We start from the raw sequence: 72,089 nt of genomic DNA on the forward strand, positions 1-72,089 counted from the left end.
AAAATTTTTGTTTGGTCGTGGTTTGGAGCAACAATTTCCACATAATTTAGGCAATGTGATAATAATGGGGATAGCTTGTTTATCACTCTTCTCACTGTCTTGTTTATAATCAGCAAGTTCAATTCGTCTATTCATCCTTATACAACTTCTCAGCACCCCAAACCTCAAAAGACAGTTTAATTGACATTCACACGTGCTATGGTTTTCACATAAATTTATCAAACAGTTCAAATGACATGTTATTTTTGGACTAACTGTTGAATTAAGCTTATTTTGGCGTTAAACATGCACTTCCAGAGTATTTAAACATGTTTAAAGTTAATAGGAATTATGTAAAACACCAAGATATTACATTTTGATAAGTTAGTACGAAGTATTATTTAGGAAAATTTGAATTTTGGTACCTCGAAAATGGGGGTAATTGAATTTTAGTATCCATCTAAAATTTTATTTTAAATTGGTACCTCAAAAATGACTAAACTATAGATATCAGTACCTCCGTTAGCATTCTGTCAACTTTGCCGTTAGTGGGTCCCATTATGTAATTATTTAATAATTTAATTTATTAAAAAAAAAAACATTTAATAAAAAAAAAACTTAAAAAATAATAAAAATAAAAAAGTGAAAAGCTAAACGTCGCCCTCGAATATCTAACTAACGCCCGCAAAATAAATTAAAATTACATTCTTACCCTTTTTATAAAAAAAAAAAAAATAACCCTCAAACAAAATTACCTCCCTCCCCCAACAAAACCCTCATTCCTTACTCACTCTCATTCTCTCTCTAAACAAACCACCACCACCACATCCACCTCCACCACCACAACATCCACCGCCGCCACCACTATCACCGCAGATAAAAGCGCCGGAGCAGTGGTTGAGCGCCGATCTACACCGTGATAATGCCGCGGAAGGACAAAGGCAAGTCAATCGCCGGTGGAGAAGAGGTTTGTGTTTTTTTATTTTTATTTTTTATTTTCTGAAATCCAGGCAAACGCCTGATTTTTTCGCATAACCATGGCTGAAACGCCTAGTTCGTGCGTACAGCCGTGTGGTTGTACGAAAAATCTGGGCGATTGAGGTGAAACGCCCAGTTTTTTCGTACAACCACACGGTTGTACGCACGAACCAGGCGTTTCAGCCATGGTTGTTCGAAAAAACTGGGCGTTTGCCTGGGTTTTTATTTTTTTTTTAAATTCGTTTTTTTTTTTTTTTTTTTTTGGTATTGGGTTTTAATTGCTTGGCTTTCAATTTGTAAATTCGTTGTTGTTATTATTATTAAGAACTGTTTGGAAATTGGAAATTAAATAATCAACTAAAGTTCAAGATTTTTGGGTTTTAATCAACTAAAGTGAAGGACTTCAATTGCTTGGTTTTTAGTTGTTGATTTTGGGATTTGTTAGTGTAGATTTAATTTTTGTAATGCTTTAATTTTAATTCAATCATAAATGGTTTTAGCATCTTGTGTAACAAAGTAGTGAGATATCTATGCTTTGTGCTCATATATTCACACCCTATACATTTTAATATGACTTTACAATCGGATTATAAATATGTAGTAGTTAGTTGTATTGTGTTTGAGAAATGACGTTGTTGGCAATATTTGTACTCTGTATATAATGGATTTTCTTTAAGTGTTGTTGGATTGATTAAGAGTTATTATTGTTTTAGATATTAGCCTCGTAGATGTTCCAACCATTACTATCTATCTCGATGCCCGTATAGAATTTCTTGGAAGTTTTTTTTGAGAATTTTCGTGATGTTTAGTTTGAAGTTTTGTTGATATTTTGGGTGGTTTGTGTTGATATATAGTTGATGAGGATTAAATATGATTTTGAATTCATCTATATGAAAATACTTGTTGAGCATTCTTGATTCTTTTTCATTTTTCAGATTTTCATACTATAAGCAATGGTTATTGGCTGATTTTTATATTCCTATACTTGTTGATCCTTTTTTTTTTATTTACTATAAAGATGTGAGTAGGAAAATGGGTTTTGATTAGATTTTAAATGTTGCTTGCTCCATTACTTCAAGATTGTCTTGACTTTACCCTACTCCAAAATTGACTAGAAAGATAGCTTTTTTTTACCGATAGAAATTTTAAAATCGGCAATTTGATTAGTCTATGTGCAAGTTCCTTAGATTTCTCGAATTAACGTGAATGTGTAATGATAGTTTGGTTTCGGTCATTATTTCTTATTTCTTATAGTTGATGGTGGTACTAGTATTATATCATTACTTTATGTCGGCTAATGCAAGATTAACTAAGGAATAATGTAGAAATATTGTTTGTTGGATTTTGTTATAAATAATTGGATGATATGTGTACTAGTTTATTATTTGGTTAAAAGTTTGAATATTTAGTTGTTAATTATTAGAAATTTGTTGGATTTTGTTATATATAATTGGAAGATATGTGTACTAGTTTATTATTTGGTTAAAATTTTGAATATTTAGTTGTTAATTATTAGAAATTTGTTGGATTTTGTTATTATTAATTGGATGATATGTGTACTAGTTTATTATTTGGTTCAAAGTTTGAATATTTAGTTGTTAATTATTAAAAATATTAGTTGGTTGATTTTGTTAGTATTAATGCCATTTTATTCTAAATTTAGAATGTAGTCGAGGGTTCTGGTCCACGGCATGCTAGATCACGCGGCATTAACGCGTCGGTTAGGAGAGATAGGGGGCCGGGGATTAGTATACGGGAAGGTAGTTCTTTACCGGAGCGCGACAGAGAAGTGGGTAGTTCTGGGACTTATTTGGATGAGCGGGAGGGAGCCGGTCCTAATCCTTTGTTGAGGACTACTAGCTCGGTTTCGGGTTCAGGTTCGAGATACGATGATGATGGACCTGAGGACGATGATGCTGATGCTGATGCTGATGTTGATGCTGAGGAGCAGCCGACTGTTGTGACGAGAGGTCCTGATGGGAGATTTACGAGTTCACGACCACCTCGATCTGTAGCGCCTTGGCTTGTTCAGGGGCCGATGGACGGTGGACCCGATGTTGGGACCGTTATTCCTAGTTTTGGGGCCCATGTTGCTCGATATATTTGGGACGGGCATGATCGACGGTTTTTGCGGTGTCATACTAGAGCTAGTGTGTGTAGATTATTGAGTGAATGGATGGAGGGATTTACGGCAGACACTGCTACGCGGATACGACAGACTGGGTTATCGCACCTGCCGAGCATTATGCACGACCACCTTGATTTTCCGCTGATTTCTGCTTTTGTGGAGAGATGGCAGCCAGATACAAACACCTTCCACCTACCTTTTGGTGAGATGACCATCTTGTTGCACGACGTTTACCACATACTTGGTATTCGGGTTGAAGGTGATATGGTTGCCGAGGATCTATCTAGTGACCGGTATAGGACATTTGCAGCTGAGTTGTTACAGTTGACTACAGAGGAGCTACAGGTCAAGACTCAGACTACCATATATAGGAATGGTGGCGTCCATACTGACCAGATTTTTGATAGGTGTCGTACTGTAGAGACTACAGAGGAGGTTCAGGTCATTGGTTACATGTGGGTCCTTTTGGGTAACACGCTCTTTACTGACAGGAGCGGTTGTCGTACCCACCCTTCTTTTCTCACTGAGTTGTTTGTGGAGCATAACCTGGAGAGGTTGACGAGATACTCCAGGGGTTCAGCCACACTAGCGTACTTGTATCGTCAGCTCGGGCATGCCACCCGAAATGGATGTGATTCTATCGCGGGTTGTCTAACTCTTCTCCAGTCTTGGATATATGAGTACTTTCCATGTTTTCGGCCTCACCAGGGTGTGTTGACGCAAGACGTTCCATATGCACGTGCAGGGTTATGGGATGTTGGTATGGCGCGGAAGCATCAACAGCGTCTCGTGTCCTTTCGTACTCGACTTGACCAGCTGGGTGACCATGAGGTATAAATAGATACGTAATACTATTTGTTTTACAATGCTTTAATTTACAGTTGATTTACTCTTGTATTAATTTGTAGGTATGCTGGTTGCCGTACGGAGCTTTTCCTGCATTACAGGTGCCTAGGACTGCGTTTACTGGATGTATTCGATATCGAGGCATCATAGAGCCATATATGCCCGGTCGAGTTGTTCGACAGTTGGGGTTTATACAGGAGGTTCCCGGTGACATGATTAGGCCTGATGATGCTCATAGACCAGTTAGTGTTAAGTCTTATAGGGTCAGTTTTTCAGCTCAGATGACTACTCGCATGTGGAATGGTTTTGTTCCCGGTGCTGCGTTCAGTCTTCTGCTTGGTGGATATACTAGAGTTCCGCCTGGCGGACATACTTGTGCACCTGACTACCTATCATGGTTTAGGAGAGTTAGTCATCCTATCGTCACTCCTAATGTTGAGGATGATCACGGTCTTCCTGAGAGGACCAACGTTGATTACGTAAGTTTTTTATTACTTGTTTTTTTTTATTTAATTTATTTTTCCTATTATTATTAATATAATTATAACTGTTTATACAGTGGGTAGGACGATTCATGGTTACAGCACAGAGATCACTTAGTGAGTACCCTACACTATCGAGAGACACCAGAGCAATGTTGGAGCAAGTGATTTCTGATTGGAATGCAATAAATGGACTTGCTGATTAGTTGTAATATTTATTTGTAGCTTGGACTTTATTTTTTTTATTAGACTATGTTTTGGATGTTGACTATGTTTTGGATGTTGTTTGTGGCCATTTAAGTTTTACACATTTGTTGGAAATAATCAAGTTGACATTTATGTTTGAGTTTTTTTTTTTTTTTTTTTTTTTTTTTTTTTTTTTTAATTTTCTAATAGACTGTGTACTTGCTTCACAAAAGAAATGCTTAAAATAAATTAAAAAAATAACCATGTTTATTAATAAAGTTAAAATAAAGTTGAATCAAAATCCACAACAATACTCAACGGTACTCAAGAGTTGATTAATGTCTGCCACAATTGAAGCCTTCTATCGTACCTTCTCTCCCACCCGTTTACACTTGCCTGTCGAGCGTTAAACCACATTGGTGAAATTGGAGGTAGTGGGTGGTCATGTTCCATATGCAACCGAATGAAATGCGATCCACCAACAGTTCCAATCACAAACTCCCCAGAAGGCCTATCTAAAGGTCCACGATTGTTCAACGGCAAAACAGTAGTAGATGGATAGTAGCTCGACGGTCTATTTCCTACTCCATAACAAATCACCACCACATTCCATAATGTGGCAATAGCAAAAAAATCCTGTTGTGGTACCATCTAGTGCTCCTCTCCACACGCATCACCATCCCATCTAATCCGGTCTATCTCCCTTTGCAGTCCTGAACCAACCCCTTGGCCCCATATGTCGTAGTAAATCATGTTGTACAGCCAAGGGTGAGAACCAACCTCATTTGCCATTTGATGCCGAACCAATCGCCACTCCTCCTGAGTTCCATACAATAAATCTGCTACGCAACGAAATCCGCAGTTCCCATCACCAATTACATCCTTAACACCTACGACGTAAGGCCAAATGATGTTGGGAATAGCGTAGCTGTATCTGCATTAGCGCATGTCGAACCCAGTACCTACAAAATTAAAAACATAATATGACATATAGTTAAATTAAAATTTAGGATGAATAAACATATTATTTAAATCGATGATCACCTGTATTAGATGGGGGCGGTCTACTTCTAGATCGATTCTCTTGCCCACTACGTTCAACATGCTCAAAAAATGAAGGATCCCGCCTATTACGATTCTCGGGTGGTCGTCCCCTTACACGGGGGTTGACTCTAGGCTCCTGAAGGTCATTGTAGTTAGGATCCATCTCACCCTCAATAACTCGTGACACGTGCCTAAGCATCACAGGATCACTGGCAATAACCTGATCAACAAGGGTGCGGAAATGAGCTCGATCCTCATCATTTTCATCAACTATATTAGGAATGTCGACACCATCTCCAATGACAAGGGTCCTCCAAAATGGATGAATATTCTTAGAATACAACCCCTTCCCTACAGCAATCGAGTCATATATTTGGCACGCACAAGGTAAGCCGTGGGTAGTACGTAGAGCACACCCACAGCGTCGATGAATATCCGTACTCAACCCTCGCATTCTGTTTGTCTCACCGAGAAGAATAGACAGACAATAGTGGGATACCTTTCCGTTCAGCTGATGTAAAGTCTTATGCTTGTACTTCTGACCATGACTTGTTCTACATGCCTCCAATCCATTACGAATGGCTATGATCTTGTTCTCAATCGAGCAGTGCACTTGAGCCTAAACCGTGTCCAAAGAGCCTGTTGAACTATTAATCCAACACTTCAATGCTGAATGCTGGCTCTCAACCCTGCAGTTGTTAACATTGCCAAAGTGTAGTACCTGTTTTGTCCAAAACAATACAAACTTCTCCTTGTGTACGAGCCAAGTGTCCATAACATATTCAATCACTTTCGGCCATCGACTCCACTTGGTTTTCAGCACTGCAAGTTCTCTGTTATATGCCTCTTCAGATGTAGCATTAATCACAAGCCTCCACCTCCCATTTTTGAACTTGGCACCAATCTCCTTTTTTTTTCAAACATGGAAGTAACCTTCGCCTCAACATCTTTGTTAATATGCCACACACACAACATGTGTCTTGTGTTTGGAAACACGCTCTTCAACGCTGCACAAAGGCCAAGCTCCCTATCTGTCAGTAGTACCGATGGCTCTCTATGATAACCGATCAACAACCTCAAGCACTCAAGAACTCACCGATAACTTTCCTGAGACTCTGACCTCATGAATGCGTATGCAACAAGAAAGTTTTGATTAGTCGGTGTAACCCCAACAATCTCAAAGAATGGCATGCCGTATCGATTCGTCTTGTAAGTGGAATCCATACCTATCACGTACGGATATGTGCGAAGCAAATTTGTCATGATCGGGTGTGCCATGAAAGCATGTTGCAACACATTGTTGGAATCAGTAAAAACCCAAGTGAGGTATTTGCTCTGTCTGGCCAAATGAAGCACCTGGTGAACTACTTCTCTTCCTTCAAATTGCTCCATTCTTATTTTACTTCTGCAGTTGTAGACATGCCTGATGTTAGGATGGTCTCCGGGAAACTTTTCTACAAGAGTTCTCATGATATGTCGAGGTGGCACCTGTGCCTGAGTCATGTCACGCACTACCTGCTTAGCAGCAATACTAAGACCACTAATTTGTCGATGTCCCTCGGGATAAACAACCAAAGAATGATTGTGAGTTCCGTTCAAGCAACTAAGATTCCAACCATTTACTACTCTGACATACTCAACCTTGAGTTTGAAGGGACAATTGTTTGCCTTGCTTTTGGTGTCTTTGCGTATCGCGTTCATCATGTATCTTATCATGCCCTTTTTTCCACGATCACAACTCACATATCGATACGGTCGACCACTCCGATCGGTCTTGTAAGAAGCCTTCACTAACATAAATCCGAGCGGTCGACAAACATTTTGTGCCCATAGAACAGCATCCTCAAAACTCGGAAACACTTCGTTTGTCAAAAAATGTCCACTATAGTCCACACCGTCACCATCCTCGGACTCAGAATCCTATATAAATATTAATAAAAGTTAGAACCAAAGAAGACGACTAATAGTAATAACAACAATAACAATACAACTAATTATAAAAAAAACTTTCAACCATAATAATGACAATAACAATAATAATAACAATAACAATAATAATAATAATAACTAATTTTAATAACAATAATAATTTCAAAAGTATAAAATCCAATGACAATCAACCAATACGTGAAATAAAAAATTAAAAAAAAAAAAAGAAAAATCGAAACCCAGGAAACGCCTAGGATTTTCGAATGACCTAGGCTAAAACGCCTAGTTTTTTCGAAACATCCTAGGATATTCGAAAAAACTAGGCGTTTCAGCCTAGGTCATTCGAAAATCCTAGGCGTTTTCTGGGTTTCGATTTTTTTAAAAAAATTAACGCAACGTACCGATTCTGATCGGTTCGACGAGCCTTCGGCAAGCGTCAAAGGTTGTGTTTCTGGTATTTTGTTGTTGTCCATAAGATCTAACGAAATTGATTTTGCAAAATTTATAAAATTTGTTTGATTTCACGGTGGTTGGGGTGGTTGTCCGATGAAGGTCGGTGGCCGTTCACCACTAGAGAGAGCGGTAAAAAATTTTGTGTCCAGTAAAAGTATGAAATTAAGGTAAAATTAATTATTTTTATAATCGTTATAATAAGGTTAAATACGTAATTTAATTTCATTTTGCGGGCGTTAGTTAGAAAATCGAGGGCGATATTTAAAAACCCCCATAAAAAATCAGAAAAAACCCAAAAAGAATTGCCTAACTTTCTGAAATTCCTCACAAATTTCTAATTTGAACAACAAAAATCAATTAACCATTTAATTTTGTTGATTAATGGGAGATAATTGTGCTACAAAATCAATGGGGTTTCTCCAATTTGAGCAATTAATCTCAGGTTTACCAGATGATTTAGCAATGGAGTGTCTTTTAAGAGTACCCATTATTTCTCATCCTTCACTTAGATTGGTTTCTCATCTATGGAAGTCTACTGTCTCTCATCCTTCTTTCTTCTCCAATCGCCGCTTCGCTCTCATCCTTCACTTAGAGTAGTGAAGACAAAATGGCAATTCATTGGTGGTGCTGGTTGGTGGTTTGTGACTTTCGGGGTTGTGGGGTGGATCTAAGTTCGTGGGTTGTGCGTTTCGGGGTTGTGAGTGGTGGGTTTCGTGGTTGTGGGTCTGGGTTCGTGGGAATTGGGTTTCGAGGTAGGTGGTGGTGGGTTGTAGTGGGTTCGACAGTTGTGGGTCTGGGTTCGTGGTGGCGGGTTTTGGGGTTGTTGGCTGGGTTCTTAGGTTATGGGTTTTGGGGTGGGTGGTGGTGGGTTGTAGTGGGTCTGGCGTTCGTGGGTTGTGGGTTTCGGGGTGGAGGTTGGTGGGTTGTGGGTCTAGGTTTTTGGTGGTGGGTTTCGGGGTGGGTGGTGTTACGTGGGTTTCGAGGTTAGTTGTGGGTCTGGGTTCGCAGGTGGTAGTGGTGCTGGGCTCGTTGGTGGTGCGCAGGGTGGTGGTGTGTTGGGTGGTGCTGGGCTCCGTTCGTGGTGCTTGGTGTTTAATTTTTTTTTTTTTTTTTTTTTTTGAGGGAACTTGGTGTTTAATTTTTGTTTGGGTTTTTTCTGATTTTTTTTTTAATTATTTTTTAAGTTTTTTTTTTATTAAATGTTTTTTCTTTTTTTTAATAAAATAAATTATTAAATAATTACATAATGGGACCCACTAGCGGCAAAGTTGACAGAATGCTAACGGAGGTACTGATATCTATAGTTTAGTCATTTTTGAGGTACCAATTTAAAATAAAATTTTAGATGGGTACTAAAAATCAATTACCCCCATTTTCGAGGTACCAAAATTCAAAATTTTCTATTATTTATAAACTTTTTAAGGTAGATAGTGTATTAATTTTTAAATAATATTCACTTTACTCTATTTTAAAATTCAAGTCAAATTGATCTATAGTAACATGTTGCGATTCAAAATAGAAATATTATATTTTATGTTATCAATTTAAGTTGTTAATAAGTTTATATGTGTGTATATTTATTGACTGTTAGGCCTTATATATTGTATAGCTAATGAGCCAATGTTACCGACCCTAATATCTTATTAGGTCGTATATTAGTATATATATACTTGTTCATTCAGTAATACAACTACGGAAAATTAATTCCTAACATTGACACGCGAAATAAATTCTTTTGAATAAAGGTTGAGAAATCTCCATAGAAAAAAACATTTATAGATAATTCAAAGCAATGCAATATGTTTATACTACATAATATATATTCCTTGACAAGCCTGGCTTCTAGTTGTTAAATTCTTAGATGCACCGACCTGATTATGGGCCTGTTCGGCATTAGCTTTTAAGGTAGTTGTTAGCTTTTAGACCTAATCAAAACACTGCCTTAAATAATATTAGTGTTTGGTGAAGTAGTGATTTAAGTAGTTGTTAGAGCCCTTAGAGGTAAAGGTAGTTTTTAAGTAGCTGTTGTTGAAAGCTAAAAAAGATAGCTTTTGAAATTGTAAAGTAGCGTTCAACCTTTTTTTTATATATATGTTTTTTTTTATGAGTATTTTTTTTTTTATCTTTTTGACTCAGTGTTACTTGTTTCGGTCAACCATAATGTCAAAATTTTCTATTTCATATCTTTTTTTCTTTTATTCCTTTCATTATGAGGAGTATTTTTTTTTCTATCTTTTATTTTATAAATTGATTACCTATTAGCAATATACATTATACTATAAAATTTTAAAAATTATCAAACATATGTTACATAACACGTCACAATAATAATAATAATAATAATAATAATAATAATAATAATAATAATGATGATGATGATGATGATGATTGTATTTTATAATTTCAATCGCTACTTTTACCGAACACTCATAGTATGAACCGTTACCTTGACAGCTGACCTCTAACAGCTACTACTTGACAGCACAGCTACCTCTACAACTGATAACCAACAGCTACAGCTAATTTTGTCGAACAGACCCTATATCTAGAGTTAATTAGCAGTATCAAAAGTATTAATGATTTTATAGCAGTCTTTTGAAAAATGACTACCATATTATTTTAATGATATACAATATGATCGGTTATTTTTTCACGTTATAAAATAATAGTCACAATTAGTCTTATAATATCTACAATATAAATATAAATTTTAAAAATTTTAATCCAACATAAAATAAATATTTGTTGAGGAACTATAAATTAAGTATAAAAATTACATAAATGAAACTAAAAATTTAATAAAGTAAAAAAATGTTGATAATACTACTCATAGTTTATACCATTAATAAAGTAATATAAGTATATAACTATTGCTTTGAAAAAATATGTCAATTATGAGTTATATAATCATTAAAATGTTATGATAGTCATCTTTCAAACGACTACTGTAAAACTTTAAGTTTATTTACGGAGTATTTGAAGCTCTTCGATCAATAAATTAAAAAATATATATATTCCGTACTCTTTTATGTATCTAAGTGTATTTCCTAAAAAAAAAATGTATCTAAGTGTAAGTATGCCCAAATTCAAATACTTAATTAAGGTCTTAACGTTGGATTACAACATGACAATAACAACAATGTTTTAACAATCAACAATGGTATTAATGCTGGATTACTACGTGACAACTTTTGCTTTATTTTTGGCGGTTTATAAATAGAAAAATAAGTGTTCATGTTTAATTTCCACTCTAACCCATATATTAATGAAAAAGACAACATGAAATATGAAAATGTGACAACTCAATATAGTTATTATTACGGAGTATGAGTATGAACCATGAATAAGACACGCTCTAATCTAGTAAAAACAAAAATCACTTTCATCTATGTAATTTTATTTTTTGGGGTAAATTCAAACCACAGAAATACATATGAAATATCACTATATCAATTATAATATAGAAATCTTGTTTTTTAAAATTATTGAGTAAAGTTAAAAAAAATTAATTTTTCTTTTTTAAAAAAGTAATCGTTCTTATAAGATCGGAGTACAAAATTACAAGTGTCATTGGACCATTATAAAATCATAATTAATCGAGTATGTGTCACAATATATGGTTATTAAATTAAAATATTTTATCAAAACTAAAATGATAGGTTGGGAATTATGAAATAATACCGAAAAATACACTTCCACATGTATTTACTTTTTTATATATATCATGCGTGCTTTTGAGATCAAATATCTAGATAATAATAATAATAATAATAATAATAATAATAATAATAATAATAATTTTCCTCAAAAAAAATTAATAATATTGTTTTTTTTAAAAAAAAATTAATAATAATAACATAGCTTTCACAGTACATGTAATGTAAACATCTCTTGGTTAGAATGGTCCTAAACGTGTGTGGGATCCAAATGATGAAAATAAAGGTAGCATGACTTATCAACCATAATATAATGTTGTGTCAAATATAAGCTACATACCAGCACAACAACACCTTGTGGCTTGTGACCCTCGACCTTTTCCTAGAGGCAAATTTTCTTCTTTTTTGTTCTCCTACTACATCAGTGTCGTGCGATATTAAGCAGTGACATACGCATATAATCAAAATATAGTGACACGTGACATTCAAATTTACACCGCAGCCTCAGAGTGTAAATTCAAAGATGACAATGTCTCGTTCCGCTGTTAGTTAGTTGTTAAAGTTTAAGAAGACGTGTATCCATGCATCTATGTATATAGAACTAAACTTTGCTTGCAAGTTGCACCTTCTATATTAGTTATTCTTGATGATTTTTATTACATCTCCATACACCTAAATAGAAAATTGGTCGTAACATTTCTTCAGAAGAAATAGTTTCAATGATTTTTCTAACAAGCTAGTGTTCATGACATATAGTTGTAATGATTTTTCTAACAAGCTAATGTCATAACAAATATCGATATGAAAGTGCATAATTGTCAATTTGTCATATCTTCTCTACAATAATTGTAAAAAAATTTTAGTGAGGATTAATACAATTGATAATATGCATGCATTATCTACAATTCACTTTAGAAAAGAAAAAAAAAAAACTTTTATTGACTTTTGACCTTATTCACAAGTTTTATTTTAATTGGCATTATTGAAAATTATACTTACGTAAAATTTTATTTATGTAGATTTTGTCGAATTATTTGCTTAAATATATATTTTCAGATAATATCAATTTAATGCAATATTAACAAATACATAATTAGAGATACTTCGGTTCAAAGACTCAAAGGTGTACATTGACAAGCAAATTATAAAACTAGGTAAAGGATGTTGAACTTATTAGTTTATGAGTTCTTCTTAATTAATTATATTTAGCTTATAGAAATAAAGTATCGATAATTCATATTGAGTAAACAATTATCTTTTTATGTAAAACAAGCTATCGAGAGGGTTGACAATGTGTTTATCATTCAAATAAACTTGTTCACAAGGTAACTATGTCAAATATATATATTATGTCTAATATAATCAATCAATCTAAAAATATTATCGTTACTTAATACGTGTAATAGCTTTTTATTTGCTCCAAAAGCTCAATGCTTCGTTTCATTGCATTCCTTATTATAGAAATTTATATACATTGCTCTTTGGAAATTAAACAATTATTCAAATCTATTCTAAGCCATTACATCCTTTATTTATTTTTAGCGGCAGATGTTAGTTATCTTAACTAGAGTGAGATATAGCTGAAACTTTCCTTCTGATTTTAGGTGATCATGAGATTAATTCTCATCACTTGCTCTTATGACTTTTTATTTAAAAAACAAAAAACTCATAAATTTGTAGAATAATACCCAAAATATGTTATCGAGTCTCATGTACATCAATTTCTTATACTTATATGGCTGTGTCTGCTATACACAAAAATACGAATTACATTTTTAAAAAAGGACAATATCTAAGTATGTAGATTAATTTTGAAATAACGTAATTAATAGATACTCCAAATAAATCACAATCTATACTAAATGGACAAAATTTTTTTAGGCATTCTTTTCCTAAAAATCTAATATTATTATTTTCCAGATAGTAGCTTTATAATTTCTCCAAAAGTCCAATGCTTCAGTGTGTGCTTTTCTCTAGAACCTTCTTCGTTGTACCATTAATTTTTGTTTTTGTAATCCAAATACCCCATGAAGCCTCTATTAAGTTTATTCTCACAAAATCTGTACTTTTGTTTTTTGAAAGATCAAAAAATATGTATTAATTAGAGTCTGTTCTGATTTACTGAACTGATTGGATCGGAGCTAAACTGAACTGAACCGAAATGAATTGTTTATGAGAGAAGGAAGGAGCTGAACTGAACTTTTGTTCGTTGAGCCCATGAACAACCCACATGTGAGCATTCTCTTGTCCCACACTAAAAACACTAAACACTTAAGGGGGAGTGTAGTGGTAATGGAATCCCACATTGAAAGAATTCAAGAGTTACCACCACAATATAAGGCTAAGGGGCTACTCCCCTCATTGCCATATGGTTTTTGAGGTGATGGTTTTTGAGGTGGAACCTCCTTGATCTTGTAAAGTGGTGGACTTGCACTCTCCCGTAACGGGTGCGGTCCAGACCCGTATTTAACAACTTTACTGAACTTAACTGAATGGAGCTGAGCTGAACTGAATTGAACTGAAATTAAGCAGAAAAGAACAGATTCTTAATCAACAATAATTAAAAGAATATATGTTAGTACCTCCATGACTCCATCAAATCAAATACGACAACAAGCAATTTTTTTCTATAAAATAAATTTGAATTCTAAGAAGTGAGAATTTCATAATGTCAAATACCACAACAAGAAAATGGCCTTTTTCCGACCGAAAAGATCCGTCGCAAAACACATTTTTACGACGGAATTCCATCGTTGAGTTCCGTCGGAAAACAGTTGGTAGGAAAAACATGTTTTTTCGAGGAAAATTCCGTCGAAAAGGGGTATTCCGACGGATTTTCCAACGGAAAATTATCCGTCGGACATTTTTTTGACTTTTGTGAATATTCCGTCGCAAATTTACGACGGAAAAATCCGTCGTTGGAATGACCATAACGACGGAAAATTCCGTCGCAAATCAAGCTTTACGACCGAAAACCATCCGTCGTTGAAAATGAAAGTTGCGACGAAAATTAATCTGTCGCTAGTTCACGACGGAAAATTCGGTCGCTAACTAGCGACGGATCCAAATTTCGTCGCAAAATACAGCAGATTTCCGACGGATTATTTGCCCTTTTTTCCATCGCAAATTGTGACATTCCGACCGATTTATTCCTTTTTCCGTCGCAAATTCTTTTTTCCGACTATTAACATCACTTAATTTTCCATCGCAAATTTTTTTTTTTAATTCGAACAGATTCCAAAAAATTTCAATAATAAAAAAATCATTAAAAGCGTTTGTTCCTGCACCTAATACCTGTGATAATTAAAATCATAATCGAATTACGGAAATATTAATAAATATATTTTCACAAAAGCTATATGCTTAAGTAGAACATATCCAAAAGCTACATAATATATAGTAAGTTCTACAAAAGCGGGAACATAATCAAATGCTACATAAATTCAAATTAAGTACATGTCCATACTACATAAACCTAAGCTAGGCTAAAAAACTACAGGGGTACCCTGGCTTGCTCTTCCACTACCCGGGTCATCTCTAGGGTCTCGACACTGAGGCTGAAAGGTGGAACATGCGTCGTTGTTGCCGAATCGTCTCATGAAGTCATTCCACCTCTCCTCGGCTCTCCTCTCCATTTCGACCACTTCAGCTTGAATTCGAGCTTGTATCTCAACTTTCATTTCACTCCGAAGTTCACTCCGTATTTCACTCCGGAGTTCACTACGGATCTCACTACGAAGAGCCTCAACCCTATGCTCCATCTGATCCTGCATCTGATAAACAACGGACGGTGTGTATGTACTGTTGTGAAGACCTAAAAACTCGACCCATCCGGTCGCCATAGTACAGCTCTGCAATTTGGCCAAGTCCCCTCACCCGACCCTTCTTGTTGCGACCACCCAAAGTCTCCCAATACAACTCATTAGGACTCTTTTTAATCCCTTGAGTGGTGGCTTCTTCAACCTTCTTCTGGTAGGTCTCCTACAAGAAATATATTATACAATTATATATGATTTTAATAATTACCAACAACATAAGTTACAAGTAAAGCAAATAAACATATAAGTGAATGTGACTTGAAATCACATAAAAGAAGCAAATTTATAAGTTTATGGGTCTATATCCTCAAAATGAAGCCATTTCAAGCCAAAATGGCTTCTTACATGCCTATTTTGTTTATTTCTTAACTTTTGAACTAATTTTTTCTCAAACCATCTCATAATTACATAGTTATAAGAGATTATGACTTGAAATCACATAAAAGAAGCATATTTCTAAGTTTATGGGTCCATATCCTCAAAATGAAGTCATTTCAAGCCAAAATGGCTTCTTACATGCCTATTTTGTTTATTTCACGGTATTCATTTGACGGCCCTTCATAAACTCATGGAAACCCTTCCCCATGACACATCCACTCATAGTAATTAGGTACAAAACCCTTGTGGTATGAATTGTAACTGTTTCCGCATCCCATAGCCGTTTGTTCTTACATTTGAAACATGGACACCTAACTTCATTCGGGTTGCTGCTCTTAGGATGATCTTCCACGTATTTAAGGAATTCATCTACCCCTTTCACAAATTCCAGATTAATAGAATGTCCAACCTTTTTTTCATACATCCAGCTACGTTCCGTTCGTTTCATGATTACAACTTCTACACAACTCACGAATATGTATAATCACATTAGTCACAATGCGTATTGAATATTCATTATCCATAAAAATGTTATGAATATGCAAATAAGATTGTAAATGATGTCCAAAGGTCCTTATCACTCCAACCTAACCCATCCTTGGACATTTAATCTCACTAGCGAATGTATGCCAGGTTTTCAATTCTATGGAAAATCCGACAGCATTTCCCTTAAGTTCTCCAAGTACACGATCTAGGCTATTAGATAACCCGTCATATGTACCCTGAGAACATTGTAGAGAAATGACAAGCCAGGATAATCCCTAGAATCAATAACAAGGCATACATTCACCACCTAAGTGAAAATAAACGTCTAAGGACAGTCCCAACCGGGGACTATTCAAGACATACTCCTAATAAACGTCTAAAGTATTTATATTAAGCAAGAATCCTAAACTTAAACAAACTTAACAGAGCACCGCCCGATCGGGCGCGCCTTTTTGCTCATCAGGTATGTTTCTCGCGCCCGGCCGGGCGCGAGTTCGGGCGCCGACTTTACTTCCCTCGCCCGGCCGGGCGCGCCTTCGGGCGGGAGCTCCTTTGGCCGGGCGGCACTCTTGGGCCACTCTTTGGATTCCGATTAGGCTCTAATTCTTCGGGCCAATCCGGATTTCCTCTTCGGATCTTGAATACTCGGTCCAAATGCCCCGGTATCACATATACCGAGCCCTTAATCACCGGTTCGATGGCTCTGACCGGTCCTGGGCTATAGAAATTGGTCGTGCTTCTCCAATGCTCGTAGTTGTTGCATAATATCTCGGGAAAATGCTCTAAAAGTGCAAATCCCTACAAAAGTCAACCAAATCTACGAAAACACTATAAAACACCAATTAGTAATAAAAGTGGCTCTAAAGAGCGAAAAACGCTACTAATTATGACCAAGGGAGGGGGTAAAATACTATATAAAATAGACATATCAATAAACAATTAATATTCATAATTAAATTGATACAAACAATTATTAATCATTACATTAACTAAACAAAACTAATGAACATTATATTAAATTAAACAAAACAAACATACATTATTAAATTTTAATAAATTAAACTAAGCTAATATACATCATTATACTAAACTAAACCAATATAAACTAACATATAATGCCGTACATTATTATAATAAAATATCAACCTAAACTAACATATCATATCATACATTATTATACTAAATCAAAGCAAATTCACATGTCATGTCTTACATTATTATAATAAACCAAATTAAACTAACATATCAACCATTATTATAATAAAATAAACCAAACTAAAGTAACTTAAAATAAAAACTTGAATAAACTAAACTAAGAATTTTAAAAATTATAATGTCACTAACCTCTAGATCTACACTTTTTATTGAGATTCAAAGCAAGTAAATGTTCAAATCCTCCAAATAGTAAAAATTAAAATGTCGATTTTAATTCGAAAAAAAATAAAAAAATATAATAAAGGTACAATTACCGGTTGCAGAATGGCGGGAGGTGAATATGGTGGTGGTTCTGGTCGGAGCAAGGACAAGATTGGAGGAACCTGTACAAAAAGGGTGGTGGTGGTTAGGGTTATTTTTTTTAAAAAAAAAAAAACCAAAAATTAAAAAAAAAAAAAAAAAAAACAAACCGGCGGTGGTGGCTAATTGTAAAGGCGTCGACTGTCCGCCGGTGGTGGAGTGACCTGAGACCGGCGGCGGTGGTGGCTGTTCAAACCAAAGTGGCAATTTTAAAGTTAAATTAAAAAAATTTAAAAAAAAAAACCCAAAACAACACTTACCGGCGGCGGAGAACTGCGTGAAGGCTAGGCGACGCGGGACCTCTGACCGGCGGCGGTGGTGGCTGTACAAAGGGTCCGTTGGAGAGTGGAGGCGTTTTTTTAATTAAAATTAAAAAAAACCAAAACTACACTTACCGGCGGCCGAACAACGGAAGGGCTGGACGACGGTGACCTCCGGTGGCGGAAGACCGGTTGCGGCCTAGGGCGACGGTTTGACGGCGGCAGATCTTAGTGAAAGCTGCTTGCCTCCCTTTCTCCCTTTCAATTCTTTCTTTCTCTCTCTTCCCCCTTTTTTCCCTTTAGTAAAACTGATTTCAAAATTGTGAAAACATGATTTTGTTTTCGAAATTTTCCGACGGAATTAATTTCGGTCAGAAACTTTAATTTCCGATGGAATATTTCGTCGTAAAGTAATTTCCAACGGAATATTCCATCGGAAATTAAATTTTCCGACCGAAATTAATTCCGTCGGAAAATTTGCGAGGGAAATTCCGTCGCAAGGACGATTTTTTGACGGTTTTTAACGACAAACGTAGTTCCGTCGTTGATTTTATGTTTTGCGACGGAAAATTTTCTAGTAGTGTAATGTTAGTATATCTTTAGGAATATTGTTTCCTATCTTATGAGCGTCGGTTTTGTATAAATACTCTACCTATCGATGAATAATAATCAAGCTATTCATTCTCTCTTCTCCCTATTTTGTCATGATATCAGAGCCAAGTTAAATCTTGGGACCGCTCACAAAAATTTCCCCCCCTGCCGGTGGTTTAGAAAATTAAACCCACCGGTGGGATTCAAAATTTTGCTTCCGCTATGCGATATTAATACTCTTTAAATTTTTATTTTTTTAGGTTGGTACACGTTAATCATCATATATATATGTATGTGAATTTTTTTTGGGAGAATTTTTTTTTTTGTTGGAGTATGTGAGTGGACTTCCTCCGCTATAACACATCTTTGGAGATGAAGACATTAAATAGCGTTATGCGGAAAACTCTAGGCGCATAGTCCCTATATATTAAGGATGCAAATAGGATGGCATTTTTGTAAATAATGGGAATCTGAAGGTGAAAAATATGATGACAAAAAGTACCACTACTTGTATAATAGTACATAAAAAATACTATTCAAATAACTTATATTTTAATGGTACATTATACATATATAGTAGTACACAAAAATGTACTACTATACTAAAATAAAAGAGAAAATGTACCACCGAACTCCAGATTGCCTTCCTATGTGCATGCCAAATATATAGTCCCTATGCGCCTAGATGCACTCACGTTATGCTTGACGCAATATTTTTTTAAAAAAATCGGCTCTCTTATGTCGTGAGACAAGATATATTTGGTTCTCCTTGTGTCGTGAGACAAGGTTTGTGAGTTGATTCGAGCATGATTTTGCTCCTTTGGATGTGAGTGTGGTTTACTCTGAAAAACCAATAAGAGATTTGAGTGTGGTTTACTCTGAAAGACCATTAAGATATTTGAGTGTGGTTTACTCTGAAAGACCAATAAAATATTTGAGTGTGGTTTACACTGGAAAAACCAATATTTGATTGGAGCTCGGTTTTGCTCTGGAAAAACCAAAAATTGTTATTTGCAAGTTCGAAAAGAATGACGTTCCTGTTTGATTGATGAGTTCGAAAAGATGAACGTTCTCATCGTTGAAAAAGAAGAAACAAAAATTTGAAGGCGACATCACAAGAGTGTGCATCTCGGCTTCAACAAATTGAAGAATTTCCAATCGCAATGTTCCTGTTACTGTCGTAACGATTGCGGGAGGGTGTTAGAGATATGAGATATCGGAAACTATATGTATGATATATTTTCCGTAGATATCATTCAGAGAATAATATATTTAAGATATTTATGTTAAGATATTATTTTGAGAATATATCTTTAGGCCAGGGTTTATTGTTATGTTAGTATATTTTTAGGAATGTTGTTTCCTATCTTATGAGCGTAGGTTTTGTATAAATACTCTACCTATCGATGAACAATAATCAAGCTATTCATTCTCTTATCCCTATTTTGTCAAATAATGATACAAATCTAGCAATGTAAGAATTTAATTAACTTTCACAATGTTAGTCACAATAATCTTAGGGAAGTCTATTACATATTACTGAAAGCGAATAGGAGAGACTATTGGTAGCATCATCAGCATAAACTCATATTACAAATTTCTCCAAAAGTATTTGGTTAAAAAAAAAAAGTATTCTTACCATTTATATCTAAACAATGAGGGTACATTTTATTTTTTTAAATCTAATCTAAACTTTCTAAAATATTATATTGTTCATAATAAATATTAATCTATAATATGTGGTTATATGCTTTTATACTTGAATAATTGGTGCATCGAATCCTTATATTTTATCCCGTTTTTATAATTTAATTTTCATTATAGTAATTTAACAATCGTGCATTGTATGGGATTTAACCTATCAATCAATATATATTAAACTCACGGCAAGGATTGTAATTTTGCCAATGTATTGTCAATCTTGGCACGTGTCGCCATGTCATCTACTATTATTATTATAATAATTAATGTTTCATTACAAAAATTTATTGATTGTTATCATTAATATTTGAACCCATAAGCCATAATCTTATATTCATTTAAATGGCACTTGACCATCACTCCAAATCTCCAATGACACGTCTTATATGATAATAAAGTTGTATTAAAAAGAGTATTCATGTTCATAAATTCTAAAATTATAATTGTGAACTTATATGTGGATATTTTAACAATAATATGATTAAAAATTTATTTTCGTCTCTTTCAGTTACTCAACCATAATTCATATAGGTTTTAATTAAAATTTGTAACCCAAAAATGCATAACAATTTAAAAGTTTTTTCTTTTTACCACAAAATATATTTACCCAAGGAATTTATTATGATCGCTGATTAATAATAATAATAATAATAATAATAATAATAATAATAATAATAATAAAATCCCTTTAACAAATAAAACAAACTAATACAACATAACATTTAGATTACTGCATATTTTTTTTTAATGAACAGATTATTGCATATTAAATAATGATTTTTGATGTTCAATAATATTTACAAAATTTAACAAATGATATCATTTTTATAAAACCACCAATATATTGAACTTTGTTTTGTTATAATTTTCTATATACAAACAATGACCCAGGATATCGTGCGGGCCAAAAACTAGTTTTACCATTAAACCTCAAAAATAAAAATATAACTTATATAATTAAAATAGGGGAGTAAACCTCATCAACAATTTAAGTATGAAAAGGGTTAAGAGTTCAACACATAAAAATCACACTCTATCAAATTATATTTCTTTCTTCAACTGTAAAGTTATACAAGTTTTTTTTTTTTAGGAAAAAATTATATCTTGTAATTTTTTTCTAATGTGAAGAAAAAGAAATATCATTAATAAAAGATATTCAAACAATACTTGTAAGCAATTCCTAAGAAACTAAATTTCCAACACAAGTTGATAACACTTAGAACTTATATAAAATTATACCGCAGATTTGATTAACAATCACCTTTAAAAAAATTATCAAAAGCAATTTAGTATGTGAGTAAGCACTATTCGGCTTGATAAAATCCACTGACGCATAGTCGTCATGGGGTGAAATTATAAAACCCTATATTTTCAATCCTTCCGCCAGATAGACAAATAAAGAATTTAAACGACACAATAATAGAATAACCACCATCTCAAACATAAGATCTATTTATTGAAAGTAGTTAAATGAGTAATGGTAAGAACACCAGTGAAAGCCGCCCTTTAATGATTCATAACTGAAACTAGGAAGAAAAGATATGAAATTAAAGAGAGGAAAAGAAATGAATTGAAGAAGAGGGAAGGAAAAAAAATTTATTAAAAAAAAAAACCAAATAATAAAAAAGTTCTAGCAATGGAGGCTCTCCCCAAGGAGAATATCATCCTCATGGAGAAACAACCCTATGATTATAACTTGTAATTATTAGACACAAACCCATCCAATTAAATAAGACAAGAAAATTTGGCATCAATCTTTCTCCACCAAACAAAAAGGAAATAAAATTCAACAAAATAAAAAATCCAAAAATATTGACAATATATTTCCATCAACCAAATCAAAATCTCCCTTGAACCACAAAGTTGAATAAAACAATCTTCCAAAATACACACAAAAAAATTGTATCCTCTAATCCATACGTACACTTCCTCATTTCAATCTAAATTATTTGACACTTGTAATATTTTTGGGGCTTACAAATTAAAGTAAAGGTCATGTGTGATCTAGTAAAAATAGTCTTATTACATCAATGTATATTTCAACATATTAACATATTTTAATTTTTACGGGTTACTTAATTACACTAAATATATTAATGGCTAAATTTATGCATAAACAATTAAAAAAATGTCGTCATAAATTAAAGAACGTATTAGCCAAGCAACAACATGAAAAAGTACGTACCATAGTCCATATATAACACATGCAAAATGTTTCTTATTTAAAATTAATTTCCATTAATACTAAGAGAAATAAGGTACGGTGTTACCATCACGGTAACATGCATCAATTAGCAGAATGATTATAATTTGAATAAATGAATCTATTAAATGTATGATTGCAGTGGAATACTGGAAATTATATCTAATTAAATTTTAAGCAAATTAAAGAGCATGAATAATACGGAGTAATCAACAATTCAACGTAAATCCCATGGAAATAATTACAATATTCCGGCCACCTCCCCTATCGTAGCCACTATCTCCACTAACTCAGCCGTCATTTTAACTAGTCCAACACTACCTTTTCACCCATGCATCGTCATAAATTAAAAAAAAAGTAAAATAAGATATATTTTAATAACTAGTCCAACACTACCTTTTCTCCAATTCATGTTGTTTATGATGATATTATGGTTGATAGAGCTAGTTTTAATGTATGTCTCTTTTCACACGTTAAAAGAAATTGTAACACAGTTGCACACCTTGTTGCGAGATGGTATACGGGTGTGAATGCCAAGTATGTACGGTTACACAATTTCCCTTAAAGTATCATTACTTTGGCGGAATTGGATTTATCTAATTAATAATAGCTTTATCTTCTCTTCAAAAAAATAAATATAAATAACTATTAATACTCAAAGTATATATTGAGATTTTGAGATGTGAAAATATAAAAATAATGTTATGCTAATTATAATATAATTATTATGATTCCTATATATATATATATATATATATATATATATATATATATATATATATATATATATATATATATATATATATATATATATTAATCCCATGCGTTGCACGGTTTAAATAGATTTTATTTGTTTAAAATAGTTGTCAATATTCTTTATTCGAAATAGTGTAAACATAATTATATTTACGTAGTATTAATTTTGAAAGAAATATTGTAATTCTTTAGTTTTAGAATTTAGGAGAAAAAAATGATGATGTCAAAAATAGCTTTGGTGGGAAAAATTTCATATGAAATTGACAAGTGTCCTCTAATGATGTTAGCATGTTTTATTTTAGTAATAACTAGGTTAAAATCCCGTGCAATAATGCACGGTTGTTAAATATTTTTTACAATCAAAATATAAGGTATATTCAGCAATATTTTATTTAGGTATATATAGAATAGGATAAAAAAAAAAGATTTTGCAAAAAAAAAAAAAAAAAAAAAAAGAGAAAGAAAAAAAGAGAGATAAGTGAAAAAGGCGGAAAATTTTTTCACAAGGTAATGACAAGTGTTATAGATGGATTTGCTTTTAGTATAAGTTAATAGATAGATAGATAAATTAATTAATAGATTAGGAATTTACCAAGATATATTTAAGAAGAAAAATGCTACTCCTAAGAACTATGGGCTACATATAGCATTATCCTATTAAAGACATATGTGAATGTCTAGGCACTTGATGAGTTACATATGTGAATGTCTAGGCACTTGATGAGTTTCATTAGAGTGTCTAGTTCTTAGAGGATTAGTTATATAATTATATTGAGATTTTTAATGAGAATGGTGTGATCAATATTGAGACTTTTATTAGTTTATAGAGACAAATTGAGAGACTTTAATACAATACTAAGCATGAGGTGAAGTGGGGAAGGGTTAGTTGCTAAAGAAATTAATAATTGAGAGAATTTAATACAACATCAAACACGAGGTGATGTGGAGAATTGAAGGGGATTTAAACCAAAAACCTCAAGCAAGCGCTTTAATTCAATTAGTACGATAGAAGATAACTATAAACACAAAACACGCAACCTCTTAAAAAGGAGATTAAATAAATGGAAAATGCTATACATAGCCCTTAGGGCTACATATAAGCATTAAATTTGCACTTGAAAATCGTAAAAAGTTAAGAAATCATAAAAATATAAACACTAATTACACTGATTTACGCGTGTTTTTGTCATGAATTCCTAATTTTATACAATTTTCAAGTGTGTATTTAATGCTTATATATAGCTCTTAGGGCTACATATAGCATTACCCTAAATAAATAAATAAAACTAATAAGAGTACGTTCTCAAGGCCCGTGGGGCAAGATTGGGACACATAACCTCAATGAGAGTTCATGACTCACGAGGTGCAGTGCATCACTGAGGTGTCAAAAACTGTCTCGATTGATTAAAAAAAATGATTTTGATTATGAATAATATATGAACACAATAATTTAGTATGGGATAAATTAGAAAAAATAATCCCAACTTTTATCAATTTTGGTACAATAATCCCAACTTTGGATTATTCTGGAATAATCCGAACTTTGGGGGTCTTCTTTTTCTTCAGTCATTATGACCGGTTACCTGTTGAGAAGGTTATTTTTTTTTATGTTATTTAAATTAAAAGCCACGTGTCAGCACATGATTAGTCCAAAATTAAAAAAAAAACTTAGAAATTTTTTTTTTAAAAAAAAAACAAAACATAAACCCACCCACTTCCCCCTTAACCACCAGCCCCCCACCCAAACCACCCCCTCCACCAGCCCTTCCCCACCCCTTTCACCAGCCTCCACCCGAAAACACCCCCCACGCAGCCGGAAAACCGCCCCCACCCCCTGTCCACCACTCCCCACCCGCCGAAACACCTCCCCCTCCCTTCCCCCACCCACGAAACCCTCCTCCTCCCTTCCTCCATCCCGTAAAAACTCCCCCCCTCCCCTTCTCACACCAACCAAACCCAAACCCTGACTGACGCCGGCCACCCTATCGCTAACAAACCTCCATCGCCTCCCCGAAACTGCCACGCCACCAGCCAATCCCTAAAAACCACTAGCCCCACTCCCAAAAACCCCAAAAACCAGCAGCTCTACTCTCGAAATATCCCTCTAAACCACCTTTCCCACTCCCGAAAACCACCAAAAACCCCTTCAATACCGTCGAAAATCCTAGCCGCTAGGGTTTTGAGGTGGGGGAGGAGTAATTGGGGTTTTTCGAGAATGGGAAAGGGGTTGCTTTGGTGGTTGCGTGGGTGGGGGGGGGGGGTTAAACTCGTTGAAGGGGATTTCAGGAAAGGGGGAAAACGGCGAGGGAAGAACACGTTGACTGTGGAACGAACGACGGTTGTCCGGTGATGGAGAGGCGGCGGTATTTCTTATTGGTTGAGGTTAGGGTGGAGCGGTAGGGGAGGGGAGGCTGCTGACTGGGTTTTTCTTTTCTTCTTTTTTTTTATTTTTTTTTATAAAAAAAAAAATTAGACCAATCAGGACTTGACACATGTCAAGTGACCTGATATAATGGGTCATTGACTTTGGTTGATCGGTTAGGGATTGAAGAAAAAAAATAACCCATAAAGTTCGGATTATTCTAGAATAATCCAAAGTTGGGATTATTCTAGGAAAATTGATGAAAGTTGGGATTATTTTTTCTAATTTTTCCTTTAGTATGACTTAACTTTGAATTACACCTGATCGAACCTAATTATCCAAATTAACACGCGTCATGTGAGATTATATATATGTGAATTTTGAGATATCCTAAATCATTACTTTGAGTCTTATTTCTTGATGTATAACTATGAGGCGGATGAGATTCGAACCTGTGACCTTTGTGTCACGATGGCTCCGATACCATGTTAGAGGACCAACTCAACAAACTCAACCAAAAGCTTAAGCTGATGGTTGAGGCCCAGGAATATGTTTTATACTCTATCAATATAATTGTTAAATCAATATTGTACTTCACTATATAGGGCGTGTTCGGCGCTAGCTTTTGAGTAGCTTTTAGTGGCCACTACTTAACAAAAAATGTGAGTGTTTGGCAAAATAATGGTTCAAGTAGCTTTTAGTGGTGGAGGTAGCTTTTATTAAAAGTTAGGATTATTAGCTTTTAAAGTTAGAGGTATCTTTTGAAAATTTAATGTATAGTTTTAAAAACAAAATATTGATTTTTAAATGTAACAGCTAGTTAACCACTACTTTACCGAACATTCATATCTAAATTATCTATTTTCACAGCTAACAGCTTGTTGACAGCTAACAGCTATATACACAGCTCACAGCTATCTCCACAGCTACAGCTACCTTCACAGCTATATTTTGCTAAACATGCCCATAATTAAGCATAATTCATGCATTGCACGGGACTTTAACTAGTTATTAATAAGTGGGAATAGTGCGGGGTGTTAAGTTTTGATGTAACGCATTGTTCAAGTACTATGTACTCCCTCCGTTTTTTTATATGCATCACTTTCTATTTAGGGGTGTTTTTTTTACATATGCATCACTTCTATATTTGGTAACTTTATACTATATTTTATTATCTCTCTCTCTTCTCAAATACCCCACTCAAAATATTTTATCATTTCACTCTCTTTCATGGTCCCCACTTATATTATTAAATAAATCATTCTCTCTCACATACTATCTATTTCATGACCCACATTGTACTTTTATCAAAATAAATTAATCACCCACTTGCCCCACTTGCACAATATAATATTGAAGCAAATAACTTTCCTAAAACTCCGTGTAAATGCAAGTGATGCATATAAAAAAAAATGGAGGGAGTACTTTTTATTTGAGTAGGTATGGGATTAGTGGTGGAGGCGGAATTTTTAATTAGGGGAGACCTAACTTAATTAATACGAGTATATGTACTAATTCTCGTACACAAATTGAAATGTCAAAAAAGAGTGAGACTAAGTCACTAAGTACGAAGTATTAAAATTTATATGTAACGAAAAAATTTGAAAAGAGGAATTTAATGCCTAGAGTAGTGCTACAACCTTTTTATACAAAATAGTAAAATTAGCACACGAAAAGTAAAAGACTAAAGTGTAAGGGAGAGGTTCTGAACTTCCGGAAGCTGCTTTGTACAAGTTGAGAATATCAACTATCTTTGAGCATTCCACTCAGTTAGCGGACTTTGCCCTAGCAAAAAGGAGACTGTCATTAGCAAAAAAAATACATGAGAAATACTTTGGAGGAGAGGTTCTGAACTTGGGAGGTGGAAAATGGATGGATCTTTAGCTATGATGCAACCAACATCAAAAGTTGCACCATTAATATACTCTTTCGTTCCTAAATAATTAACACAATCAAACGTAGCACAGATGCCAACATTAGTTTAAACTTAGATATATATGATTAAATATTAAAAAAATATACTACGTATATAAAAAAAAGTTGATATTCTAATAATTTATATTTGCAGTGAATTGGGTACTATGTTGCAAAATTTCATAAATTTAATTCGTTTGCACTTAAAACAGGATCAACATACATAACACATAAGAATCACATAATAATACCTTTGAAGAATGAATTCCACATTATATTATGATTAGCTATATGAATCAAAGAGAAATAGAGTCCTAAGCATTGCTACTCTACTCAACACACGGGATTCGATTGAGCGTCCACCAATACTAGATTGGTTGGGTGAGAAAGGTAAACCACTGTGATCACCACCCTCCATGGACAACCGGCCACCGCATGAACCACCACACACACATGTCGGCGCACGCAAGGAGGTATAAGATGAAGAAAGAGAGAGGAGTTGGTTTTGTGTTTGCTAATTAGAGTTTGTTGACTACTAATCAATTGTTATGCAAACCCTACACATCTAATCTATTTATAATCATATTATAATTAGACTAAGCTAGGAAGCAAGCCCGAAGCCCCTAATACCACTCCCTATGGTTGGCCACCTAGAGGTCTTCCTCTTATGTTCAATCTAGGACTCGTAGTAATAGGATCCATTTAAACGGGTTTTGGCCTATTTTACGATTGTTAGCACCTTTAGTAATGATATAAATACAACCTATAAGAACGAACTTAATTATCTTCGTAATTTGATCCATTATGTTTAGAGTTTGCATTTGACTAAGACATAATTCTTTCAATATAAATACCTATTTAACAATATATTTCATTATAGAATTTGCTTTATATACTTTATTAGGAAAACGATGATAAAAATATATACAATAAGAAAAAAGTCACACGTGTCAATTATTTAGAAATGGAGGGAGTATAATCAAAATCATGCAAAGAAAAGGCCTTAGCCCAGCCTTCTTCCATTGTATAGAATGGTGTGGATTTCTGGCATGGACGACAACCTAAAAACCCAGGCCATCTTTACCTATCAGGCTATCACTAATGCATGGTAGGTATGGTTTTCATCCTCATTATCGTCTCAACTCTCAACTACTACAAATTTGAAACCATATCAGCCATTTACATACACAACAAAAAATTATGCATATACTGGTTTTGTCAGGGGTTACTTGTATTCTGAGGTTACTTGTATGGGTGTTACTGGTTTTGGTCAGGGTTACTTGTAGGGTGTTACTGGTTTTGTCAGGGGTTACTTGTAAGTGTTACTTGTATTCTAGGGTTACTTGTATGGGTGTTACTGGTTTTGGCCAGGGTTATTTGTAGGGTGTTATTGGTTTTGTCAGGGGTTACTTGTAAGTGTTACTTGTATTCTAGGGTAACTTGTATGGGTGTTACTGGTTTTGGTTGAGGTTACTTTTAGGGTATGTTACTGGTTTTGTCAGGGGTTACTTGTATTATGGGGTTACTTGTATGAATGTTACTGGTTTTGGTCGGGGTTGTTACTTGTAGGGTGTTACTGGTTTTGTCAGGGGTTACTTGTAGGTGTTACTTGTATTATAAGGTTACTTGTATGGGTGTTACTGATTTTTTATCAGGTGTTACTGGTTTGGTATGGGATTTTGATTTGGAGTTACTTGTAAGAGTTACCCAGAATACAAGTAACACATACAAGTAACCCCACGATACAAGTAACCCTAAAATACAAGTAACCCGTGCCGCACTGAAAAACCTATATAAACCTATATATATATATATATATATATATATATATATATATATATATATATATATATATATATATATATACTAGTGTTGTGCCCGTGCGATGCCCGGGTTGTTTATTGAATTTTAAGATAAATTTTTAATCTATATGTCAAATTTTAAAACATATCATTGATATAAAATTAGTTAGGAATTGACGTGTTTTTGTGACGATTTAAACTATGTAGTAGGCATGTAATGACTAATAATAATAATATTGGTGAAAAACATTTCTTGACCCGTAACTTGAAATAATGAGTTAATGACCCTGTCCAAAATGACTCGTGACCCGACCCGATTGAACAAAGCAATCGTTTTAAATGTGGTATATTTTGAACTAATTCCTTCGTTTTAAAAAAATATTATGATGATACAAAAAATAAATTTATATTATAATTTATGAGTATTATAATCTAATTATTTTTTGAATAGAATTATAATTCAATTTGTACATATGAAATATTGGTAGTTTATAAAAAAAAAAAAAAACTATAAATTAACAATTTTATCCTAAAATTCTATCCAAATTTGATTGTAAATATTCTAAACTAACTTTTTTATCCTACAAATTGAGTTCTATATAACTCTATCCTACGTGGCGCGACACTTGGCAAAAAGTTGGAACGACAAGTGTCTCTATCTTGTCGTCTGGCTAAAAGTTTAGCTTTATATATTAGTTATATGACCTACCTTCATTATGCTAATATTAAAAAAAAAAAAAAAAACTAATTAGTACAATAATTCTTTTTTTTTTTTTAAAAAGTTAATATTTGGATAAGATCTCTTGTAGAAAAAAATATTTAAATTAAGAAACATGAATTTTATTTTGTTATACTTCACGTCACATGTTTTTTGTATACTAAAATTTTTATGATTTCATATATTCATTCATCAGTTTTCATGCCACGTGAATTTTTAACTCTAAAAATAATATATTCTAATCTTTTCTCTCCTTTTGTCACATTATTTTTTATAATATTATATATAAATTTATGATTTGTTATGAAACGTGTTAATCAAATGTTTGACTAAACCTTTTTACATAAAAAAGCAAAGGGGTGGTTACAATCTTACCATCTATATATCTAAATCATGCATGAAAACATTGAAAAGCAAAGAGGTTACATATAGCATAATGTTTATGCAATATTGCTTTGTTGATCACACACTCCTACCGAGGACAACAACCTTTATACGGAGTATTGTTTTATTTAATATGGAGTACTCAATTATTTATTTATTTATTTATTTTGAAACAAGTAATCAATTGATTTTTTTTAAACCTTCTTAATAATTAAAAAAAAAACTTGTAAAAAATAATAGGAATTTCAAAAATAATAATAATAAGATAAAATGCAGACCACTATTTCAAACACTTCCCCAAGGTGGCAAGGTGTGGAATGGAATTCCTCAAAGTCCTCAATAGTTTACAAAAGTTCCAAAAAATAAAATAAACCAAATAATAAATAAATGAATAATCAACTATAGATTATAAATACTGTAATAGTAGGTTTGATTACCAAATATAGACGATGTTAACACAATGAGTATATTATATACTACATCCGGTTCAAATTACTCGCAACTTTGGGGTATTATTTGTGAGAGATAAAATATTCCTAAGTTGCGTGAAATTTGGATCGGAGGTAGTATATGAAAACAAATTTCATTATTCTCCTTCTTAAATTTTAATTGCAATGTCTTTACTCACTTTTGTCTATGAACGTCTTCTATCTTTAATATTAGAGTTGTGTAAAAATACTTGATTTTAAATTACAATGATTTGATCTAAAAATCCGATGATTTAACCTGATTTAAAAATTCATAAAGTCAATGTTTTTGATATATGGTGCAAAGTATCAAATATATCAAGATAAATTTAACAAGATGTATATTCCCCCTTTTAAAAATAAATGTCCACTTTGACTTATCTACTTTATGTATCTGACTAATGTTTGTGCTTTATACATGCATAAGATTAAACATTGTCATCATGCACGTACTTGTTAAGATCATCTTAATATATAATTTGTAAAAATCAACTTTTTATCTTATTTGCTTAAAGATAATTAATGATATTATTGATCAAATTTTGCGTTGACCAATACTTAAAGTTTGCTAACTAAAGAAGGGATGCATTCATTTTTAACAAGGGCGGGTAATGTGCTCGACACGCGCCATAATCAGCTACCTCCGACAGGCTCTTTTAGTTTGACCTTATGTTACAAATTTAGTTGTTGACATATTAGGGTTATAAATGTACCCACATTATTCCTTAAGAGGTTTAAAAATAAAACACTTAAAATCATTAAAGACAAATAAGCAAATAAACATTTTAGAGATATCCCAAACTTAGACTATACTTTTCACCAATATATTTAAAAAAAAAAAAAAAAAAAAAAACAATTGTTGCCATATAATTTTTTTTTTTTTTTTTTTTTTTTTTTTTTTTTGACGGAGCCATATAAAATATTCTTGGATTAGTTTTTTTTAGTGTAATTTCATTATATCAATTCTTTATGTCTTATTAATATGTAATTGATCTTACTAACGAATGTCTGGGGCATTAGATTAGCAATTAATAAATTTTCTAAATTGATATTAATTTTGGGATGCATGTCAAAATCACGTGTCGATCATGTAATTAACATTGATTTTAATCTAATATTTTTACTTTTAGTTATCTTAGGACGTTCGTTAGCTTTTGGCATATACAAGTATAATTTTTTAAAATATTAATGATTAAAGTTGTGCATTAACATTTATATTAGTCAAAATACTGCGATTATAATAAAAAAAAACAAAGGAAATACGACTCTACTTTTACCAATATAATTTTTTTAAAAAAAGTAAAAGTAAAAATAACAAAATACGGAGTGGTTGTATAATCGAAAAGGTCAATCCACGTAACCAATCTCGTGAGTCGTGACAACTGCCTTTTCTCTCTCCCTCGATTATGTTAAATAGCAGAATCTTGACACCCCATTTTTATACGCCACTCCCTCTAATTTTTTTCCAACTCCTAAAAGCTAAAACATACAACATACTTCTATTTACATATTTATACACAAATCTTTTAATTAATTTCTCAACCCAACAAAATTAAAATTCAAGGTGCCACAAATTTCCCCTCTATTTTTTCCTCTGCAATTTTCTCTCACCATTAAAACAGAGCAAAAACAGAGGAGAGAGAAAAGTAGATGGTGAGAGAGGTAGAGGAAGAAAGACGGGGTGATAATAAGGGAATGCGATTGGGTAAATACGAACTTGGTCGACTTTTAGGTGAAGGGAATTTTGGCAAGGTTAAATTTGCTAAGAATATTGAAACTGGAAATTCTTTTGCTGTTAAAATTTTGGAGAAGAAGAAGATTCTTAATCTCAAAATTACAGATCAGGTTAGATTAATTTTTCAATTGATTGAATACCCATGTTTCATTTTCATGTTAATTTTAATGGGTAATTGTTTTTTTGTTGATTGAGTTTGATTTTTTATGTTAATTTCTGGGAAATTTGTAACCTCATTTTTGGGACTTTTTTGGTTGATTTTGGTTCAGATTAAAAGAGAAATTGCTACTTTGAAGCTTCTGAGACATCCTAATATTGTCAGATTATACGAGGTAAATTTCTCGAATCCCCAAAAAATTCTTACTATACTCTATACCAATTAGGATTAAATTTGTGTATAAATTCATATAAAGTGGTAGTTTATGCCTTTATGGTAATGGGGTTAGTTCAAAATGGATAAATAATGTTTTTTTTTTGGGGTCATTTGATCCTTTACTTGCTCTTGTCACATCTTTAGTATCAACAACATTAAAGAATAAACTTTGTTTTATACTTTAGAGATACTCTAATTTTCACTTTATATTTCGTTAAGCTTAATCTTAAGTATTGTGATTGCGATTAAAAGTACAACTATTAAACATTTAATGACGTTAAACTATGTCTCATTTTATCATCAATCCTCAATTTGATACTTTTTTTTTTTAATGAAAAGTTTGATATTTACTTTTCCATATATAATACTGGATTATGATCCGCTCTAATGCTCTTTTCTTATTATTAGAACACCTAATTACCTAAACTACTGAAAAAAAAAATTAAAAATTAAATTCAACATTGTCGGTTTATTTTTTTTGCTTCTCACACAATTAAGGAATGTTTAAGATTTGGATTATCCGTCCTTAGATTATAAAATGTCATGTTCATTTTTAAGGATTATCTTATCAATGACAATTAATGTGGATGGCATAAATGTTAGTGTTGTTGAAGTTTGAGCTTGCTAAAAAAAATATCCTGAATTATTGTATTTCATCGAGGAAAATAAATAAATAAATTATGTGAATATTTTATGAGTTTAATTTTTATTATTAATGTAAAAAAATTACATTATTATAAGGTGAATTAAATCTGCAAATTTTGGATTGCTTGTGAACCATAAACTAGAATAAACTTAAATTTGTTTTAACGTAATTATCATGAAGAGGTTGAAACACTTATTAAGTTCCCCCACCATGTGTTTGCCCTTGCTTGTTGGTAACTCTAAAAACCATACCTAAAGTTTAGATTAAATTAAAATATTATTCAAGTAATTTATTCTTAGGTTATGACTAATAAAAAGCCTTGATTATAGTTTGATGATGAATATGTCATTTTCCAAGTAGTTTCTCCCTTTTTTTTTTATTTTTTTTTTATTTTTTTTAATGTAGGAGTTTCTTTGATACAAAGTATAATTGATTAATTAATTAATTAATTTATCAACAGTTATAATCCAAGATATGTTTTCTGTCATTTTTTGTGGTTGGTATTGTATAAGACTATTAAACGAAAAGAGTACAGTAATACACAACAATTGAGAATTACAAAATCACTTTCCAAAAATGTTGGATATTGTTTCCACAATACCTTAAAACTACAAAGTCAAATTGACGCTTTCATTATTTCATTATAGTTTTTTTTTTTTTTTTTTTCTTTGGTATCACTTGTCATTATATGATTTTTTCTTCAAACAACATAAACACGTTCTCAATTCCTAATATAAGTATACCAAGAGTAAAGACCTATGTGAGAGTGAGGAACAGCTCAATTGGTTAGAGCTACCTTTTGAAAGCGATAAAATATTATTTGTTATTAAGCGGTAAATAAGCAAACTAATCTTTGTAGATTCTAAACTAACTTATGTTTATCTAACCACTATGGAGTTGTTGGAAATTAGTAGTATGGAGACACATATTCACGTTTTCCACATTTTACTCTCATGAAAGTTAAACCTTTTTTTGTAACTCGTTAACTTTGCCGTCCAAATAATTTTCAGTATTTTTTTTCTTAAAAAGTTTTAGTCTTTTTAATAACAGAAGAAATTCTTACTCGGCTATTATCAAGTCACGTGGAAAATTCTCATTTGCCGTTTTTGGGGCCATTAAATTTAATTATCCACTAATTCAAAATTTGACCATAATTTGCTACTCTTATCACTTTTTGGGTAGATGACATTTTTTAATAAAAAGTGTTTGTGCACATAATTTTATTTAATTAATTGATTGTATGAAAGAAGATATGGATTTTACTGAGTATATTCTTTTTCCTATATTTTTTTTTATTGTGTACCATTGTTTAATACAACAAATCATTTTTAATTGACTTATAATCACTTTTAAAGATCTTTGTTGCACTGTTAAACTGGTGTTTTCCGGTGGAGTTAGTTGACTATTTGACATGAACTACTCTCATTATTTTTCCCTAATTAGAGCATCTTTTTTAGGTATTGAGCCAAGTCAGCCAACCCATTTAATTAACATTTAATCATATTTTTAAAGAGTTTTGATGTTTCGTAATGAACCTATGCTTGTTATATATGACCAGTTTGAGTTGATATTTCCGTCAATTTTTAGATATTAGTACTTTAGTAAGACTCTATGACTTGGATTGTTATTCCACTAATTCATAATCTATCACTAATGAGACAGTTTTATGTGACAGAGAGAGTACTCGTAAATGTCGTAATAGGCTAATAGCCAATCGGAGTTTCTTAATTTTTGTGATACATATACATAGTACAAATATACGTAGAATATTTGTTTTATTAATAAAATTAGGAAAATGGAAGTTGTTTCGTGTAGTGGACCCACCTTAGAGACTTATACGCCAGGATCCGTCTTGCTAAAAAAAATGACAGAGCAAAAATTGAGGGTGCAACTCCTGGATCTCTGCTGGAAGAGTTTTATTGGTGAATATGTCGTTTTATATGACGCCAGTTGGTATGGTAGATTTGAAATATCCTGGTTATGGCAGACCAATCAATTATTAAAATTATTTAGCAAAGATACAATACCATCATTAAAATATGAGAAAATTTCTTCATCTTTCCAATTCATTCTATCCATTTCAACTTGACATAATTTATCATATAAACCATTTTTTAAAAAAACTTTTTATTCTATGGTTTTTCTTGTTTTTAGTGAAATTAAAATTATGAACTAGTGATAAATTATCGAGGCGTGTTTGTAGTATGTTAGTATTACTATTTCTTGTACTACCCTAGCATGAAGTGTGAAGAAATTGAGATTAATACTCAATAGTACGTACTCCTTCTGTTATTTATTGTCATTAATATAATAAAAGCTTGTAATATATAAAAAGATAAAGCGGCGAATTATAAATGTAAAAATAAATTGTCCAATAATGAAGACTTCTCATGAAAAAATGAAGGTGGTGGAACCATAAGAAGTGGATATTGCATGTGCTATGATGGACCCATGGTGGGTCCAATGAAAAATAAATGGCAAAAGCAATCATCCAATTGTGGTGTTTATCATGCACGATATGGCTCCACTGGAACTTGGTTGTTTCTTGGGGTTGAATGGTAGATGGGGGTTTGCTGAAAATAGATGCTGTGTGATTTTTTTTTTTTATACAAACAGAAATTCATCACATTGTTTTTATATAGAAAGTTTTTGTTGTCTATGAATTGATTTCTGCATATTATTATTTTATTTATTATATATGGCAAATGGGTCCACGGATTATCAATAAAATGCGTTGCGTTTTACGGATTAGATTAATTGCTACGTTTATCTAATTTGAAAGCTTCATATAAATTAATATTCCGTACATAATTGTTCTTAACAATGTGTTATCTCTGTATTTACGTGACTCGCATTGTCATGATTCCATTTTTATGTTTCTGTTACATGATCTCTGTAAAACTTTAATTTGTGTGTTTCGCTCGCATGTAGAGGGGAAGAAGTAAATAAGTGATCTAATGTGAATCTATTTGATGTAAGGTTACGAGAACAATCAAATATATCACAGATTTTATAAATTGACATTTTTTTTAAATCATTATAATCGTAATTAATTCTAATCTATATCTATACTTAGTATTTAAAAACACAAACCATAAATCTATACTAAGCCACAGCCCACATGTCACCATGCATAATCACTCACATGCCACATGTAAAAATATATAAATAATGTTTGAGTCTTTAATCTTTATGCATTCTAAAACTTACAAATTTAAGTAAGAAAATTAAGTGTTTCATATTCAATATAATAAATTAAAATTAAACTAATTAGTGTTCGTTATATTAACAATAAAATGGTCTTTTCATCTCCTAAACTTAAATATAACTTAAATCAATGTGTCATTTCACGCCCTACAATATCTATGTATATATACCTAACTAAATTTCACACAACAACGACATTTTTCAAGAAAAAATAACCTAAGTAACAACCCGTGCATTGAACGGGTCAAAAGGCTAGTTTAACTTTAATAACTACATTGACAAGTCAATAAAATTTGTCAAAAATAGTCTTTCCAAAAAATTGAAAAGTTTTTGTCCATTCAAAAACAGAAATACCACGGGGTGAGTAGTAGTCCACAAAAATCTGGGGGTCCACTCATAAAGCCATAGCTATCTCAAATAGTGTTTAAACTCTTCTATGGTGCAAATTGTTTTGTTCTACCTGGGGAAGCTTTATATGGTCTGGCTAACATCCAATTCAATTATTTGAGAGCATCCAAAAAACAGAATAACAGGAAAATTTAATAAAACAGTGGCTTGAGTTATTAAATGGGGTCCATTGATTTTATAATTTACAAACTGCCATTTTTAGAATTACTTGTATAATAGTACTCCGTATTAAATTATTACCCCGTAATAACTTCTTTATTCACTTTAGTGTTGCTTTACACTAGCACTGGCCGAGTTGACTTGTATGAGGTTTTGGCGTGGTAGGGCCTTCTCTTTAGTTTGAAAAAAAAAAAAAATTTTTTTTTTTTTATTGTTTTCCCGTGTGGTATTAGTAACGGGCATGGAATAGTATCTAAATTTATGTGATTTAGCTAGGCTCGTTCATGAATCATTATAAGGTATAGTGAATACTTCATACATTATGAATTTATACATGCTCATTTTCAGTTGACTTAGTCTAATTATTTTTGAAAATGGATAAGAATCAGCATTGTGCTCTTAGATGTATCATATAATTTACATGCCCATGTCAAATTGGCCATCGGACCGAGCTAAATTATATGGTGGTATGATGCAGGTCTTGGCAAGCAAAACAAAGATATATATGGTCCTGGAGTATGTGCATGGTGGAGAACTGTTTGATAAAATTGTAAGTGATTTCTTCTATCCATTATCAAAGCATTCTAGCTTATACTAGCATCCTAATTTATATTAAATTGAGTTTTTTTTTTTTTCTTTGCTATTCCTTATCAAGTCATGATTTTGTAGGCATCACGAGGAAAACTCCCAGAAAAGGAAGGACGAAGGCTCTTTCAACAACTTATTGATGGTGTTAGTTATTGTCATGACAGGGGTGTCTTTCACCGAGACCTTAAGGTAAGATTGCTGGCTTATTAATGTTTAACGCCAAAATATCTTCTATTTGATGTGAAATTTCACTTCATTTGCTTAAACATGTATGTCACAGTTGAGTTTTTCCACAACATGTGATCAGTTGACATTGCAACTTGTTTATTTGTCATTTTCACTTTTTTGCTAGAGAATTAAGGTCCAAAATTGTTTAGAATATAGACCATCTATGAAGATTTTTGTTGGAGCATGATTATGACATTACCATTAGGCCTTCTGCTAGTTTGTTTTGATATGTCAACTTGCTTAATTGTGAGTTTCACTTTGTTTTGCAGCTAGAGAACATCCTCATAGACGGAAAAGGAAACCTAAAAGTATCGGACTTTGGCCTTAGTGCATTACCACAACACTTCGGGGTAAGTAGCTATAATGATTGATACTAGATGTCAAATTCTCTAATACCCCTCTTCAGCTCCTAAATCTCTGGTAGCTTTTCCATTCTTTTTTATAGAGTGATGGCTTGCTACATACAACCTGTGGGAGCCCAAATTACGTTGCTCCTGAAATTCTCGCTAATAGAGGATATAGTGGTGCTACAGCGGATGTTTGGTCTTGTGGTGTCATCCTCTATGTCATTCTCACAGGCTATCTTCCTTTTGATGACAGGAATCTCGCTGTCCTTTATCAAAAGGTATTTCCCTTTTTTAGATTATAAAATCCGTCATCTGACTCTAATTTATCTTTGGTTTTAGTTTATGATGTTGTGTGTCATTGATGTTACAGATCACAAGAGGAGATGTTCAGATACCAAAATGGCTCTCTTCTGGAGCACAAAAGATGATAAAGAGGATTCTTGACCCGAACCCTGTCACCCGAATAACATTGGCTGAGATCAAAGCAGATCAATGGTTTAAGCAAGGCTATGTTCCTTCAAATCCCGAAGAAGAAGAAGATGATGTATATGTAGATGAGGAAGCCTTCTCGATGAATGTTGATGTAATGACTGATATCCCTTTCTTTCATTTGCATTTCCATAAAATATTACATTCCCATAAAAGATGCTAATAGCTTGCAATTTTAATTTGTATAAATCAGTCTGATGGAGAGAAAAGTCCTGGCCTTCCTAAACACATCAATGCGTTTCAGCTAATTGGAATGTCATCATTCCTTGACCTTTCAGGATTTTTTGAGAAAGAGGTGAGAACACTGATGAATCTTTCGCTTAATTCGAACTTAATGTGAAGACAGTCTATCCAAAAAAAAGTTTTAAACAGGAGCTAATGGTTGCTTGTTAAATGTTTGCAGGATGTCTTCGAAAGGAAGATCAGATTCACTTCCAATCTTTCGCACATAGAGTTGCTTGAGAGAATTGAGGATATCGTAACAGGAATGGGATATTCAGTTCAGAAAAAAAATAGGAGGGTAAGTTCTGAACCTTATAATTTGACCCCTAAAAAATTCTTTTGCTAACAGAATAACCACATATTTGGTCGACAGGTTAAAATTGTTTTACAAGTATTTTTTCTGAGTTTCGAATTTATTTGTTTCAGCTAAAAGTGGTGCAAGGAAAAAGTGATCACAGAGGTCCAGGAAGCCTTTCAGTTACAGCAGAAGTAAGTATAATTGTTGCTTACTGGACAAATCGATTCTGTCAAGCATATGAACAAGTAAACAAATCTTCCAACAATCCCTGCTCACTTTCTTTCCATGATGTTGCAGGTTTTTGAGATTAGTCCTTCGCTATTTGTCGTTGAATTGAGAAAAACTTGTGGAGATTCTTTAATTTATCGGCAGGTTAATATCTATCTCCCTTTGTATCATCAAGATATTTCCGTCTGTATTGCTTCCAAGTTATAGAACTAACAAACTTTCTCTGTTTGTGCAGTTATGTAATAAATTATCAAACGACCTCGGTGCATCAAGAAGCCAAGAGTTGTTAAGTGCAGCCATATTGAGTGCAGAAACTGTACCAGAGGTTTGCTAGACAACATAGATAGATGCATCTTTAGTGCCATTTTCCGAAAAGAGCTAGAGGAGTCCTCTTAGTTTCAATATTTCAGTAAATTGTAATTATGTAGCATGAATTGTTTTTTTTTTTTATACTTTGGACTATATATTCCTTGCAAAAAGAGAAAAAAAAAAAAGAATAAAAAAGAAATTCAATGAAAATTAGCTTCGATTATTATATGAAGCTGTACATACTACACAGTTCATCTTCCATTTTCCTTTTATCTACATCCAAAGGCTAAACTAAGAATGGTTTCTAACTAATATAGAGAAACCACTAACTTACTAACCTTTGCTTGAGCAAAAAATACGAGAGTCCACTTCAACTTAACTTAAAAAGCCAAGTTTTCAGTTAATACACCATACAGTAAGCTGAACTACTGTAAGAAACATGCGACTGCATTATCGCCATCAGAAGCAAAGATCCAATCAGCTGATGTCCGAAACTAACTGCACTTAAAAAGAGCATTTCACAAGTTATTTACTGCTAGTATTTTTCCTCAAACAATGGCTTGAATTCAGCTTCACATGTGCACATGGGAGTAACGTACATACTCTGGCTCAAGCTAACTAGATATCTTAGGTATCTTTAACAACCTCCTCTACATACGTCTCGCATTCAGATATTATCAATTATCGTAGACAGGTTATACAATGTCCTACACGTAAGTCACATTTCTCAATAATCCACAAAGGATTTACTATGTCTCTCTCGATTATGCTATGTTTGGATAACAAATTAGAAGGGGAATGGAAGGGAGGGAAATAGGAGGAAGGGGAAGGAAAGGGAAGTGGAGGAAATGATGAGCTCCCTTTTCCCTCCAAATCTCTCCAATTTTAAAGGGATGGTTTTTATTAAAGGAGGAGGGAAAATGGATCCCTCCCTCCCCCAACATATTATCCAAACAAGGAAGTTTGTCTCCCTCCCTTTCCCTTCCTTTCCTTCCATTTTTTGTTATCCAAACATAGCCTAATAGTATAATTTAAACTAGTTGTGTGACAAATCTCCTTCACAATCAATCACCTTAATTCCGATTTAGTATATGCAAGGATTTTGAATCTAGTGTTGTAACTAGTCTCACATTACCTACACCCCTCTCTCTCTGTTTGTTGGCAATAACTTCAACCACTTGTGAGACTTGTCTTCCACGTGGGCCAGCCAGAGCATGACACATGTCACCCTAAAAGAGCCTAAGGTGGACCTACCAGGGTTTGACACGTGGCAATCGAATACCCCTATTGGAATTGACGACATTCAAGGCCCAATTCCCTAGAAAGCTACAAAACGGCGCATCCCATCAGTCCTAGGTTTCCGTGACCTAGCCAAGGGCCCAAGGACCCTATATATAGGGAGATTGTCCCATTTTGGAGGCATGTTCAATCAGTACATCATTTATTACTCTCAAAACAGAGTAAACACCCGATCTCGGAGTCCTAGAAGATATTTACTTTTCCGCACATTTTTACTCCGAACACTTTTTAACTTGATCGTTGGAGGGAGAACTCTGACCACTGGGAACTTCCGTTGTTTTGTAGGTACAGGCGATCAGAAACCAGTCTTAGTGACGTAACTCTCCACAGATACACAAAAAATGAAAAAAACCCCAAAACATGTCCCATACCTATCTAACAAGGTGTATTGACATTGTCCGAGGCCGATCAAGTTTGCGATCATCTATGTACATCATCAATAATTGTATGTCATGCATTGCATAAATACTTTTTTTATTTTTATTTTTACATACTTCGTATATAACTTTTTTTATATATAAAAAACTTGGACTCCAAGTTCACCCAAAAATAAAAAGCTTGGCCCCCAAAATTAGGTCATAAAATCAGACTAATAAATAGCAGACTTCTTCACTTCCCAACATTCAGAAAAAAGAGATCATCAAACAAAAAAATGCAAATTTTTGTAAAAACCCTAACAGGGACAACCATAACCCTAGACGTGGAACCAAATAACACCATACACGACCTAAAATCAAAGATCGAAAACCATGAAGGAATTCCAATACCCGAACAACGCCTTCTTTTTGGTAACAAAGAATTACATGAAGATGACAATGATGAAAGTGAAGAAGAAGGCAACACTTTAACGTATTATAACATTATGAAGGGCTCAACCCTACACCTTACGTAGAGGCTTGGTGGTGGTGCTGGCATATATTGTTTCTCTTGGCATTTAGTACCAAGAGATTTAGCGGCTTTGGCCTACCGTAGTAAGCTTAAGAACAAGGTATGTCGCAAGTGTTATGCCCGACTTTCGCCTAATGCTACCAATTGCCGTAAGAAGAAGTGTGGTCATAGCAACCAATTGCGCACTAAACATGTTTGGGGGATATTTCGTAATCTATGATGTTGAAGTATTGTCTCTTACATGTTTGATACATGTATCATGCATGCTAAGCTTATATGGTTTACCTTCTTTTGAAGATTTTGTAATTTGTTTGAAGTCTATGTTTAATTGGGAGTACAACAACATATTAACGTTTCAAGTTTGCATAATTGAAGGCCTTGTTCTCATCAGATTATTTTCAGTTTAATTCAGTCTTAATAAGTTCACTTCAGCTCTAATAAGTTCACTTCAATTCAAATCAGCTCTTAATTTCCTTCTCTCATATAAAATATTCAATACAGCTCAGCTCTAATAATTTCAGTTCAGTTCAGCTCATTTTAGTCAATGAGAACATGCCCGAAATTCGTATAATTATGATACAACTGTGACTTAAATCACCAATGAGGTTTTTTTTTTTTTTTAATCTCCTTATTTTTTTTTGAATAAACCTTCATACCTTCTCTTGTCGTATTCCAATTTTAAAATTTTCCAAATGATATATATAACAACGGTTCTTGTTTATCAGTTAGGACCTAGGGCTGTTCATCGGTCCAAGATCGGACTAGACTAGACTGAAAATTTAAGAACTTTTTTAATGTTATGAAAATATTGTGTGGGTATCCATTATCCTTATATCATTCCGGAATATTCTAGATCTAGTAGGGTTTATTGTTATCTAAACAAACCTAGTTGATCAATTCTCTCTCAATTATTATGTTTTCCATTATTTTTACAATATTTAAAAGAAATTCTAAATTTTTAATAATTTCATGAAAAACTCGAAAAAATTAAGGAAAAACTATATTTTAACTATATTTTACATTTGGGCCTTTCACATATCTATTAGATTAAGCCAGCTTAGCCTAATTAGCTTAAAACAACTTAAAAGATGAAGGTGGTTGGCCTTCCTGGGGTAGTTGTGGATTGTTAGAAGGTGGTTTATTGTTATCCAAGGGTGCTCCCTGGAAAGTTGTTGGTTCAGGGAATAGAATTAGTATTTTAAATGATTGCTAGCTTCCTAATATTAAGGTGGGGTTTAAGGAGTCGATTCTAGAAGAAATCCGTCTTGCTTACGTTTCGGAGCTGTTTTTAACCAATTCGACTGTGTGGAACCCTTCCTTGGTTAGGTATCTTTTCCCTTCAGTTGTTGCTGATTCTATTCTTGGGTTAGAGAGACCAACGACGAGGATTGATGCTTTTATTTACTGGAAATACACTCGGGATGGCTCCTTCTCTACCAAGTCAGCTTACTCTTACATTCTGTCGCAACACTTTGCTTATGTTTCTAGTTTGCTCCCTCACAGCCGGTGGAAATCCCTTTGGGGCTTGCCTATTCTTCCGAAATGGAAGATGTTTGTCTAGAAAATCCTGCATAATGCCCTTCCTACAATGTCTGTGCTTGCTCTTAAGGGTGTTCCGGTTGATTCTGTATGTGTTTATTGCCATGAGTCTGTTGAATCAGTGGAGCATTTGTTTCATGATTGTTCGTTTGCTCGTCGGCTGTGGAATACGGTCTCTTGGGGTACTCTTCCATCTCCTTTTACACCTTTACCTTTTGATTCTGTATGTGTTTATTGCCATGAGTCTGTTGAATCAGTGGAGCATTTGTTTCATGATTGTTCGTTTGCTCGTCGGCTGTGGAATACGGTCTCTTGGGGTACTCTTCCATCTCCTTTTACACCTTTACCTTTTGATAATTGGTTTCAGGGTGTTATCTCTGGCTATAGTTCTTCTAAGAATTGGTCTTATCTGGATTATTTTCTGGGGGTCTGTTGGGCTATTTGGCTAACCAGGAATAATGTTAGATTCCGCTCTGTGGATTACTCCCCTAGTCATACTTTGGATTTGGCTTTTGACTGGTGTATGAGAAGCCGGGATGCTCGTCAGGTTACTGCATCCAGATTGATAGGCCTCCTGGTATCCTGAGCCCTCCTACTTTCTATGCTCTTTGTGGTGATTTGAATGTCAATTGTGACATTTATATGCTCTTTGATGGTGCATGGGAGAAGGAGAATCATAATGCTGGTACAGGATGGTGTTTTCATTTCTTGACTTCCCCACACTGTGTTGGGGGAGGAGTTAGAGCTTGTATGGCTAGTTCTGCTCTCCATGCTAAATTGCAAGCGTGTCTGTTTGGTCTCTAGAAGGCTCGCTTGCGAGGGTTTTCACAGATTTTGGTTCTTACTGATTGTCAGGTGATTCCAGATTTAATTTTGCGCGGGGGGAAAGAGGGCATGTCGGTTGTTTGGATTCTGCAGGAAATCCGTGATATTTTACCATCGTTTGCTACTTGTCTCAATCATAAGGTTTGCAGGTCATCTGTTGCGGAGGCTCATTCTCTGGCAAGAGCGGCTCGTTGTAGGGATTTACTTTGTTTTTTCTTTTAGTTTTTTTTTATTTTTGGTTTTTTGGTTGTTGTTTCCTTTGTCCAAAAAAAAAAAAAAAAAAAAAACCTTAAAAGATAAAATAAGACCCCCTTTCATGCCATCTTGGGCCCATCTTCCTAACTGATAAGCCTCCAAACAAGACTCCCATGTCCAAATTCCAAAGGTATGTACTCCCTTGTCTCTAGATCTTTGCCCCATTGTAAAAATTTAATTTGGGTCAAATTTTATAAATTTTGACCATAAAATACTCATAATCTATAAATGAAAACATAATCATGGGAATCATATTGGATACCTCTTATTGTATATTTTATTAATATCTAGTTTTTATGATTTTTACACGTGTGAAAATGGAGATGAAACTGTTTTAGAACGTTTGTTAGAGATGTGAAAAATTAAATAAAGAAAATATTAGGGAAGGGAGTAGCCTTTAGCATTTTTGTACTTACTCTCTAAGCCGACATCTCTCCATTGTATTGTCCCCACGCTAATAGCTAACTTAGATATCAAAGATGTATTTTTGGACACACCCTCAAAGCCAACTTATGCTCAATTTGTTAAATGTAAACTCCATGGAGTTTTCACCTACTTTAGAAATGAACCTCATTCAAGTTGGTTGTTTTCACAGCGAATGTTCTAATTATCGAAACTTAATACTTCCACATTTTTAGAAGGATAGCAAGGTAAAGAGAAATTATAATAAATCAAGCTTCTTAGATAGAGATCGTGACACCTTAGATATCGAGTCAATGGGTGTGTTTTACTTAGTTTTCATTTATCTTATCTTATGTTAAGTTACGTTATCTTAACTTACCTAACTAATTAAACAAAATTATTTTAGTTGTAATTCTAACTACTTCCTCCGTTCCTAAATTACATTTCTGATTTTTATTTTGAGTATTCCAAAATTACATTTCTCCTTTCTATTTTTAGTAAGTTTTTTTTTTCTTTCAAATATCCCAAATCAACTCTTTTTTTCTGTTGTATATTTAATGTTTTCTCACTCTTACTATCCTAATCTCACTCTTATATTTTCTCTTCATCGTTTTTCTCAAGTTTGTACTTCCCATAACTAACTTAATGAATGTAATTGGTTCTTAATTTTCAATTAGAAGCATGCTATTGGTCTTTTTTTTTTTTTTTTTTTTTTTTTTTTTTTTTTTTTTTTGCAAAGGATTGATGACATGACATCATTAATTATTAATCCATCTTTGTTTTAATCAAAGACATCATTTAATGTTTTGTATTTCCTATTGAAATAAATTCGGGATTTCATCACTGGTACCCTCAAAGATTTAAGTTTTCATTATCAGTGGTGCCCCTAATATTTTCACCTAATTGCTACAGTGATCATAATTGATTAAAACGTTTAGTAAACGTTAAGTGTGGGTATTTCGTGTGGAATATGTCAGCAAGTGAGTTTACGATAATGCCCTCCCAGTCATTAACTCTCCCTCCAAGCCCAACAAACATCATTTATCACAAAAAAAGGCAAAAAAATTTGATCATCCAACTTCCATACTCTCTCCCCTGTTCTTAAGCTCGCAAGAAAGCCCTAATTGAAGCAAAATTTGTGGAGAATTGCTTTGACAAATTGCGGATTAAGGTTAATATTTAACTTCGATCTTGATTTTGTGAATTATTTTTATAAATTCTTGTGGTCATATTTTCTTTGGAGTTTGTACAACATTGTCAAGCAATCAAATAGGAAAGACTAGACCATAATTTTGAACCAGAAGAAGACATTGAAATGTATGAGATTATAAGAGGAATGAAGAGAAGAGAAGAGGGGAATTCTAAAGCAACAGAGAAAATAAATGGGAGATAGAGGAAAGAGGGAAGATTCGAAAAAAAAAGAAGGGAAAAGGAGAACATATTTTTGGAGGGAGTTTTTAGGGTAGGGCCATTTGAGTATTTACACTTTCCTAACCCATTAAACCAGCCAAAAAACCTCAGTTAACGTTTAATTAACGTTTTAATAACCTATGATCACTGTAGCAATTAGGTGAAAATATTAGGGGCACCGCTGATAATAAAAACTTAATGAGGTGCACCATTGATAAAAGTCAAATCTTTGAGGGTACCAGTGATAAAATCCCAATATTTTATTATTGTTATTTGTCTTATTCTTTCCTCCTTAATTTCCGTGTAATTTTACAAACATGAATGTAATTTAGGAATGAAGGGAGTAATTTTTAAATAAATTATCGTATTGCATATTAAATTAGACATTCTCTTCTCTCAATACGCTTGCATTTAAATCAAGATATTATTTCCCCCATTTGAAGATATTGTTTATACATATATAAAACCAAAAGTAATATTTTTCTTTTTTATTTTTTTTTTAAAAAGAAAAGGAAAAAAAAAAAGTGATGATGGCATGTATGTACATATATGTGATTGTAATTGACATTTGGAGAAAATTGAAAAGCATGCACAACCTTCCCCTTCTCCTACTTCTCCAACTAGTCATTCTATAGCTCGGTCTCCTCAACCTCGACATCATCTAAATCCTCACTCCTCACTCCTTCCATCTTACATTCTTCTTTCTCGCCGGAATTTCCCTCCTCCGGCCACCGCCGGAATCTTCAGGTTAATTTCTCCTTTTTCGTGATTTCGTTCTCTACTTTCATGACTGATCTCAGATATACGGCCGCCACTTATGGTGGTGCTGCTGTGTTATTTTAGATATTGCTAATTTGATTGTGATTATTTCAGCATTTCTATGTTTTGATAATTGATTGTAATTGAGGTTTGAGACCTAGAAGTTTGGAATTAGCACATCAGATTTTAGAATCATTACTTAGATTTGATTTTGTGTTTGATTCAACTCTGAAGTATATATAAGTAGTATGTGTAATCATGTTGCTAAATCTTTTTATTTTATTGATGGATTGATTTGTTGTTTATTGAATTAGTATGATGGTGTTGTGTTGTAAAATGGGTTTGTACTAAGTACTTTATATTATGTAATTATACTCATACTTGGTCCGAGAATTTTCATAACATTGGGTTGGACCGTCGATTAGGGAAATAGTGGAAGAGGGGTTAGAAAATGATTATATGTGATTAGAAACTTGAAATTGGATGGAGAGAAAAAGTGGTAAGAAAAAAGTGTAGGAATGGTGAGGAAAAAAGGGTTGATGTGATAAGGGAGAAAAAAGTTGTGAGATGTAAGGGGGGACCGAAGTCATCTGGGGTGAAGGAAATGTTTTTCTAAAGTTGGTATTGTGAGGATATCCCGGAATCATTCCATTTAGTGAATATGGACAGAGTTCCGAGATATGTATGTGATTCTAGATGGTTGGATGATTGATAATAATATTGGACGATGCTATTATCTAAAGTGGGAGGATAAAGGGTTTAAGTGTTTAACTCTCATTTGGTATCTCCAAGAATAATGGATATATTGTATATTCTTTATTGAATATTGATTGAAGGCTTTATTGATTGATTTATGCTGCTTGAGGGGTGTGTGCACTAGAGGTTATTATAAGTAAACTATTCAGGGGTTCTTGATTTATTCGTGATAGGCGGGGCAGGTTTACTAGGTCTATCATTGTAACTCAGTAGGTAGGCAAAGGGGAGTCTTCCAAGATTCGCTACAATAATAAGATTGATATTGAATAGAACCGATCGGATGGAGTTGTGAATGTTCAGCATGCATTATATGTTTATATCTCATCTGATCATTCATGTGTGAGTTATTTAATTTTAAACATGACTACCAATTCTAATTTGTAAATACCAAATTAATAGTCCACTTTCTATTTCCACATAGTAAACTGAATTATTAATTATCCCATTGTACCATTAATGTTCAACATTTAGATTTTCCACAACTTCAATAGTTCTGATATGATATAATATTCCTTGAACCATATAAAGCTGGTTGGTCAGATGATCCTTAATCATATTCAGCTCAAGTCCAGTCTGTTGTACAGTTCTAATTTCACTAACCCATTCTTGGTCTTTCTTCTTTCTCATCCAGTTTTGATTCTATCTTGAATATTCTTAATTTTGAGTTCTACTGAATTTTTGCTTCCGATCACTCAGATGGGGGATCAAACGAATCACCCGGAGTCAAAAATTGAGGAGGAAATGGAGAGAGTGGTAGAGCAAATAAAACAATTGCAGGAAGCAGCAACTTCTTTGATTTCCATGTCATCGAGAGAAGAGAAAGTCCTTCAACAACGTGCTCTTTCACTCGATGCATCCATAGTGAAACTTCGTTCCTCCATCAGTTCTCTCACGATGGATGGTTGCATAGATGCCACGCTAGCTGAAAAGGTCTTCATCAATTACTTTATAGTTGAGCTGATTTCGTTGTTTTTGTTGTTTGTTGCTATAATTGTAATTTAATTTTGATTTTATTGGTGCAGCTTGAAGATGAGTTGAATAGAGCAAAATGCATTCTTGTTGATGGAGATGCTTCATCTTTTCTTGCTGGCAAAGTTGACAGTGCGTGTCATTTGTTTTTTCACTTGGGATCAACTGTTATTGCTAATTGTGGTGACTTATTAGTTTGATTTACTATATAGGCCGGTTCTTGAAGATGTTTCTTGGTCCAATTAACGTGCGAGCCATTAGGAAGGATGTGCAGTTTAAAGTCAAAGAGGAGTATAATAGCTACAAGGTTGGTTCTTTTTTGCTGATCACTTATTTTTGATCTTTATTAATTAATTCCTTTTTTACAAATCGGAATTTGTTGCAATTGAATTTATTAAGCATTCACCGAACAAGTACATTAAATTGATTCTTTAAATTATTAGTTTTGTTTTTCTATACAGGCTGTACAATTTGTAGAAAGAGAAAAAGGGGAAATAAGTTTCTAGGTGATTGTGTGCCTTTCATCGCCTGTCACACTTACTAATGCATACCTTTGATGTGAATATCTCTGATAATCTTGTAGGAAAATTGTATTAAATTTTGATAATTTGAAAGTATGTATCAAGACAAAGCTAACAAGATCTCACATGACTTATTTTCCTTATGTATAAATCATATAATATGGTCAAAGGAAAGGGCATGAATAGTGTACAAGTCAAAATGGTGCAAGTAGCAAAGAATAGAGGAGGTATAAATTATCCTGGAGAGAGGGGGTGGGGGGCATGGAGAGTTAGAAAGAGAGAAAATGGTCTCTGTAAGTTGAATTAACGATTTTGGTTGCTAGATTTATTTAGTTATTTGCATACACGTGTCACACTGTTAAAAACTGTTAAGGATTCATGATCAACTAAAATCAACAACTATTGCTGAATGATACAGATTAATATTTTTTGTTCAGCATTGGATGTGGATAGTTAAGGAAGAAAAAAAAGCAAGGGATAGGGGTGGTGAGCTGAAAGTACTTTTCTTAATCAAGTAATCAACCACACCTGTGATGCCACTATTAAATCTGTAAGTTTTGGAAGGGGTCCATATTTATGTCAGGGTAGGGGAGCTCACATGTATCAATGTATGTAACCTTGTTTGTACAATTGCTAGAGTTTCCAATAGTACCCCTAACTGGAAAGATACTATTGATTTAACATAATGACTAATAATGAGCCAAAGGCAACTACTGAAATATTATATTTAATTCATTGTATTGTGGTTAAATCTATCATATTGTCATGAAATTTATTTTACTAGGTGCTTAGGTTGTGAAACACATTAACACATGCATGTGTGAATATCAATTTTTTCTATGGGTGACTAAATCTATTGGCTAACAGACTCCATATATTGCCTTTTTGTCTGCTTTCATCTTCTTTCTCTTGTTGATCCCTCTTTTTCTTTTAGGTTTCAGATTTTTTTTTTTTTTTTTATTTAATTGTCACTCTTTGGTTGAGCAGGATAGAACTGCCTGTTTGTTTCTTCTTTTGCCATCAATGCTACTATTTCTTAGATCTTGGATGTGGGATGGCTGCATGCCTGCTTTTCCAGTTCAATTGTATCAGGTACAGGCTAGACTTGGCCACGTAAACTGCAATTTTGTTTTATAGTTAGCTTAATTTAATCACGCTATTTGTGTACGTTGTTAGGCTTGGCTTTTATTCCTGTACACAGGTTTGGCTTTGAGAGAAAACGTCTTAAGAGTGAATGGGAGTGACATTCGTCCATGGTAATGCTTTTAATTCTTTATGCCTTGTTGTCTTGTTATATCATGTGTATTAATTTAGTTGTGGTGACCTAGTTTCAATCTTTTATCTTGTGCATGAGTTTACTTGGTGTATTACCTAATTGTGTCATATGTCCCCTATTTACTTAAAATTGCAACACTTAAAATTGGCACAATTGGGCAAGAGATGAGAGGTAGTTAGTGAGTTGCTAACCCATGTAATTACGAAAAAAGTGAAATATATTATGTGATAGGGGGGGATAGAGAAAGAGCAGGAAAATTATGAGTAAAGTATACGTATAAACATGTAAAAGTTTCCAAATCGGGAAGTGTCACAAAATTTTGAAACATCCTAAATTAGCAATTGTTTCAATTTTTGTGAAACAAAGGAAATTTAATACAAAAAAAAAATTGAGTTTTAAATTCATTTAGCCGGTCATTTTCCTTTGATTTGCTGGTTTATGCTCCCTTTAGTTCTCTAATGAGCATGTCGTGCTTATTTAGATGTACTTTTTTGGAGCTTTCCTGGATCCTTTTGTGGTGTTGTTTCTATAGCCAACGTTCCCCACGATATCTGGTAGGTTGATGACTTTGATCAGCTACACTGCTTTAGGTATAGATTATAGTTTGTGTGTACACTGGAAGACTGTAGTTATTATGTGTGGGCTACCTTACCAGGAAAGCATACTATTTGTATGCTCATAAGATGTTGTGCAATAGATGGACCACACACTAAATAATATCTTATTTACGTCCAATAAAATATGTCTAGCAGCAGGGGATTTATTAGCTGTATAGGAGAAGTTAAAAGAAATTGAGCTAATTTGTAATCTATTTCTGCTGTTTTGAGAATTTTGCCCTCTTTTGTATTTTGATTCTTCTGTTCAGGTATATTATGCTTTTTAAATTAAACCAGTGTATAAATAATATGTGTAACTGTCTCCAAACCTACCAACCCCTTCCCTAGAGAGAGTGCCCCACAATGACTACCACCTGACTGGTGATTGTTGCTGGTGACTACACCGTTCAGCTGTTCCATTTATGCTTTTGTGTGAAACTTATGATAGAATGAACTTATGCACTCCTTTAATGGTTTCGATTGGGTTGGTTCAAATTTATCTAGAATATTGAGGATTTCACTCTAATGAACTTACGCTCTAGAATATTTTTGCTTTTATCTCGTTAGATTCGTTCTTCAATAGGTTTGATACGTTACAAACAGAACTTTGTTGGGGACTTGGGGTTGGAAGGGGAGCTTTTGTATGGTGTTTTGCTGGCCACTGGAAGTTTATATGTCATCCATATTTACATCTATTTACTTCCAGTGTCTAAATTTATTTGTCATCCATATTTACTTCTATGTGTTTAAACAGTGTCTAAATTAGACAGCACTGTAAGTTGATTTGTCATCCTTATTTACATCTATGTGTTTAAACAGTGTCTAAATTACATTGTGCCAACTTTTGCAGGTGGATTTATCATCATTACTGTGCAATGGTAATGGCACTTGTGAGCCTTACTTGGGAAGTAAAAGGCCAACCTGACTGTGCTCAGAAGCAGGTTAGTTTTTTTTTTAGAATGCTTCATGTTATAGACTGTAGAGTTCCATGCATAAGATTTTAGCCTTAAGTAACAAAATTCATCTTTCATTTGCTCTAAAATAATTTGGTTAGTTGCAGCAGTGATTATTCCTGCTGTCATCTTTGTGAAGATCTATTACTGCCGATATTGAGTCTCGACTTTATGATTTTTTTTTTTTTTTTTTTTTTGTCATCTTTCTTTCTTTCTTTCTCCCGACTTTATGACTTACACTATAGAAAATCAAGTACAATTTGTCAAAAAATAAAAAAATAAAAAATAAATAAGTATAATGGAAGATAAAATGACTCAAGTGGTGGATTCTTACTTATTGTAGTTTATTTAGCATTCCTTTCTTGTTGAGTTCAATTTTGACTAGCCTTACTTATGCTAAGGGTCTTTTAAGCCACACTTTCCATGAATAAACAGCATAAAGACTTTTGATCCTGAATTTTTAGCTTTAATACTTATGTTACTATTATGATAAACAAATTATTTTTTTATTTTATTTTTATTTTATTTTTTTTTTTGTGATGGGAACTCTTGATCTGAGAGGTGCAATAGGTTTTGTGCCTAGGTTCATGCATTACATAAAGCTAATGCTTTTATGTGAATGAAAGTATGAAATACGTAGCTTTGAAACCATAATTGAATGATGATCTAACATCTAACAATTTGTCACTTAAATTGTAGCCGTCGAGTTTGATTGTGCTGTCTAACAATTTGTGAGTCCCCTAGTAGAATTCAAGCTTGAGAGAGCTGTCTAGATCTATCTCTAGTTTGAAACTTAAAAAATTATAAAATGCAAACATGATCAAATCCTATATTTTCCATATCTTTGATTTTAAATGAAAAAAGGAATTTTTATTTATTTATTTTTATTTTACTCCCTCCGTTTCTTATTTCTTGCAACATTTACCATTTTTGGATGCTTCACATTTCTTGCAACAAACTTCTTTTTTTCCTTATTTAGAAACTTTTTTCTGCCAAAAAGACCAATATACCCTTATTTATAAAAATTTAACACATAACACTACATATAATTACAATTCATTATAACCCAAATCGGGCCTAATCAGATTTGATTATCTCTAACCCTTCCCACCCAAATTAAATCAACTCCCCATTATCTTTCTCTCTCCTCCTTATCTCTCATTTCATCTTTTTCACCTCTCATAATCAAATTTGGCTTATTGGTGCTTTCGTTGGTTTTGGTGGTGTTGTGGGTGGTTTCGCAGGGGTGGAGGAGGGGTTTTGGTGGTTTCGCAGGGGTGGAGGAGGGGTTTTGGTGGTTTCGCAGGGGTTTTGGTGGTTTCGCAGGGGTGGAGGAGGGGTTTTGGTGGTTTCGCAAGGGTGGATGAGGGGTCTTGGTGGCGGTTGTGGGTGGCGTGGGTTCTAGATCTGGGTGGGTTTTGGTAGAAGCTTAAGTGGTTTCGTTGGGTGGTTTTGGGTGTTTCTGGGTGGTTCTGGGTGGTTTCGTTGGTGGTTCCAGGTGGTTTCGTTGGTGATTCCAGGTGGTAGCGTTTCGTTGCTGGTGGTTTTGGGTGGCTTGCACGTTCGTCGGTGGTGGTGCTGGAGTTTTAGTTGTTTAATTAATTATTCACCCTCTCCCCTTAATTACATTATTTACATGCCCTTACTTTTTAATAATCATCCTTAAAAACTGTTGACTTGGGAACCGTGCACCCCCCCCCTTTGTTGCAAGAAATAAGAAACGGAGGGAGTATATCTTTGACTTCAAACGAACAAGAATCTATTTAAGTATTTCTTGTTCAGTTTCTTGAGACTAAGGATTTCATTTATAATACAGGTTGATCACTACTTTTTGTATCTAATTTGATTCCATATTTTTGAGCTCTGAAAGAAACTGTAAAGTTACTTTTTTTGAGGCCAAGGTATATGAGCTGTAGTCAATGATTTCCGTACGTTTTTCGGAGGCTGATCATCATTTACAACCTGATATACATTATCAGGTTTGTTTCTTGTTTGTTCTGTAACACTCGCTCAATTTCATGCAGAGAGGGGTTGAACTTTTCCTACAATGGGCTATGATGCAAGGAGTTGCAATGCTATTGCAAAACCGTTACCAACGGCAAAGGCTGTACACTCGCATTGCACTAGGAAAGGTCTGTGCTTTCTAATTTGAGATAATGCTCATCAGCACATGTACCCCATGAATTTAATCTGAATAAAACTTCTTGGCATAACATGTTTGGATATCAACTTAGATTTGAGGAGTTTGTAATTGGTATGAAACTTGGACATCCATTGGTTTTCTATAGGCTGCATTATGTCTTGACCTTAACTCCATGGAAGAACAAGCTGAAAGGATCAGCTGTGCAACCTCAATTGTCCTTAAATAGAAATAATTTGAAGAAGGTTATTATATGAGGCGCGACTAAGTATGCTATAGTATAAAAAGCTAACTAAAGGCCATCATCAACTTGAATAGTAATTGATAGTTATTTAGTTGTGTATTATATCAAGGTTGGCATGTATATGATGGATTCTTTGTAACTGCATCCATGAAGTGAGCATAAATAGAATTAAGTAGACTTAATCTTTGCATACACCATGAGCTTCCAATGGAGCTCATACTATTGTTTCTGATGGAATGTTCATATTGCTCAGATGCTGCTTCTATTAATTCTATATGAGTAGACTGTTGTCAAAAGAAAGAAAATAGCTGTTGCATTGATTGTGGTAATGATTGCAGATCTGTGGAAGCAAACTTGTAATGTTGTGTGTTATGTCTGACACAGCTTGAATTGACAAATTTGGAAAAATTGGATTCCTTCATTGTAATTTACTAATTTAAGTGGATAATTATAATTACACTTGCATGCTTCAGCGTCTAATGTTCTGTGAAGAAAGTGATTTTATGATGTGACTAAAATATGATTCTGAATGTGAAAATACTAGTATTAGTATGCATGACAATTTTATATTTAAAAGAACCTCTCATGTGGGTTAGAACTAGTCACCCCACATTGAAGAAGAGTAAGGAGGATGACCAGCAATTTAGGTTTGGTGGGCTATTGATTACCAAGTGGGATGGATTAGGTAGCCGTACAATTTCTGGGTTTGTATGTGGCCTGACTCTTTTGACAGAAAAAATGGTGTGTTTTAAACACTTGTTGTGAGATGGATGTTCCCATAAGTCATAATGGTTGGTTGAAAATCTTTTATAGCATGAACCCCTCTCTCTTTTTTTTTTTTTTTTTTAACATGAGTGTATTGCTGTAAGCTTCACTAGGTTTGTAAGTTTGTGTTCAATTCTTCATTATTGTAGTGCGATATTTTGCAAATATTGTTCAGGCAGGAGAGGGGACCCCTTCCTAATGGTATAGAAGTTTCACACTGTTATCTTCTGACATATTTCACAGGCAAAGAGAATGGATGTTGTGTGGGGAGAATCAACTGGAGAGCGTGGCCAGCTTTTGCTGCTTTGCCCTATTCTTTTCATTTTGCAGGTATTTGGTATTCATTGCTTATTGCATTACAAATGCTGCATAATCTTTTATTGTTGCATAATGCATTATGTACCTATACTTTACCCTATAGTTTTCATTTTGCATTTACTTGGGATTATATTATTACATCAAGAAAAGGATTTTATTATGTTCCCATGGAAATTCATATGAGGAAAGCCCCTTTACAAAAGTTTCACTCCTCCCTCACCCCTCACCCCACCCCCCCCCCCCCCCAAAAAAAAAAAAAAAAAAAAAAAAATGAGGGATTTGACAGGAAAGAGAAAATAACAGTTGTATCGAATTTCCTTTCTCCTATAAAATGCCTATGTTTGGATAGAGAGAAATGAAGGGAAAGGAAGAGAATAGAAAGGAAGGTAATTGTCATCCCTTATTTGATATCATATGGAAGAAGGGGAGGGAGGGAAGGATCCATTTTTCTTCTCTTTAATAAACTAAATCGTTTCCACATTGAAAAGATTCAGGAAGAAATGAAGCTCACTCTCTCCTTCCCCTTTTTACAACTCCCTCCTTTCCTTTTCTCTCCACAATTGCTATCCAAACATGTGTTTTATTGATGGAATCTAGGTGTCTATATGCTGCTAACCTTACCCATATCAGGCTGCCAGTGAAAGGTTATTTCTAAGAGTTAGATAAAAAAATTATACATGGAAAAATACAAGGCGAATGAGAGTGATTAGGAACATATTTATTTGCTACTGAATAAGCCTGACCTTTTATATATATATATATATGATTTAATAAACTAAAATGTACACCAATTAGTGTGCTAAACTACGAGCCCCATCCTTCTAATTAGCCAAAATTTCCTTTTTTTTTTTTAAAAAAAAAAGTATATGTCCACATAAGTATGTCCACAAATGAAGTTATTGTTGTTTTAAATTTCTTATAAAAGGCAATCAATTTTACTTTGTAATATTGTAATATTGGCACAAGTAGTGTTGATTCATGCTTGTGAAGGGATGACTTGTTAACTTCTGTGTTATGTTATCAATAAAGCTGTTAGAGTCCTAATTGCCAAGATCATACTCAGTAGAACAGAGTATGCTCATTAATTGTTTGTACCCTTCAAATTTTTTCCAGGGCTTTGAGGCATATGTTGGATTGCTGTTGCTTCGAACTGCATTTGCTGGGGTTGAATGGCAGGTAAGCTACCTGTCTTACAGCCTTTTCAATTTTCCGTAGAAGAGGGAAAAAAGAGTTATGTGAATTCTTCCTGCTTAATATATCAACAGTATTACTTCGTAACAAGTACCTTTGGCAGGTTGTCTTCTGTGGATTTCTCCTGGTTTTGATGGCAGTCGGGAATTTTGTAAACACGGTGCAAAGTTTGCTTGTCAAATCGCGGTTTAAAGCAAAGATGAAAAGGACTAAAAGTAAGCAGCAGATAGATTAGGAATGAATTTTCTGAAAAGTTTTGATATTCTCATACTAGTTTTTATTTTCTCCTTTTTAAAATGTATATTCTCAGTTTGTTGGTTGTGTGATGCTTTGGTCATACCGTAGATTTGCTAAAGGTACATCAAAAGAAAAGAAAAGAATAATTAAGAAAAGGATATCGACATGTATGATTGTTAATTTACCACAAACTACTTTCGTTTTTTAGATTCGATTGAAATTGTAGCAGTGAATAATGAGATGGGTATATCCCAATATTGACTTTAATGTATTCATTCTTGCTACTCATTTGTACTCTTAGAATTGCTCAGTAGTTAATCTATGCATCGAAAATCCCAAAGGTGCATGTTCTCATTCTTTAAAATGCTCAGCAAGACAGCAACTTGGAATTTTCTCAACTTCAAACAAACTACGAATTCGAGTTTCAAAATGTGGAAATGACCAAGATCAACTAGTTTATGGTCTCTCTCAGTATGAATCATTATCATATAAGTAAAAAGAACAGTAAAGTTGGGGGCTTTTGTTGTTGAACTCAATAGCCTTACATTGGGAGAACCATTGTTTGCTCGGGAACTTTGCTCGACTTTCATATAACTGTTCCTAAAATCTGGTTTAGATTTAGAATGTTGATCAACAAACTCGTATCTGTTTCACTGAGGTGAAGAGACCTGAAGACTGAAGTGTTTAGTGTATATGACTTTTCAATAAGGTCATAAGGAAATCACAGACAACAATCTTGGTCCAACTAGTGATCCAATTAGTTTAGTTGGTAGTTGTGATTTGCAAACCTTGTTTTCAGTTTTGCAAATAAGGCTATGACTCCTATAGTCCTACGCATGCTGTGTGCCTGTGTGGTGTGTAACTTGCGTGAATTCGTGAAATCTTAGTTATTTACGGATACTTATTAATTGTTCGGGGGCTGGGACTACCTAAAATCCACTCCCGCCCCATCACCCATGACGGGTATGGTTTTTATCTCTATCCCTGCCCTATCACCCGCCAAACCAAGACCCATCCTTGCCCCACTGGGACGGAGATGGGGCGGGTCTCCTACTTGACCCGCCCCACTAACATCCCTAGTTATGTCACGTACTCAGACACGACAGTAACAACACTATATGACTTGAAGACTTCATTTTAGATCAAATCATGCAAAAATTTTATAAGATGGTAATGTTTGAACACTTCTACCCGTGTGTGTCAGAAAATTCTAGCCAAGTCCGAGTAATATAGTCTAGCATCAAGAAAATTTTTGTTGTATTTCAACAAAAAGCTAAGAGCAATTTAGCTCCAAGCCTCAAGACTTGGATGTGACATCATTTTTGGTGATCCCCATTGAAAATGATGTCATCAAATTCTTATTAAAACTCACTAAAACTTGTCCAACTTTATCACTTCGGCCCTAAGACTCAAATATATGACATATTATTTTTTTTCTCTCTTTATATTTTCTATATAATAACAATATTAATGAACAAAGTGTAAAAAAAAAAAATAAAAAAAATAAAATTGAGGTGGGTCCCAATCTCAAGTCTTAAGTTGAGTCTTGGAATTTCAAGACTCGACTTGAGACTTGCTTGAGATTTAAGAAGAAAAATGGGGAAAGTCTTAAACTTAAGTCTTAAGACAAGTTTAAGACTCAAGATGATGATGTCACCCCAAGTCTAAACTTGCTCTAATATTGTATCTAGGGGCGGAGTCAGGATTTAATATATATCTTATTATTATAACGACTTTTTAACCGGAGTTAATGATTTTTCAAAAAAGATCGTCAATAATAGATTTACATATATGTGAAAATTGTTGACAACCTATTTTCCTATGTATAAAACTTGTGTAAAATCCACTCGTTGACTATCAACTACACTTAAAATAAAGAGATTTTTTTTTTTCATCATTATAACCGTCATGTACTCATATCGCATACAAAAAGAAATCTATAGACAAATTAGTAATAAACAATTAGACAAGTAGAAGATAGAATAAACGAAAAAAATAAATAAAAATGAAGCCGGTAATTTATTAAACAAAAATGTACGTGATTGAATACAAGTACAAGATTGAAGAAACGGAAAAAAAAATGAAGTCGGTAGTTTATAAAACAAAAATTTACGTGATTGAATACAAGTAGAAGATTCGAGAAAAAAAATCACTTATAGAAGAGTTGAAGAAGTTAGTGGAAACTTTGGGTAAAAAAAATAGAGAAAAGAATAAGATGAAAGATATAATGTTATTGGAAAAATACAAGTTAATCTGCTAGATAAACGAATTTTTGTTAATCTATGGCATTTTTGTAAATATATTGAAAAAGCAGGGTCATTTATTAAGTACTGTTCAATTACTGTTTGCCTTTTGCTTTTACTGTTTGGTGAGGAAATTACACATGTACCCCTCAATTAGTATATGAAAAGACGCATATACCCCTCCACTGCTACTTGAAAAGACAATTATACCCAAGTTTGTTTATCTGGGGAATTGACTGGGTATCCCTCAAGATTATTATTGGAGTTAATTAAGAAGAAAAATATGGAGTAAATTTAAAAAAAATATATAAATTTGCTTGTTATGAGGATTGAAACCTCAACCATGTGATTAATTCTAAACCAATTAACCACTAAGCCAACAAAATCTCGTTGTATATTCGATCTGTTTACTATATATCCTAAAAAGTAGCAGGGGCCAACTAATAAAAAAAAAAGGGCAGTGGGATTGGGCTACAGGGGCCGGGCCCTGCCAGCCCCCCTGTAGCTCCGCCCCTGGTTGAAACAAACCCATGTTTAAATGTTGAAGCCAACTGTAGGAAATGCTAAAATACTACTGCGTCTGAGTACAAAATCTGCTATGCTTCAGTTTCAGCACTAGTAGTCTCACTCTCAGTTTCTTCATTTATAAGCTCCAGTTCAACATTGAAGCCAAATGCATTTCCAGGCACAAAAGATTGTTTAAGCTCATCTTCAGTCTGAGTTGTGTTGATCTTGTCATCCTTCACAATAAGCTTCTCTTGTGTGAAATAAAAACGCATATATAAGTAAAAGCTATCAAATAAAAATAAAAACTTCAAATACTGTAATTTGCAATAATCAGTTTCAGCTACTTGCCTCCTCCACATAACCTGCCACAGTTGAGGTGAAAATTTCCCGAATAACAAAATTTGTAACACGGTTTCTACGAAAAGGGTACACGACATAGTCTATGTGTACCCTACATAGACAAATGTTTTTATTGGCTGATGCAGTTGGCCCACTTGGTCCCACCCCAATATTTTTGAAAAAGTGGTTCTGAAAATTTTGCAAATGAAAATTTAGAATTTCGAATTCAAAATTTGAAAATAATTGTAATTTTGGCGGTGAATATTTGCGAGAAGAGACGTAGGAGGGGCGACAACGGTGTCTTTAAGGTGAGGGTCGACGGATGGTGGCTTTAAGGCGATGGTCTACGACGGTGGCTTTAAGCTGAGTAAGGTGGCTTTAAGGCGAGGATGGATGACGGTGGCTTTAAGGCGAGGGTGGACGACGGTGGCTTTATGGTGAGGGTGGACGATGGTGTCTATAAGGTGAGTAAGGTGGTTGAGAGGAAATGAAGGGCCGATGGTCGACGTATTGAGAAATTGATGTGGTTTAGAGTTTGAAATGAGGGTCGGCAAAATCATAGGTGATGTGGTCCATATGATGGTCTAGAACAATGGAGGGTGAAATAAAAGGTGCCGACGAGCGAGCGAAAGAGACGACGGTGACCAAGTGTATTGTTGTAGCATTGAAATTGTTTTGAAAATTTTTGTAATTCATCATTTGTATTATTTTAGTATCAAAATTTATTGTTTTAGGAGTATATGTATTATATTAGTATGGAAAAAAAAAGTGTTTTATTTTCAAAATCAATATCAAAGTCTTAGTTATAGTATAATAAATGATAAAAAAATTTTAGATGTATATTGGTCAATTTTGTTAATGTAATTCTTAGATGTGGTTGTATAATACTCCCTCCGTTCCCTAATGTTTTTTACGTTTGGAATTATACGCGGTTATTAAGAAATTGTGTAAAGTTGAGGTATATTGGAATACTAGTTAAAGTCCCGTGCAATGCACAGATTTTAATAACTTATATAGTAAATTACTACATTAATTTAACAATTATATGTTAAAAAAAAAAATAGAATTACTGTAAAAATGTACTTTCAAAAATATTTCATTTGAGTGCGTATGACAAAAATATAATCGCTAAAATGGAAAGTAAATATTATAGGCTATAAATATTTTTCATAAGGAAAGATAAAGAATAGAGGGAAAATTTTTAACCAGTGAATGACATGTGTCATCACTAGTTTCGTTTTTAGTATTAAGTTATTGATTTCAATGATTGAAAGTACAATTTTATTGAAAAATACAATGTTGAGCATGTGGGGTGAAGAAGTTAGAGGAGAGAGGAGAGAGAAAGTAATAATAAGTGTTGAAAAACTATTAAAATAGTACAAAAAGTACAATAGCATATGATAAAGTAAGGACTTTTGAGTAAAAAAATTATAAAACAAGGGTAATTTTGTCCAAAATTTATGACTAAAATAGGAAAGATACTAAATTTAAAGAATAAAAAGGAACACCTTAAATGGAAACGTAAAAAACATTTAGGAACGGAAGGAGTATGTGATTTTCAACTTGAAAATGAAAAGAGTTTGTGAATGTAGATAGGGGCGTAAATGAACCAAGCTGATCAATAAACTACTTGGGTTTAATCTCGGTTGAACCTCGTTCATGCTTGTTTATTTGATAAATGAGACGAACTTGAACAAATTTTGAAACTCGTTTAATAAATGATTTTGAACACGAACATAGGTATGCTCGTTCAAATAAGTTCACGAACGACTCATTTATTTATGTTTGTGAACTACTCGCCTAATTATATTCATGAATTATTGATTTATAAACAATTGTTAATTATATTTATGTTTGTGTATTACTCGTCTAATTATTTTGCTATATTTTGAGATTTTCAAATGTCAAAGAACAAATCTCGTTTATTAGAGAAGCTCGTTTATTACTAAACTCATTCATAAAACGCTTATTTATAAACTCGTTTAATAAACAAGCCATTCACGAATCGTCCGCGAACATATAGTGTACTAAATGAATCGAGCTTGAACAGATTTTTAAGCTTGTTTGAAAGCTCGGGATCGTGCTCGGACTCGTCTAAGTAAAATGAACTTGAACATGAACAAGGTAGTACTCCGCTCGACTCGGCTCATTTACACCCCTAAATGTAGATTACAATTAGCGAATTCATAAAAGTTAATTGTTGTAGATCTTTCAGAAGATGAATTCTCTTTAACTATAGTAATTGAAAACATTTGAGAAGAAATAGTGGGTATTAGGGGTGTCCCGTTTGGTTTTCAGTTTAGATTAAGGCCAAATTCAATCCGTTCCGAAATATAATTAGGTTTTCCATTTTTCAATCCGACCCGATCGGAATTACTTTTTCAATCCAATCCGAATTAAAAATCAGTTATTTGGATCCGATATGAAAATCCGAATTAAAATACGTTAATTTATCTTCTTTAATAAATAGACTAATACGATAATATAAATAAAAAATGCAATTATAAAAATAATATTTTGTCCAATACAGTTCTTAAAAATAATATTTAGTTCAGTTCCTAATTTCCTTCTCTTATAAAATATTCATTCGAGTTCAGTGCAGCTCTAATAAGTTAAGTTAAGTTAAGTTCAGCTAATTTCAGTCAATGAGAACATGCCCTTAGTGTAATGTATAAAACTATTGGAAATTATTTTACCTAATTAGAATTTATTGTAACTTACTAGACCTTATTTTACCTATTGAAACTTAGGGTCCAAATTGTTCACCTTATTCTAAGTTATATAAGGTGTATTAATTATTAAGGGGGTGTTCTATTCACTTCTTTTCCGCTGATAAGAAATTATCTGCACTTGTTACACTTTATTAAATCTTATTTTAGTTGTAATTTGATATTGGGTTCTCTTATCAAAACATATTAGACCTGAATTGAACTTATTTGAACTAAGGGTGTGTTCTATGCACCTAATTTTGATTTTTCTGAACTTATTAGACCTTATTCAAAATTATTTTAGTTGTAATTTGTACTTGGGTAACTCTTTTCTAAACTTATTAAACTTGTACCAACAAATATGAACTTCTTACAGGTGGAATAAGTGAAAATAAGGTATACAAAACATACCCTTAATTGAACTTATCTAAGCTTGTTACACTAGAAAGACTTGAAAAGAAGGTGATAAAAAAAATCTTAAGCTCAGTTAAGTGTAGATATGATAAATTTATTAGTTTAGGAAAAATAACTTCTGATATCTAGTTACTCAACTATTTTCCTATACTTTAATAAACTTATTGGAAGTTATTAGACCTTATTAATATTCATTAGCCTTATTAAAGACCTCTATGAACTTAGAAGACGTTATTAAACTTATTGGAACTTATTAGATCTTATTTATGTTATCGCACGTATTGTAGTTTTTTGAAGTTATAAGACTTTATTTATACTTATTACTCCCTCCGTCTCTAAATTACATTCCTATTTTTAGCATTTATTCCTCACAAAATAGAGAAAAGTAGGAATGTAATTTAGGTACGGAGGGAGTAGAGCTTATTAAAGTTATTGCAATTATTTATTAGACCTGAATAACCCTATTGTAAGTTTACTTATTTTTATAAGGATAAAATTCTAATTTGTATAATGTGAAGGCAACTAGCTTGAAATAATATTTGTATAAGGTGTATATAAGGTGAAGACATATTTAAATATAGTATTTTATATTTTTGTAAAAAGTAAGAGTTACCTACTCTCTCTGTATTTTAAATAAGTATTACACTTATCAAATGCGGTCGTGTTTTAATAGGTGGTATACTTTCATTTTTTTGCCAAAAACTACAATCTAATATTTACTCTTTCTCTTTCATGGTCACCGCTTTAACCCAATCATTTTTATTTAGTAACACAAATTTTTATGCGCGACCTGTTGTACCATGCGACAGGAGTTCGTTACTTGAATTTTTGGGTCATGGATTACTTGATTTTTCGAGGTTACTTGAGTTTATCGGTCAGGGATTTCTTGAGTTTTCCGGGGTTACTTGAGTTTCTTGGAGAGGGGTTACTAGAGTTTTCGGGCTTACTTGAGTTTCCCGGTCAGGGGTTTGTCGAGGCATATATTTTTGTAAAAAATTGAATACATACACCATTTATTATTTTATTTTTAAATAATTGGTCCAGTTTTGTTTTTGTCCGATTTTTTTAGTGTTACAATTTCTATAATTTTTCAAGTTACTCTATTTATATAAATTTGACTGATTTACTAAGCGTAATGTTATGGAATTTAACAATGTTAAAATGTTTTGATTTCACTAATGATGTCATATAATATGGTTTTGAAAAAAAAAATCTATGCTATTAACCATAATTTAATAAAATATGGTTAATTTTTAGCAATATCCGCCAACAAAGATATTTTATAATTGCAACCCAAATTCACAACATTAATTGTTAACTTATTTTACAATTTTTATTAGGAAATAAGTGCTTAGTTTACAATTTTTGTTAACTTATTTTACAATTTTTATTTATTACGAAGTAAGTAATTTTTATTTTCCTATTTCTTAATTATTTTCTTAGATTTTGTAAAGATTTATAAGCATGATTGACAAGATTACTCTCTGGTTTCATTAGCTACTTCCTTCTTTCACATCTTTCACTTTGAATTTGCACTTCTCATTGAGGGTTTTAAGAAAGGCAAAGCGATTTGGTATGGTGGTCGGCTACATGATGGATCAATTGGGTGATTGTGATCCAATTTACAACCACGTACCTGCATCTTCCCATCTACTAAACGAGCATCAATAAACACTTTGCATCCTGTGACGTTTGACCCTTTGCTCTGTGTACACCCCCGTTTTACATTTAAATCTTATTCGTTGCATCATATGGTACATTGTCTCATACTTCCCTACCCCTGTTCGAGTACCACCATCGTTCTTGTACTCATCCATTAGTTTTCTAGTTTCAATGAAGAACATAAAACCCTTTTTGAAAGCATAGTTGTGGCAAAATTGGGCATACTCTTCTCCAAATACAAAGGTCATTTCAACTTTTGGATCATTTGCTATTCCCTGATCCTCTTCTTCACAGTCCTCAAACACCTCATTTAGATCAATGATTTTTTTCCAAATTTCCCTCCACACTTGCCATTACACTGCAACCCTGCATAGCACAATTAAACTCATAATCTATTTTCCACTATAATTATATTATGTACATCTAATAATACATAATTATACCACTATAATTATATTCATACTAAAAAAATTAATATCTCACTGAAATTGCTTAAAAATAATTTTAAAAACTCATGAGAAAGGTACATTATACATTATTAACTACAAAACACAAAATTCCAAATTTTATAAAAAATAAATCCATGGATTCGAATTCCATTACAAAACTAAAAGCATATCTTCTTCAACCCTTTTAACTTCAAACCAATTATATTTCCTTGTAAAAACCATTTTCATCAAATATAACATATTTCCTAATTTACTCACTACACTATGTCAAATAAAGAGACAAACTTTCAATTATACATTTTAAACCTGATCAGTTGATAAAAAACTTACCGTCAATGTCGCCCAATAATGTTTTGAACTTCTTACTTCATCTTTGATTCAATGAATGACTAGAACTTCACTGGCCATTACCATAGAAAATGTTTCTAAAAGTACATACCATACCTTCGTCGAGGAAGTAAAAATTTTTAACAACATGGCGCCATAATTTCATCCTTTACCGCTGCTATCTTCTTAGGCGGGAATCTCACACCTTTTTACCGCTTAACTCTCCCGCTCAACTCTCTTTCTTTCTTTTTTAAGAACGTTGACATGTCACAATTTCATTAGATGTCTATGTGTATCAGCTCCTCAGGTTCTACCAATTATATCCAGAAGTAAGTTCTTGGGAACCTGCACCATTCTGGATATCAGTAACTAATATATTAACCATTGAGGGATTTTAACAGAATTGTGAAAGGGAATCACATTTTTTAATGTATGAACCTTAGAGCACTCTCACTCATGGGCATTTTTTTGCCCATGAGGAGAATTTTATTAAAAAACTGGAATAATTGTTTCCCACTCATGAGCATAAAAAATAAGGAAAAATACACTTTAATAATCCCAACTATTGCCGATTTACCTACAACAATCCCAACTAAGGTTTATTTTTTAACAATCCTAACTATGCACCCAGTTTTCCTCCAACAGACCCATCCGGTCAACACCAAGTCAATGACTTGCTGTAACAGGTAACCAATACGCGTGTCAGCACGTGATTGGTCTAAATTAAAAAAAAAACAAAAAATCCTCACAGCCACCACCCTTCCCTTACGCCACCACGAAACACTAGGGGCAACCCCCATCCCGTCGGAAAATGGTCGGCCATCTCCCCGACCCTCGAAAATGGCCGGCTGACCCTTCCCAACCACAAAAATCACCGTCGCCGGCCCATTCCCACCCCCAAACCACCGAATTCGACCTCTAAAAACTCCCATTCCCAAACCACTGAAATCGACCCTTGAAAACAACCTTTCCACCATAAAAAACGACCGTCCTCCCTTCCCTAACCCCCGAATTTGCCCCCCTAGGCGGTTTCGACTTTCGAGGGTGTAGGAAAGGAGGAGGAGCGACATTGATTGTTTTTATTATTATTTTTTTTTCCGGCGAAAGGGGAGCGAAGGGAGGAGAATGGTTTAGGGGGATGAGATGGTTCGAATGTGTGTTCTTGGGGGGTTGGGAGGGCTGGCCAGCCATTTTAGAGGGGTTAGGGAGGTAGCCGGCCGGTGGCTGGTGGTTTTGAGGGTTATCTTAGGGTTTCACGGTGGGTGAAGGGAGGAGGGGGTGGCTGCCTGGCTGGGTTGGTTGATTCAATTTTTTTTTCTTTTTTTTTTAAGCTGATTCGATTTCTCTTTTTTTTTTTCTTTTTTTTTTTTAAATTAAGCCAATCATGTGATGACATGTGGCATTTAAATTTTTTTTTTACCCTTTCAGCAGGTAACCTTTTTTTGGGAGTACTGGAGGAAAACTGGGTGCATAGTTAGGATTGTTAAAAAATAAACTTTAGTTGGGATTGTTGTAGGTAAATTGGCAATAGTTGGGATGATTAAAGTGTATTTTTCCTAAAAAAAAAAATGCCCACAAGGAAGTGATTAAATGCCCATATCAATGGCATATCAAATTGCTACAGTAATGATTTATTGGTGGGCCATGCAAGTAATATAAAATTTAAAAAAAAAAGTAAAAGCAAGGTAATTAACATATAAGATCCGTGAGTGTGAAGGAAAGAGAGAGAATGATGTGGGGTTTTTTTTTAGCCCATGAGTGTGTGAGAAGTTGTAAAAATAAAATGCCCATGAGTAAAAGTGGGAAAGAGGATTGAGAAAGTGTGTAGAGAGATAATGTCATTTTTTTTTTTTTTTTTTTTTGCCCATGAATGAGAGTGGTCTTAGAATCAAGTTTAGAAAATAGTGTAGAAAAATGTTTCACACACAATGACGCCATTTAGAATATCCCAAATCAGGCCTATATGGTATATCTTGTTTGGCAAGGAAATACTCCCTCTATTTATAAATACTTGCTCCATTTCTCCATGCGCGGAGTTTTAGGAGAAATTGGAGAAAGTAATAAAATTTGGAGTTAGTGGGGTGAGTGGAAGAATAAAAAATTGTATGAAGTAGAAGTAGTAGAGATAAATGGAGGGGAAAGAATATGAAATTAATAAAATATTATTTATGTTGTGTCTACTAGGTGAGAGAAATTAATTAAATATTGTAAAAACTTTCCATTCCCCATGTAGAAGCAAAAGGAAACAATGTCAGAATTCCTCAGTTGACAAGTTATTAAATCTGCTGACTAACTTGAGAAATTTAATCACAATAGGTAATTGATGATAAAAAAATAAAAAAAAAAGTTAAAAAATTATAAATTAAAAAAATCAACTGTTAAGATAATAATTAGGAAAGATTGTATAATATATTTAGTTCCTTAATTATGTTAATATTTATCTTATTCCTATTCTAGTTAGGGTTAGGAATATCTCTTGTAACTATATATACTCCTTACATGTGAATGAGAAAGTTGAGCCGTTTAATTGAGTTTGACATAGTATCAGAGCCAAGTTTCAAACCATACACAGATTTATTCATCTTGCACACTTTTTCAGAATTGTTTTTCTGAAACCCCGGTAGAACTTTCATATGTATCTCTCTTCTTCTAAATCACCATGCAAGAAAGCGTTATGCACATCCATTAGATGTACATCCCAGTTTTTAATCGCGGCAACTGCTAGGAAAGTACGTATCGTTGACATCTTTGCTACGGGTGCGAACGTTTCATTATAGTCAATGCATTCCTCCTCATGATTGCCAAGGATCACCAATCTTGCTTTCAGATGCAGCAAATGTCCTGCCTCATCTCTCTTCTCGGTGTAAATCCACTTGCTTCCAAGTGCCTTCTTCCCCACCGGAAGATCTTCTAGTGTCCAAGTCCCCTGATCCTCGAGAGCCTTTATTTCTAAGGCCATAGCTTCTCTCCAACCTTCATGTTGCATTGCTTCTTTAAAAGATCTCGGAATTCTTGCCTCTGTCATTGCAACAATATAATTTCTGTGTTTTTCGGAAAAACGATCATAATTTACAAAATATGTTATAGGATAGGGAGTACCTGACAAGAATGATGTCGCGGGTGTAGGTGGACTTTTACTTTTCCGAATAGTGTGTGTGACGCAATCACGCAACTTTGTCGAAGGAATTTTTACTCTCTTTCCCCGACCCAACTCTTTTTCACCGAAAACGGCCCCTACACTGTCCTTGTCCCCCCTGACATGCTGCTGCTGTACACCCTTGGACCCCATATAGTGACCACCAGGGGCTGTAGCAGGAGCTCCTTGAGCTGTGGCAGCGTGAGGCTGCTGGTCCAGTGTGCTGCCAGCGTCTGCTACTGGTGCTGCCTGGCTAGCGCTCGCTAGTTTTCCAGCGCCTCGAGCAGAAGCAGCTGCTCTGCTTTCGTGAGTGCTGCCAGCGCTCGCTGGTTTTCCAACGGACAGATCAGAAGCAGCTTTCCTGCCACCCTGCGGGATGGCTGCGGGCGCTGGTTCTGGCAGCGGCTGGCTGGCTACGTGTGGCTGCCTTGCTACGTGCGGCTGGCCAGCCACCTCCCTCGCACTCATCTCATCTCCCTTATCCGCCAATGCACCATTGTGCCATGCCATAAATTATTCCTCTTCATCATCGTAACCAAAGTCCAATTCACCAAACATACTTGAAGTCTTCAATTGATCACTATTCTTTGTCAAACTCTCCTTAAATGGAAACACACGCTCATGGAATTTTACATCCCGTGAAACAAAATACTCATGAGATTCCAAATCAAACAATTGCCACCCATTCTTCCCAAAAGGGTAACCCAAGAAAACACATTTTCTACTCCGCAACTCAAATTTATCTCAGCTCCTTTACTTCGTTGATTATGTATGTGCATAACACAAACATCCAAACACTCTTATAAGCTCATATGGGGGAATTTTACCAAATAACATCTCATATGGAGTTTTATTTTGAATCACAGAACTAGGAGTTCGATTAATCAAATAACATGCTGTCAACACACATTCACCCCAAAATTTTATAGGAAGTTTTCCTTGAAAACGCAAAGCCCGAGCCACATTAAGAATATGTTGGTGTTTTCTCTCTACTCTCCCATTTTTTTGAGGCGTTCCAACACAAGATGATTCAAAAATAATACCATTTTGAACAAAATAATCTTGAAGGTGGTTGAATTCGGTACCATTATCACTTCTAACAACCTTTATATCTCTATTAAATTGTCGTTTAATCAAGGTAATAAAATTAAGAAAGGTAAATTCAACTTCAGTTTTATTTCGAATCAAATAAACCCAAACACCTCTAGAAAAATCATCCACTATTGTCAAAAACAACTTAGCACCACAAGACGATGCTATCTTGTACGGACCCATAAATCAATGTGAACTAAATCAAACAAACCACTAGCTTTATTCTCACTAACAGGAAAACTATCTCTAGATTGTTTTGCCCGAGGGAATACATCACACACGTCATTATTCTTTCTAATAGAGTTACTCACATGTGGAAGTAACTTTAGAACTTTCTCCGACGGATGACCCATTCGTTGATGCCAAAGATCCACCACACTATCCACTGCTAGAACCTTCACATGTGACACACCTCGGAAAAATTAAAGTCCATCGTGTCATTCACCCACGCCAATCACCGTCCTCGTCAACTAGTCCTGAATAACACAAATTTTGTTAGTGAATTGAATTATGCATCGGTTTTCATCATTAAGTTGAGTTACAGAAATTAAATTGCAATTTAAGTGGGGAACAAATAACACATTATCAAGCACCAAACCACCCCCTAGGGTGACCAAACCCAATTGATTCGCATTTACCATTTGACCATCCGGCAAACCCACCGGACAATTCTGTATGGTCTTGATATTTCTCATGATGGACAAATCATTAGTAACATGATTAGAAGCTCATGTATCCACAATCCATAATACGCTTGTATTACCTTCCAATCGTGACTTGGTTTTGCTCAAAATATCGATTATTTGTTGGGCTTGCTCCACCGAAACTCCCGCAAGTCCTTGAACAAGATTTGTCTGCGATGAAGAGCTACTACCGGAGTTGGTTGCACCCCCGCCTTGCACCGCATTGGCTCGTGCCGATGTAGGAGCAGCATTAGATGAGTTCCCTTATTCCCCTACATAACCACGACCTCCTTTACCTCCACGATTTTTAGAGCCACCACGTCCACGGCCTCTTCCACCTTTTCGATTGTCATCCCAACCCGGCGGAAAGCCAATAATCTGATAACACCCCCTTTTGTCATGACCCACAAGGTTGCAATGGGTACAAAATGGTCGGTCTACATCTCCCGAATCACTCCTAGCACGGGAATCAACCTTGAATGCCATCACATTCTCATTCGGCTTATTATCACTACCTCGTAATCGTTCAGTATTAATTACCGTTTGATATGCACTATCCACCATGGGAAGAGGAGATTGTGCAAGTAATTGTGCTCGAATTGACTCATGTGGATCATCTAAGCCAATCAAAAAATAATGCAAGTAGTCCTCTTCACGAATATCTCCAACTTGCTTCGCAATATTGCATTTGCAACTACCACAAGAACATTTAGGAACACGGCAAAATTGGACCAATTCTTCAAGATGGTCATGCAAGAGTTGATGCGGTAGGCTTTAGTGGGGGTATTTGGGTTTACTGTACTAGACAACAAGTGAAGTGACTGTAAGCCCGATTATCAAGCACAATCAACATATTACTATGGAGATATCTTGAGTTGGGGCTACTCCACGGTATTTTTCTGCCATCTATGCT

The 72,089-nt window shown here is 33.9% G+C and overlaps 3 protein-coding genes across 3 annotated transcripts; 2 read left to right on the top strand and 1 right to left on the bottom strand.

Moving 5' to 3' along the window:
* Positions 1–5,250: 5,250 nt before the first annotated feature.
* Positions 5,251–15,523, bottom strand: LOC145632627 (uncharacterized). Its single transcript, XM_081684979.1, has 5 exons — positions 15,179–15,523; positions 6,740–7,563; positions 6,577–6,697; positions 5,644–6,262; positions 5,251–5,489 (listed from the first exon to the last, which is right to left on the bottom strand). The coding sequence occupies exons 1-5, from the start codon at positions 15,521–15,523 to the stop codon at positions 5,251–5,253; spliced, it is 2,148 nt and encodes a 715-aa protein (XP_081541105.1).
* A 16,941-nt stretch (positions 15,524–32,464) lies between these two features.
* LOC145631942 (CBL-interacting serine/threonine-protein kinase 1-like) lies at positions 32,465–40,518 on the top strand. The gene is made up of 12 exons (XM_081684176.1): positions 32,465–32,881; positions 33,041–33,103; positions 38,043–38,114; positions 38,234–38,341; positions 38,650–38,730; positions 38,826–39,005; positions 39,098–39,310; positions 39,410–39,511; positions 39,620–39,736; positions 39,865–39,927; positions 40,034–40,108; positions 40,200–40,518. The coding sequence occupies exons 1-12, from the start codon at positions 32,687–32,689 to the stop codon at positions 40,296–40,298; spliced, it is 1,368 nt and encodes a 455-aa protein (XP_081540302.1). The 5' UTR covers positions 32,465–32,686; the 3' UTR covers positions 40,299–40,518.
* A 6,952-nt stretch (positions 40,519–47,470) lies between these two features.
* Positions 47,471–57,910, top strand: LOC145631943 (uncharacterized). The gene is made up of 11 exons (XM_081684177.1): positions 47,471–47,638; positions 49,103–49,336; positions 49,429–49,507; positions 49,588–49,682; positions 50,884–50,988; positions 51,073–51,152; positions 52,619–52,709; positions 54,746–54,853; positions 56,114–56,200; positions 57,302–57,364; positions 57,483–57,910. Exons 2-11 carry the CDS (start codon positions 49,103–49,105, stop codon positions 57,612–57,614), a joined length of 1,074 nt encoding a protein of 357 aa, XP_081540303.1. The 5' UTR covers positions 47,471–47,638; the 3' UTR covers positions 57,615–57,910.
* The last annotated feature ends 14,179 nt before the right edge of the window (positions 57,911–72,089 follow it).

Source organism: Chenopodium album, chromosome 5 (assembly GCF_948465745.1).
Source record: "Chenopodium album chromosome 5, dcCheAlbu1.1, whole genome shotgun sequence".
NCBI classification, from domain to species: Eukaryota; Viridiplantae; Streptophyta; class Magnoliopsida; order Caryophyllales; family Amaranthaceae; genus Chenopodium; species Chenopodium album.

Excerpts from the sequence above, each read along its gene's own strand:
- LOC145631942 (XM_081684176.1), top strand. The coding sequence starts at position 32,687 with ATGGTGAGAGAGGTAGAGGAAGAAAGACGGGGTGATAATAAGGGAATG. Across the intron at positions 39,006-39,097 it reads TCGCTGTCCTTTATCAAAAG|ATCACAAGAGGAGATGTTCA; the intron begins GTATTTCCCTTT and ends TTGATGTTACAG. Across the intron at positions 40,109-40,199 it reads ATTCTTTAATTTATCGGCAG|TTATGTAATAAATTATCAAA; the intron begins GTTAATATCTAT and ends CTGTTTGTGCAG.
- LOC145631943 (XM_081684177.1), top strand. The coding sequence starts at position 49,103 with ATGGGGGATCAAACGAATCACCCGGAGTCAAAAATTGAGGAGGAAATG. Across the intron at positions 56,201-57,301 it reads CTATTCTTTTCATTTTGCAG|GGCTTTGAGGCATATGTTGG; the intron begins GTATTTGGTATT and ends AATTTTTTCCAG. Across the intron at positions 57,365-57,482 it reads TTGCTGGGGTTGAATGGCAG|GTTGTCTTCTGTGGATTTCT; the intron begins GTAAGCTACCTG and ends TACCTTTGGCAG.
- LOC145632627 (XM_081684979.1), bottom strand. The coding sequence starts at position 15,523 with ATGGCGACCGGATGGGTCGAGTTTTTAGGTCTTCACAACAGTACATAC. Across the intron at positions 6,263-6,576 it reads ACAAAGATGTTGAGGCGAAG|GCTCAAGTGCACTGCTCGAT; the intron begins GTTACTTCCATG and ends GACACGGTTTAG. Across the intron at positions 5,490-5,643 it reads ACCGCCCCCATCTAATACAG|GTGTTAAGGATGTAATTGGT; the intron begins GTGATCATCGAT and ends CTTACGTCGTAG.